At 42.0% G+C, this 72,089-nt stretch overlaps 1 protein-coding gene, 2 long non-coding RNA genes and 2 pseudogenes across 5 annotated transcripts; 1 reads left to right on the top strand and 4 right to left on the bottom strand.

The window, feature by feature from the left end:
* Positions 1 to 17,117: 17,117 nt before the first annotated feature.
* LOC103652867 (phosphatidylinositol 4-kinase beta 1) lies at positions 17,118 to 31,738 on the bottom strand. Its single transcript, XM_008679848.3, has 16 exons — positions 29,343 to 31,738; positions 28,999 to 29,187; positions 28,804 to 28,852; positions 28,081 to 28,213; positions 27,252 to 27,732; positions 26,894 to 26,974; positions 26,703 to 26,825; positions 20,829 to 20,898; positions 20,192 to 20,289; positions 19,991 to 20,095; positions 19,270 to 19,323; positions 19,029 to 19,172; positions 18,880 to 18,933; positions 18,723 to 18,797; positions 18,171 to 18,254; positions 17,118 to 18,097 (listed from the first exon to the last, which is right to left on the bottom strand). The coding sequence occupies exons 1-16, from the start codon at positions 31,101 to 31,103 to the stop codon at positions 17,996 to 17,998; spliced, it is 3,603 nt and encodes a 1,200-aa protein (XP_008678070.1). The 5' UTR covers positions 31,104 to 31,738; the 3' UTR covers positions 17,118 to 17,995.
* LOC109945995 (uncharacterized) lies at positions 21,066 to 23,492 on the top strand. Its single transcript, XR_002269007.2, has 2 exons — positions 21,066 to 22,414; positions 23,133 to 23,492. It is a non-coding gene; the product is annotated as an uncharacterized lncRNA (long non-coding RNA).
* Positions 31,739 to 55,409: 23,671 nt separating the features above from the next.
* Positions 55,410 to 57,395, bottom strand: LOC103655122 (DEAD-box ATP-dependent RNA helicase pseudogene; annotated as a pseudogene). Its single transcript, NR_163443.1, has 9 exons — positions 57,274 to 57,395; positions 57,076 to 57,187; positions 56,779 to 56,849; positions 56,538 to 56,692; positions 56,401 to 56,456; positions 56,121 to 56,292; positions 55,937 to 56,033; positions 55,757 to 55,850; positions 55,410 to 55,684 (listed from the first exon to the last, which is right to left on the bottom strand). The product of NR_163443.1 is annotated as a DEAD-box ATP-dependent RNA helicase pseudogene (transcript).
* Positions 57,396 to 57,651: 256 nt separating this feature from the next.
* Positions 57,652 to 58,262, bottom strand: LOC103652868 (UTP--glucose-1-phosphate uridylyltransferase pseudogene; annotated as a pseudogene). Its single transcript, XR_565120.3, has 3 exons — positions 58,037 to 58,262; positions 57,855 to 57,953; positions 57,652 to 57,751 (listed from the first exon to the last, which is right to left on the bottom strand). The product of XR_565120.3 is annotated as a UTP--glucose-1-phosphate uridylyltransferase pseudogene (transcript).
* Positions 58,263 to 59,037: 775 nt separating this feature from the next.
* LOC103652866 (uncharacterized) lies at positions 59,038 to 59,476 on the bottom strand. Its single transcript, XR_565119.2, has 3 exons — positions 59,371 to 59,476; positions 59,213 to 59,291; positions 59,038 to 59,126 (listed from the first exon to the last, which is right to left on the bottom strand). It is a non-coding gene; the product is annotated as an uncharacterized lncRNA (long non-coding RNA).
* Positions 59,477 to 72,089: the final 12,613 nt, after the last annotated feature.

Here is a 72,089-nt window from a genome sequence, read left to right as displayed (position 1 = left end):
ATGAGCAAATTCATAAAAATGCACAGGCTATTGTTGTTCTTTTAGCATCTCTATGCATGGATGAATATAACAAGGTTAGTGGCTTGGACAATGTCGAGCAGATATGGGACACCCTCAAAATAGATCATGAGGGAAGTGACACCACAATGATCACCAAGATGGAGTTGGTGTAAGGCGAGCTAGGGAGGTTCGCCATGAAGAGGGGTGAGGAGCCAACTGATATGTGCAACAGGCTCAAGACCCTGTGAATAAGATTCGAAGCTACGGGGTACAAGATGGAAGGATCACGACGTCGTGCGCCTCATGCTAAGGTCATTTACTATTATAGATCCTCATCTTGTTAAACTTATCCGTGAGAACCCCAGGTATACCAAAATGTCGCCCGAAGAAATTATTGGTAAGTTTGTAAGCAAGTGCATGATGGTAAAAGAAGCAAGGTATGTCGACGATATCGCCAACGGTCCTCTTCCTCACTATGAGTCGCAGCCCATTACACTCAAAGCAACGGCCAACAAGGAGGCGCTCCCCAACAGGGTGGCGCAAGTTGAGGTAGTCGACCTTAATGAGGACAAAATGGCACTTGTGATCCAGCATTTCAAGTCCACTTTGAAGGGACGCAAGGACTACCCCAACAAGAACAAATCAAGGGGAAAGCATTCATGCTTCAAGTGCGATAAGTCAGGTCATTTTATTGCTCAATGCCCTGATAATGAAAATGACCAGGACCAAGAAAAGAAAGGGAAGAAGGAGAATGAGAAGAAGAAGAAGAAGTTATATAGAAAGAAGAAGGGTGAGGCACACATCATTAAGGAATGGGACTCAGACTGCTCTTCATCTTACTTCGACGACGAAGGACTTGCTGCCTTGCCTTCAACAAGTCTTCTCTCTTCCCCCAACAAGCAACACACTTTACTCATGGCTAAGGAAAATAAGGTAAGTACACGCGACACTCCTAAGTACACTTCTAGTGATGAGGAATCTGATGATGATATGGATTATAGTACTATTTTTAAGGGATTAGATAGATCTAAAGTATACAAAATTAATGGATTAATTGATGCTCTTAATGAAAATGATAGATTGCTAGAGAAGCAAGAGGATTTACTTTATGAGGAACATGATAAAGTTATAGAAGTTGAAAAATTCCTTGCTTTAGAAGTAAAGAATAAAATGTTTGCGTTTGAATTGTCTTCTTGACATTCCTCTATTTCTAGACTTAAGAGTTTAAATGCTAATTTAAACACTAGAATAGAAAAATTAAATGTTGCTAGTTCATCCATGGAGCATGTTTCAATTTGTACTAAATGTAAAGATCATGGTTTTGATGCTTGTAGTAATCATGCTTCTATTATTGCGAAGTTGAATGATGAAATTGTTCAATTAAATGTTCAACTTAAAACTTGCAAGAATGAAGTAGAAAAGATAAATTTGATAGGGATACCTTCACCATTGGTAGACATCCCTCCATTAAGGATGGACTTGGTTTCCAAAAGGGAACCAAGGACACCAAAAGCCAAAAGGCCATCAACTTCACAAAGGAGAAGGGGAAGGTGCTTATGGCTAGTAGCTTGCATTCTATTCATGAAAAGAAGAACCATGCTTATTTGTGTTCTCATGTTAAGAATGGTTCTCATAATGGACATCATGATACTTGTAATGATAGTTCTACTTTACGAAAGCATCATGATGTTGTTTTTACTCCTCGCACTATGATTAACTCATCTAGTGGTTCTTATGCTAATAGTAGGAGTAGAACTTGGTGTCATGCATCTCAGGTTGTCTTTCATGCGCCTAAGGATAGGAATGCATCTCATGGACCTTCTATTATATTTCGTACTTTTGATTCTTCCTATATAATTTATTGTAAGAATAATAGAATTGTTGCTACCAATGTGGGACCAAAATGTAAGAAAGGCAAGACATGCATTTGGCTTCCAAAATCTTATGTACCTAACCTGACAGGACCCAGCACAAGTTGGGGACCTAAACCCTAAGCCTAAATTTCTTGCAGGTTTATGCATCTAGGGGATCAAGCTGGATCATTGATAGCGGATGCACAAACCACATGACAGGGGAGAAGAAAATGTTCACCTCCTACGTCAAAAATAAGGATTCCTATGACACGATCATCTTTGGAGATGGGAACCAAGGCAAGGTAAAGGGGGTAGGTAAAATAGCAATTACTACCGAGCACTCTATCTTTAATGTATTTTTGGTAGAATCACTTGGTTACAATTTGCTTTCTTTCAATCAGTTATGTCATATGGGATATAATTGTTTACTTACAAATGTTGATGTAATTGTCTTTAGAAGTGATGGTTCATTAGCATTTAAAGGTGTATTTGATGGCAGGCTTTATTTAGTAGATTTTACTAAAGAGAATGTCGATCTAGATGCATGTTTACTTGCTAAGACTAACATGGGCTAGCTCTGGCATCGCCGTCTAGCACATGTTGGGATAAAGAACCTTCATAAGCTTCTAAAGGGAGAACATGTGTTAGGACTAACCGATGTCTGTTTTGAGAAAGACAGGCTTGTGCAGCATGCCAAGTAGGGAAACATGTAGGAACAAGTCATCCAATTAAGAATGTGATGACAAAGTCAAAACCATTGGAGCTTCTCCATATGGATCTCTTTGGGCCCGTTGCTTATCTTAGCATCAGGGGGAAGTAAGTATGGTCTTGTTATTATTGATGACTATTCCCGCTTCACTTGGGTATTCCTTTTGCAGGATAAATTTGAAACCCAAGAAACCCTCAAGTGCTTCCTAAGATGGGCTCAAAATGATTTTGAGATAGAAGTAAAGAAGATGAGGAGTGACAATGGATCTGAGTTTAAGAATCTTCAAGTGGGGGAATATATTGAGGAGGAAGGCATCAAGCATGAGTTCTCTGCTCCCTACACTCCATAGCAAAATGGTGTAGTGGAGAGGAAGAATAGGACGCTCATTGATATGGCAAGGACGATGCTAGGAGAATACAAGACGTCGGAGTGTTTTTGGTCGGAAGTCGTAAATGCGGCCTACCATCCCATAAATTGTCTCTATCTTCATTTCCTCCTCAAGAAGACGACATATGAACTCCTAACCGGTAACACAGCCAATGTATCTTATTTTCGAGTAGTTGGGAACAAATGCTACATCTTGGTCAAGAAAGGTATATGTTCAAAGTTTGCTCCCAAAGTCATTGAAGGGTTTTTACTTGGTTATGGTTCAAATACAAAGGCATATAGGGTCTTCAACAAATCTTCAAGTTTAGTTGAAGTCACTAGTGATGTTGTATTTCATGGGACTAATGGTTCTCCAAGAGAGCAAGATGATCTTGATGGCATAGATGAAAACGAGGTTCCGACGGTCGCAATGAGGATTATGGTGATAGCGATAGGTGATGTGTGACCACAAGAACAACCAGTGCAAGATCAATCTTCTTCCTCGACGATGGTGAAACCTACAACTCAAGATGAGGAACAAGCACTTCAAGACGATAGCATGGATCAAGGGGGAGCACAAGAACAAGAAGAAAAGGAGGGAGAAGAAGTAACACATGCACCTCCGACCCAAATCTACACCAATATTTAAAGGGATCACCTGGTGGATCAAATACTTGGTGACATTAGCAAGGTAGTTACTACGCGTTCACGTATTGCTAATTTTTGTGAGTACTACTCCTTTGTTTCTTCTATTGAGCCTTTTAGGGTAGAAGAAGCCTTACAGGATCAGGACTAGGTGTTGGCCATACAGGAGGAGCTAAACAACTTCAAGAGAAATGAAGTATGGAGTTTGGTGCCACATCTAAAGCAAAATATTGTGTGAACCAAGTGGATATTTCGCAATAAACAAGACGAGTACAGGGTGGTGACAAGAAACAAAGCAGGACTTGTGGCAAAAGGTTATGCCTAAGTCATAGGTTTGGATTTTTAGGAGACTTTTGCTCCTATAGCTAGGCTTGAGTCTATTCGCATACTATTAGCCTATGTTGCTCACCATTCTTTTAAGCTCTATCAAATGGACGTGAAGAGCGCTTTCCTAAATAGGCCAATTAAGGAGGAGGTGTACGTGGAGCAACCCCCTGGCTTCGAGGATGATAGGTACCTCGACCATGTGTATAACCTCTCTAAGGCGCTCTATGGACTTAAGCAAGCCCTAAGAGCATGGTATGAATGCCTTAGAGGTTTCCTTATTTCTTATGCTTTCGAGGTCGAGAAAGTTGATCCTACTCTTTTCACTAAGACTTGCAATGGTGATTTGTTTATTTGCCAAATATATGTCAATGACATAATATTTGGGTCTACTAATCAAAAGTCATGTGAGGAGTTTAGCTCGGTGATGATGCTGAAATTCGAGATGTCCATGATGGGAGAGTTGGCTTACTTCCTCGGATTTCAAGTGAAGCAACTCAAAGAAGGGACATTCCTCTCTCAAACAAAGTATACACAAGATATCCTAAAGAAGTTTGGGATGAAGGACGCAAAGTCTGCTAAGATGTCAATGGGAACTGACAGACATTTGGACCTCAATGCAGGAGATAAGTTCGTAGATCAAAAGGTATACCGGTCTATGATAGGATCCTTGCTTTATCTTTGTGCAAGTAGACCGGATATTATGCTTTATATTTGCATATGTGCTAGATTTCATTCCGACCCCAAGGAATGTTACCTTGTGGCTGTGAAGCGTATTCTTCAATATTTAATTCATACGCCTTGCATCGGGCTCTGGTATCCTAAGGGGTCTACCTTTGACTTGATTGGATATTCAGACTCTGACTATGTCAGGTGCAAGGTTGATAGGAAGAGCACATCAGGGACTTGTCAGTTTCTGGGAAGGTCCCTGGTGTCGTGGAGCTCAAAGAAACAAACATCTATTGCCCTATACACCGCAAAGGCCGAGTATGTTGCCACAGATCAGTGTTGCGTGCAACTACTTTGGATGATGCAAACCCTCCAGGACTTTGGCTACAATCTCAGTGAAGTCCCACTCCTATGTGATAATGAGAGTGCAATCCGCTTAGCGGATAATCCCATGGATCACAGCCGTACTAAGCACATAGACATTCGGCATCACCTTCTGAGAGATCATTAGCAAAGGAGATATATCGATGTTTGTCATATTAGCATCGATCACCAGCTAGCTGATATCTTCACCAAGCCTTTAGATGAGAAAAGGTTTTGTAAGCTACGTAGTGAGCTAAATGTCTTGGATTCGTGGAACCTGGATTCATCTATAGCATATATGTCTTTCTATGTTTTTGATCATGTTATTTTGAGCTTAATTATGTATTTTGGTGTTCAAGTTGTAAAACATCATCCCTGGACCTCACAAGTCCTTGTGAAAATGATGCATATGTTTAGGGGGAGGATATGCTACAACTTGACCCTTTGAGACTAGTGTGTTTTCTCAAGTGATTTTGAACTAATCTCAAAGGTGAATGGAAAGTGAAATGGTGGAGTTGAACAACGAAAAAGGCTTCCACTGCATAACGGTATCAATATAGTTGTTCAAGTTGCCCTTGGTGTTCATTTCCTTCTTGCTCTTAATTCGTAATTTTTTGGTGAGGCAATGAGTGTTTTAGGACACTAGTTTCTCAGTTTTGGTGCTTAGTGTCAAAGGAGCAGAAATTAAGGTCAAAGCAATTGGATCAACTGCCACTTGTGAATTTCAAAAATTATTGTGTTTATAACTTGTCTTTTGATCAAAACCCTCTTAACAGCAAGAGGAGCTCTCTGTTTGCAAAACTATTCTCTGGTAGAGGAGAAATCATTATTATGGGAAAAGGGGAAACTCTTGGCTTTCGATCAAAATTAGTCTTGAAAATGTCTTGATTGGCAAAACTAAAGTGTTTTTGACTTAGAAGTAAGAAAATGAATTTGTTTTGCAAAAAATAAACCAAGTGGTGGCAAAATGATCCAAATTTGTCAAATCATATACTTATTCTATCAATGTTTGACTTGACTTCAATTTGCGAAATTTGGCTCATATTTGGGTATGTTAGTGCATTTTAAGTTGCTTTTGATGTGTTGGCATAAATCACAAAAAAGGGAGAGATTGAAATGGAAATGTGCCCTTGGTCCATTTCTAGTTGTTTTGGTGATTAGATGCTTAACACATTACTATGAACTAACAACTCCTCATATGAGCATGAGCATAGGTGTTTGTAAAGCAAATTGATGATTACAAGAAAAGGCACTCTTTGGGCTTGAAAATGGGCATACTGAAACAACTATGGATCAAAGTGAAAAAGGTATGATTCTAGCACTTAGTCAATTGTTTTAGGTACTAATCATGTTTGTCTAAGTGTAAGGGACCATATGAAGTCGAGCCAAAAGGAGCAAAAGAAAGTTGGCACAAAAAGGAACAAGTTGGGCTGGATTGGGCAGCACCGGACAGTTCGGTGTTCGTCCGGTTGTACTGTCTGCTCTCGGGTTCAGCTGGGCACCCTCGGCTATAATTCATCGGACGGTCCGCGTAGAGCGCTGGACAATCCGATGTGAAGACTGAAAGGGAAATGTGTCCTTGGGCCATTTCTAAGTATTTTGGTGATTAAGTGTCCAACACAAGTGCTTAAGTGTTAAATTATGCCAAGGACTCAAGAAGTGCAAATCAAGATTAAAGGTATGTTTCTAGACTTAGTACATTGTTTTGAAGACTAATGTATTGTGTCTAAGTGCTAGAAACAGGAGAAATAATAATGGAGAAGTTGGCTGTGTACAGCCAAAAGGCTGCTCGGTCTGGGTGCACCGGACTGTCCGGTGCGCCAGGCTGGCTCTGGTGAAAAGGCCGCTCTTGGGATTTCGTCGGCGGCGTACGGCTAAAATTCACCGGACTGTCCGGTGTGCACCGGACTGTCCGGTGAGCCAACAGTCGGCCCGGCCAACGGTCGGCCGCGTAATCCGCGCGAGACGCGTGGCAGAGCCAACGGTCAGAAGGGGGCACCGGACTGTCCGGTGCGCCAACGGCTCTGGATCTTCAACGGTCGGCTACGCCAAAACAGGAAAGAAATCCGCACCGGACAGTGTCCGGTGGTGCACCGGACAGTGTCCGGTGGTGCACCGGATTGTCCGGTGCGCCAGGCGACAGAAGGCAAGAATTGCCTTCCTGGAATGCTCTCAACGGCTCCTAGCTGCCTTGGGGCTATAAAAGGGACCCCTAGGCGCATGGAGGAAAACACCAAGCATTCTCTAAGCATTCCTAAGCACCAAGACTCCAATTATGCGCATTTGATTCTTTGTGATAGCAACTAGAGCTCCATTTGAGTAGAGAACTCTTTGGGTTGTGTTGTGAGCTCGAGTTGTGACTTGTGTGCGTGTTTGTACTATGATTTTGTGTCTTGTGTGCGTTGCTCATCCCATCCTTACTCCGTGCTTCTTTGTGAACATCAAATTGTAAGGGCGAGAGGCTCCAAGTTGTGGAGATTCCTCGCAAGCGGGATATAGTGAAACAAAGCAAAACATCGTGGTATTCAAGTGGGTCTTTAGACCACTTGAGAGGGGTTGATTGCAACCCTCGTCCGTTGGGACGCCACAACGTGGAGTAGGCAAGTGTTGGACTTGGCCGAACCACGGGATAAACCACTGTGCCTTCTGTGTTGATCATCTTGTGGTTATTGTGTTTTGCAAGAACTCCTCTCTTGCCACTTAGCTTTATTGTGCTAACTCCTAATCAAGTTTGTGGCATTAAGTTTCAAGTTTTTACAGGATCACTTATTCACCCCCCCTCTAGGTGTTCTCAATTGGTATCAGAGGCGTTCTCTTCAAGAAAGGGACTAATCGCCCGAAGAGATGGATCCTAAGGGAAAGGGGATGGTGATCAACGACAAGGAGAAGAGACCATCTTCAACGAGTCGAGGGACGACAAAGCAAATGACTTCGGCTCGAGTCAAAAGAATAAGGAAGGGAAGAAGAAGAGGCGGATCAAGAAGATCGTCTACTACGACGACAGCGACGAGTCCTCTTCTTCCCAAAAGAACAACTACGAGAAAAAGAAAACGGTCAATTCAAACTTTTCTTTTGATTATTCTCGTATTCCGCAAAGTACAAATGCTCATTTACTCTCCATTCCACTTGGTAAACCTCCTCACTTTGATGGAGAGGACTATGGATTTTGGAGTCACAAAATGCGTAGTCACTTGTTCTCTCTCCATCCAAGCATATGGGAGATAGTAGAGAGTGGAATGCAATTTGATAGTACTGATAGTCCCATATTTATCAATGAGCAAATTCACAAAAATGCACAAGCTACTACTGTTCTTCTAGCATCATTGTGCAGGGATGAATACCATAAGGTGAGCGGCTTGGATAACGCCAAGCAGATCTGGGACACCCTCAAGATCTCGCATGAGGGGAACGACATCACCATGCTCACCAAGATGGAGTTGGTGGAGGCGAACTTGGGAGATTCGCAATGATCAGGGGCGAGGAGCCAACCCAAACGTACAACCGGCTCAAGACCCTCATCAACAAAATAAGGAGCTATGGAAGCACACAATGGACGGACCACGACGTCGTCAGTCTAATGCTAAGGTCTTTCACTGTCCTTGATCCACATCTTGTAAATAATATTCGTGAGAATCCTAGGTACACCAAGATGACGCCCGAGGAAATACTTGGGAAGTTTGTAAGCGGGCGGATGATGATCAAGGAAGCAAGATACGTTGATGATGCGTTGAATGGCCCAATCCACGAGCCTCAAACCATTGCTCTCAAAGCAACGAGGAGCAAGGAAGTGTGACCTAGCAATGTGGCACAAGTTGAGGTGGCGGGGCTCAATGAGGAAGAAATGGCCCTCATCATCAAGCGTTTCAAGACGGTGCTAAGGGGTCGCAAGGAGCATCCCAACAAGAACAAGACGAAGGGGAAGCGCTCATGCTTCAAATGTGGTAAGATTGGTCATTTTATCGCTAATTGTCCCGATAATGATAGTGACCAAGAACAAGAGAAGAAGAGGGAAAAGAAGAAGGCCTATAAGAAGGCTAAGGGCGAGGCACACCTTGGCAAGGAGTGGGACTCGGGTTGTTCGTCATCCGACTCCAACAACGAAGGACTCGCCGCCTCGACCTTCAACAAATCATCCCTCTTCCCCAACGAGCATCACACTTGCCTCATGGCAAAGGAGAAGAAGGTAAACACTCGGAAGACTACTTATGCTTCTTCTAGTGATGACGAATCTAGCGATGATGAAATAGATTATGCTAGTTTGTTCAAGGGCTTAGAAAGAACTAAGATTGATAAGATTAATAAGTTGATTGATGCCTTGAATGATAAGAATAGATTATTAGAAAAGCAAGAGGATCTTTTGTATGAAGAACATGATAAGTTTGTAGAAGCACAAAATTCTCTTGCTTTAGAAGTTAAAAGAAATGAAATGCTTTCATGTGAATTGTCTACATGCCATGAATCTATCACTAGCCTAAAAAGTGTTAATGATGATTTGAATGCTAAGTTAGAAATAGCTAGTAAATCAACCTCTCGTGAAGAACATGTTACGATTTGCAATAGGTGCAAAGATTTTAATGTTGATGCTTGTAGTGAACACCTAACTAAATGATGAAGTGGCTAGTCTTAATGCTCAACTTAAGACTAGCAAAAATGATTTTGATAAACTAAAATTTGCAAGGGATGCCTACACGGTTGGTAGACACCCCTCAATTAAGGATGGACTTGGCTTCAAGAGGGAAGCCAAGAACTTGACAAGTCATAAGGCTCCCATCTCCGCCAAGGAGAAAGGGAAGGCCCCTATGGCAAATAGTATTCAAAAGAACCATGCTTTCTTATACCATGATAGGAGATATTGTAGGGATGTTCATCATGATAGAAGTTGCAATGATGTTGTTTCACATGCTTATGATTCAAATGCAATGTTTGCTTCAAGTTCTTCTATTATGCATGATAGAAGTTTGGCTAGGAAAAATGTCATTCATCATGTGCCTAGGAGAAATGCTCATGTACCTAGGAAAACAAGTAATGAACCTTCTACAATTTATCATGCTTTAAATGCTTCCTTTGCTATTTGTAGAAAGGATAAGAAGGTGATTGCTAGGAAATTAGGGGCAAAATGCAAAGGAGATAAAACTTGCATTTGGGTCCCTAAGGCTATTGTTACTAACCTTGTAGAACCCAACAAGAGTTGGGTACCTAAGACCCAAGCCTAATTTGCCTTGCAGGTTTATGCATCCGGGGGATCAAGCTGGATTATCGACAACGGATGCACAAACCACATGACGGGGGAGAAGAAGATGTTCACCTCCTACGTCAAGAACAAAGATTCCCAAGACTCAATCATATTCGGTGACGGGAATCAAGGCAAGGTGAAAGGGTTAAGAAAGATTGTTATTTCATCCGAGCACTCCATTTCTAATGTGTTTTTAGTTGAGTCGCTTGGATATAACTTGTTGTCTGTTAGTCAACTGTGTAATATGGGATATAATTGCTTATTCACAAATGTAGATGTGTCTGTCTTTAGAAGAAGTGATGGTTCATTATCTTTTAAGGGTGTACTAGACGGCAAACTTTATTTAGTTGATTTTGCAAAAGAGGAGGCCGGTCTAGATGCATGCTTAATTGCTAAAACTAGCATGGGTTGGCTGTGGCATCGTCGTTTAGCACATGTGGGGATGAAGAACCTTCACAAGCTTCTAAAGGGAGAACACGTGATAGGTCTAACAAATGTTACTTTCGAAAAAGATAGACCTTGTGCAGCTTGTCAAGCAGGTAAACAGGTGGGAAGCTCTCATCATACCAAAATGTGATGACCACATCAAGACCTTTGGAGTTGCTTCATATGGATCTCTTCGGACCCGTCGCCTATCTAAGCATAGGAGGAAGTAAGTATGGTCTTGTTATAGTTGATGATTTTTCCCGCTTCACTTGGGTATTCTTTTTGCAGGATAAGTCTGAAACCCAAGGGACCCTCAAGCGCTTCCTAAGGAGAGCTCAAAATGAGTTTGAGCTTAAGGTGAAGAAGTTAAGGAGCGACAACGGGTCCGAGTTCAAGAACCTTCAAGTGGAGGAGTACCTTGAGGAGGAAGGAATCAAGCACGAGTTCTCCGCTCCCTACACACCACAGCAAAACGGTGTGGTAGAGAGGAAGAACAGGACGCTCATTGACATGGCAAGGATGATGCTTGGAGAGTTCAAGACCCCCAAGCGATTTTGGTCGGAAGCCGTGAACACGGCTTGCCACGCCATAAACCGGGTCTACCTTCATCGCCTCCACAAGAAGACGTCATATGAGCTTCTAACCGGTAACAAACCCAATGTATCTTACTTTCGTGTATTTGGGAGCAAGTGTTATATTCTAGTGAAGAAAGGTAGAAATTCTAAGTTTGCTCCCAAAGCTGTAGAAGGGTTTTTGTTAGGATATGACTCAAATACAAAGGCGTATAGGGTCTTCAACAAATCATCGGGTTTGGTTGAAGTCTCTAGCGACGTTGTATTTGATGAGACTAATGGCTCTCCAAGAGAGCAAGTTGTTGATCTTGATGATGTAGATGAAGAAGACGTTCCAACGGCCGCAATTCGCACCATGGCAATTGGAGATGTGCGACCACAGGAACACCAAGAGCAAGATCAACCTTCTTCCTCAACAATGATGCAACCCCCAACTCAAGTCGATGAACAGGTTCATCAAGAAGAGGCGTGTGATCAAGGGGGAGCACAAGATGATCATGCTATGGAGGAAGAAGCACCTCAAGCCCCTCCGACTCAAGTTCGAGCGACGATTCAAAGGAATCATCCCGTCGACCAAATTTTGGGTGATATTAGCAAGGGAGTAACTACTCGCTCTAGATTAGTTAATTTTTGTGAGCATTACTCTTTTGTCTCTTCTATTGAGCCTTTCAGGGTAGAAGAGGCCTTGCTAGATCCGGACTGCGTGTTGGCCATGCAGGAGGAGCTCAACAATTTCAAAAGAAATGAAGTTTGGACACTTGTGCCTCGTCCCAAGCAAAACGTTGTGGGAACCAAGTGGGTGTTCCGCAACAAACAAGACGAGCACGGGGTGGTGACAAGGAACAAGGCTTGACTTGTGGCAAAAGGTTATGCCCAAGTCGCAGGTTTGGACTTTGAGGAGACTTTTGCTCCTGTGGCTAGGCTAGAGTCCATTCGTATTTTGCTAGCATATGCCGCTCACCATTCTTTCAGGTTGTTCCAAATGGATGTGAAGAGTGCTTTCCTCAACGGGTCAATCAAGGAGGAGGTGTACGTAGAGCAACCCCCTGGCTTTGAGGATGGACGATATCCCGACCACGTGTGTAAGCTCTCTAAGGCGCTCTATGGACTTAAACAAGCCCCAAGAGCATGGTATGAATGCCTTAGAGACTTTTTAATTGCTAATGCTTTCAAGGTTGGGAAAGCCGATCCAACTCTTTTTACTAAGACTTGTGATGGTGATCTATTTGTGTGCCACATTTATGTTGATGACATAATATTTGGTTCTACTAACCAAAAGTCTTGTGAAGAGTTTAGCAGGGTGATGACTCAGAAATTCGAGATGTCGATGATGGGCGAGTTGAGCTACTTCCTTGGGTTCCAAGTAAAGCAACTCAAGGACGGCATTTTCATCTCTCAAACGAAGTATACGCAAGACTTGCTAAAGCGGTTTGGGATGAAGGACGCCAAGCCCGCAAAGACTCCGATGGGAACTGACGGACACGTTGACCTCAACAAAGGAGGTAAGTCCGTTGATCAAAAGGCATACCGGTCTATGATAGGGTCTTTACTTTATTTGTGTGCTAGTAGACCGGATATAATGCTAAGTGTATGCATGTGTGCTAGATTTCAATCCGATCCAAGGGAGTGTCACTTAGTGGTCGTAAAGCGAATTCTTAGATATTTAGTCGCTACGCCTTGCTTCGGGATCTGGTATCCAAAGGGGTCTACCTTTGACTTGATTGGATATTCAGACTCCGACTATGCTGGATGTAAGGTCGATAGGAAGAGTACATCGGGGACGTGCCAATTCTTAGGAAGGTCCCTGGTGTTGTGGAGCTCTAAGAAACAAACTTCAGTTGCCCTATCCACCGCTGAGGCTGAGTATGTTGCCGCAGGACAGTGTTGCGCGCAACTACTTTGGATGAGGCAAACCCTCAGGGACTTTGGCTACAATCTGAGCAAAGTCCCACTCCTATGTGATAATGAGAGTGCTATCCGCATGGCGGATAATCCTGTTGAACACAGCCACACAAAGCACATAGACATCCGACATCATTTTTTGAGAGACCACCAGCAAAAGGGAGATATTGAAGTGTTTTATGTTAGCACCGAGAACCAGCTAGCCGATATCTTTACCAAGCCTCTAGATGAGTCGACCTTTTGCAGGCTGCGTAGTGAGCTAAATGTCTTAGATTCGCGGAACTTGGATTGATTTATAGCATACATGTGTTTATGCCTTTGATCATGTTCCTTATGCATTTTGTTGCTTATTTATGGTGCTCAAGTTGTACAAGCACTCCCCGGACCTCACAAGTCCATTTGCAAGTGATGCACATATTTAGGGGGAGTTGTGCTACAACTTGACCCTTTGAAACTAACCATGTGCTTGAGTTTTCTTAATTTAGTCTCAAAGGAGGTTTGAAAGGGAAAAGGTGGACTTGGACCATGCAAGACTTCCACTGCACTCCGATGAGAGGGTAACTCATTCCAAGTTCATCTCAATGCTCTTATTGCCTTTTTACTCTTAACTGAAGATTTTGGTGAGGCAATGGGGTTCTAGGGCCAAGATTGATCCCGTTTTTGTGCTGATGCCAAAGGGGGAGAAAATAAGGCCAAAGCAATAAATGGATCATCTACCACTTGAGAATTTTGAAAATAGTAGAATAGGACTTTTGATTTGTCAAAATTCTAAATGTCTCTTTTTGTCAAAAGTTGGTCTCTTGTGGGGAGAATATTTGATTATGGGAAATAGGGGGAGTTTTTGAATCAGTAATCAATTTCTATCAATTTCTCTTGGAATATCTTTCTCTATGCCTCAACAAGTGAATTTGACTTAGAGATAGGAAATTGAGTTTGATTTGCAAAAAAAACAAGTGGTGGCAAAGAATGATCCAAATATGCCAAATTTGAATCAAAACAAATTTGTGTTCTCATTTGCATTGATGTTGCACTTCCTTTAGTTGCTTTTTGTTGTGTTGGCATAAATCACCAAAAAGGGGGAGATTGAAAGGGAAATGTGCCCTTGGGCCATTTCTAAGTATTTTGGTGATTAAGTGTCCAACACAAGTGCTTAAGTGTTAAATTATGCCAAGGACTCAAGAAGTGCAAATCAAGATTAAAGGTATGTTTCTAGACTTAGTACATTGTTTTGAAGACTAATGTATTGTGTCTAAGTGCTAGAAACAGGAGAAACAATAATGGAGAAGTTGGCTGTGTACAGCCAAAAGGCTGCTCGGTCTGGGTGCACCGGACTGTCCGGTGGTGCACCGGACAGTGTCCGGTGCGCCAGGCTGGCTCTGGTGAAAAGGCCGCTCTCGGGATTTCATCGGCGGCGTACGGCTAAAATTCACCGGACTGTCCGGTGTGCACCGGACTGTCCGGTGAGCCAACAGTCGGCCCGGCCAACGGTCGGCCGCGTAATCCGCGCGCGACGCGTGGCAGAGCCAACGGTCAGAAGGGGGCATCGGACTGTCTGGTGTGCACCGGACAGTGTCCGGTGCGCCAACGGCTCTGGATCTTCAACGGTCGGCTGCGCCAAAACAGGAAAGAAATCCGCACCGGACAGTGTCCGGTGGTGCACCGGACTGTCCGGTGCGCCAGGCGACAGAAGGCAAGAATTGCCTTCCTGGAATGCTCTCAACGGCTCCTAGTTGCCTTAGGGCTATAAAAGGGACCCCTAGGCGCATGGAGGAAAACACCAAGCATTCTCTAAGCATTCCTAAGCACCAAGACTCTAATTCCGCGCATTTGATTCTTTGTGATAGCAACTAGAGCTCCATTTGAGTAGAGAACTCTTTGGGTTGTGTTGTGAGCTCGAGTTGTGACTTGTGTGCGTGTTTGTGCTCTGATTTTGTGTCTTGTGTGCGTTGCTCATCCCATCCTTACTCCGTGTTTCTTTGTGAACATCAAATTGTAAGGGCGAGAGGATCCAAGTTGTGGAGATTTCTCGCAAGCGGGATATAGTGAAACAAAGCAAAACACCGTTGTATTCAAGTGGGTCTTTAGACCACTTGAGAGGGGTTGATTGCAACCCTTGTCCGTTGGGACGCCACAACGTGGAGTAGGCAAGTGTTGGACTTGGCCGAACCACAGGATAAACCACTGTGCCTTATGTGTTGATCATCTTGTGGTTATTGTGTTTTGCAAGAACTCCTCTCTTGCCACTTAGCTTTATTGTGCTAACTCCTAATCAAGTTTGTGGCATTAAGTTTCAAGTTTTTACAGGATCACCTATTCACCCCCCCCCCCCTCTAGGTGTTCTCAAAGACAGACGGCTGTTATCAGCCACGTCAGTCGTAGCCAACACTCAGATGGAGCACCGGACAGTCTGATGCCCCCACAGGACAGTCTGTTTCCCGTCTGAAACGGAAAGTGACCAATCACGGATATGTTGATCGTTGCACTGTGCAGTGTCCGGTGGGCCACCGGACAGTCTGGTGCACCCATAGACAGGGAAGGCTGGGAGCTTTAAAATGAAGCTCCAACGGCTTCTAGATCCCTTGGAGCTATAAAATGACCCCTATGCTCATGGACTAGTCACCTAAGCATAATTTGAGCATACGACAACTCTAAAACTCCGCGACAACGCTTTTGATTTGTTAGAGAGATTTGAGCGCGTTCTTGAGTTGTGACTCTATCGTTTTGATTTGTGCGCTCTCTTCTGTGCTTGTGTGTGTTTTGTTGCTGCGTTGTGCTCTTGTGTGCGTCTCTACTCCCCTGCTTACTCTGGATTTGATTGTAATCATTTGTGTAAGGCGTGAGAGACTCCAGTTTGTGGAGATTCCTCACAACAGGATATTGATATAAGGAAGACAATTGTAGCACTTAAGTTTGATCTTTGGATCACTTGAAAGTGGTTGAGTGCACCCTTGACCAAAGGAGGTCACCACAACATGGAGTAGACATTGGTCGAACCACGGTGTCTCTTATCCATTTTACTTATTGTGATTACTATCTTCTTGAGTTCTCTACTCACTTACAATATTGCTCCTAAGTTTATTACTCATCTTAAAGGAGCAATCAAGTGAAGAGTTCTCCTTTCTTCTCTCTTCTTATCCTAACTTGGTTTTAGTTCTCACTAACACTTTGTATAAACCAAGTTTGCGTTGTTTAGATTTAATTTCGCAGGATCACCTATTCACTCTCCCTCTAGGTGCCCTCAGCGCTGCCCACATGCACTGTCGAGGAGGTCGAGCCTGTGTGCTCACCCCGTGCTGCCCACCCCCGCTTGTTCTCCCACGCGGCAAAAAAAAGGCGACCACAAGGGATCAAATCTGGTTCGAGTGGTGACAGGTCTTCGATGCCTACCACTACACCACACATGTAATTGTGTCAAACTGAATATAATAAGTTACAATCAATAATTATACTAATTATGTGTGCTCATATTTAAGTTAAAAACACAAGCTACTAAGGACGTTTTTGATATGTCTGCTCCACTACAGAGCAGCTCCACTCCAAAACTATGAGTGGAACAGCTCTGCTCTAGAGTTTAAATCGTTGTCTCATAACACGTGGCAGTGGCGGGTAAATAACTCTAAACTCCACGTCTATGTTGTTTTTTAGAGTTTTTGGAGCAGAAAAATAGGTGCTCCAAAACTTTGTACTACAGCTTTAACAACTCGATGAAATTTGTAACTCTGAAGTTAAGATATTTGACAGGCTCTTGTAAGCTTCTTCTTAGAGTTCTGCTCTCGAACAATACCAAACACGCCCTAATTATGCAAGCCACAAATTTTAAATATTTTTACCTTTTTAAAGTTGAATACCAACTATTTAAGGACTGTTATATACGCCATTGATCGTATTAACTAGTTTGCGTATGCGTATTTTTTAAAAAAAAATTATAGATTACCATACTTAGCCATATTAAATTTTATCCCAACACTATAGTGTCGACCTGAACCTGATCGATACACAGCAACCATATGAAACTACTGAATGCACGTCATACTTACACACAAAAAAAAAGAATCGAAATAGAAATTTGCTCTCATAGTACATCAAAAATGTATTAAAAATCTTGCAGTGTTTTTCTTCATGACACATGGAACTGTACTTTCGAACACTGATCATAGTGCTAGTCAAACAAGCTATCACCTAGATCTTCGAAGACCAAGACACCCACAAAGAAGGAATTAAAATCTTAACAACTTAAAAACAGAATGCTAAGACAGTATGGTCCCTGTACAGTAATGATAATTTACAAATGCAGCAAAGCACCTCTCTGAAGGACAGGCCTCGCGCAAATTAGCGGCCAATTTCCTTTCAGACCTAGTGACATATGAGAGCGGCCAACACTGGGTCTTTATCTTTTTTTAGCAAAGCACATCTCCATCTACTTTGGTGCTATAGGGATACCACACAACAAGTACAGTGACACTTCGAGCGGCATCTGTCTCGGATGATCCCCAGCTCCCATATGCCTATAACTTGTTCGCTTCAAAGCATGGCCCTGTTCACTCCTACATCCTCTCCAAGCTACGTCAATCAAAGGTCTGTACAACAATGTAGCCGGATTCCAAATTCCAATATGCCAAATAGAGCTCCACTGGTCACAACCTCCTAGCACAAAGCGCTAACTAGATGACTGCCGATGACTGTACACTTCTCAACTCTTTCAGAGGGGGGGTCCCATGAAAGTACAATGCGGCACCAATCTGTTTCCCTAGTTGACCACAAATGTGCAATGCCACATGAAAACACAGTGATCAATAACCTAGTCCTCTCCTGGAAATCTGATATGGGGTGCCAGCATAGATCAGCCCAAAACTGACCTATGCAATCCCATGGTTTGCTCCAAGGATACAAGAAAATTGGTTTCTGAATGAATCCGTTGCTCCTGTGGGGAAAATCATAAAATTCCATTCAATACTCTCTGGTAGTAATCATATTGCCGAGTGCGCCAAGCATCCATGCTGCTACTGATCAGTGAGAGCACCAGGGATACACATTGCTGCAAGAATAATAAGGTAATAGTTAGAAAAAGGTTCTAGAAATGATGATGACTCGAAGATTAGTAAGCCAACCTCTTCAGTTAGACTCAAGTGGAACCTCTTCCTCAAGTTTTGTATTGTGCGAGGGCCACCTTTGAAACATGGAAAGCCAGAATCCTGGTAAGGGAACGCAATATAACACTTGTAAGATAATTTGTAACAATTTGCATACTAGCCAAATCAGAGAAAAAGCTAAATCAACACAATTATAAGTAAACAGCATACCACATCCCAGACATGCAGGGGTAACCTTATACCATATAAAAAAGGTTAACTCAAATCAATTTATATGCTTCAATACAAGGAAAAAACTTCACTTTTTGAGAGAAAAAAAGAAAACAACTTCACTGTAGTAGCTCAGATTACAAGGCACAGTGAAAAAACTTGAGTTCGTATTGGATGAAAATTGAGAAACTGGAACTTTTGGCCAATATAGAAGACCTGTCAAAGAATCTAATGCGATAATTCTTTACTGATATACATCACAAAATGTTGAGCCAAAAAAAACGTTTGGATTAAACAAATATTTGCCCTTAGAAATTAGTTGTATGACATATATTACGCAACACAGATAAAGTACGTTACCTGCAACATTTCCACAAGAAGTATAATACGTTCTGCATGCTTCCGGCAAGTAAGGAAACCTTGAATGCATAGCACCTGAACAAACACAAATTAATATATAGCTTGTAAAGAAATGAAAAGTCCCAGCAACCAACCAAGGGAGTCTCATTTAATATACCTTAAAGTAATCAAAGAACTCACTGGGAGTTCCCTCTGCATCAGAATCCATCACCTAGCAAATTTTCAACCCAAAAAATATAAGTATTTAAAACTCCCATATTTTATAATATAAAAATATCTAAAACAGATTACGAGCTTCCTTCATACTTCAAGGAGTTCCCTCGTTAGCTTAAATGGTGCACTCTCGAAGTTTACACCTCCAGGAGAGTTCGACAGTATGAAACCAAAATCAATATGAATAATATGTCCTTCCTCATCAATTAGAAGATTCCCATTGTGGCGATCTTTCACCTGTAAATTCACAAGAAAAAACGAACACCAGCTATGGGCTTAGAATTTGTATGAATAATGAAATCAATCATTTACCAGATATGTTGCATTTCAGCACCTGAAGTAGGTAGCACAGAATTGAATATCCAGCCATACTTTCAACAAAGTTTCTCTGCAAAAAAATAAGTTGACTTTCTGAGTCCAAACAGTACTAGATTTCATATTAACCCTCCTAGGTTGACAATAGAATTACCACATGAAGATCTCACTGCACAATTTTCTTGCAGTTGCTTATCAAGAATCAGAAAAAATGGTAGCATAAGCATGAACAATATTCTTATAAATGACAATTAAGAAGCAAATCCAACTAACTGCATCCTCTGCATAGACATGCATAGCATGAGAGATTGACAAGTCGGTATAATGGTTACTGAAATACAACTATATTTTGCATTCAAGAAGCAAATGAATAAATGTCCACATCTTGTTTTTCTCGGACAAATGCAAGCATGAGCGGCTGAGCACTGCATGTCACCTATGCGAGTAAGGGTGTGTTTGGTTGCGGGACAGCTAGGACAACAGGGGACAGCTGCGTCCTCCGTCGTCCCCTCTCATCCATCCAATTCTGACGGACTGTTGAGGTTGAGGACGACACTGGGATGGTCATGTCCCAACCCTTGACCCTGAACCAAACAACCTTATCTAAGTAATCGTCTCATCCCGTCCCATTCCATCATTGCAACCAAACGCAACCTAAGAGTACAGAGGAGAGCCCAACAGGCCCAACCTCCAGTCACGAGGATATCATTTGCTTCTACCCCAAAAGGTGTCATTCTCACCTGTGCGAGTTTAAAATTTGGAGAATTCTCTTCATACTTGGCTACATAGTAGTCTCGGAGACTTGAAATATTGGGAAACCTACTTTTGACGGAATGGATTGATGCCTGCAGTAACAAGAAATAAACTTGTAGTAGAACCAAACATATATAAAGACCAAAAGGTATTAATGATGGTAATAGTTAAGAAGATAAGGTACCCACCGTATCAGGGATGGTCTCAATTAGTGCTGTATAAGCTGAAGTAACAATTACTTCATAAGGCCGCAGCCATAGTGGTAAACCAGCTTCTTGATATATATCTGACATCAGCAGTTTAAATAAGAGCAGAAACAAAAAATTAGCATACCAATGAAAAAATATTCCCTCCGGTGTGTAATAGTGCATACAAGCATTCAAAAATTTGAGACTGTTATATTAATTATGTTCCATACACAAATATGACAACGAATAAGAGTGGTGCTATTTCTGTGTGCAAGAAACTGGCGCTATATCTATGTACAACAGTACAAAAGTCAAAAACATTCACATATCCAGATATATGTTGTTTAGTAATCATGGCTTTACACACACACGGACGCGTGCACGCTATATAGGTTGCATCTGCGCAGTTTGGTTCATGACGTTTGAATTTTGAAATATTTGCATGCATAGATGGTCAAAACAGCAAGTTAAATGCTTAAGCATTGAGATATCTGAAATCTGATAAAAACAACAAACTAGAGCATGACAAAATGATAGTCCAAAAGGCCTTTTTCTGAAGGACAGCATATATATCAGATGCAAGAGGCACAGTGCGCAAAAATGACAAATCGTTATAAGAATGAGAATCAGCTTTCACCATAGAAGTGTGCAACAAGCTGTACGGCCAAGTGTTCCTGTCGGCAATCATCACCACTCTTGACAATAATCTACATTGGAGCAAATGTTTCAGAAGTATGGCAGTAATTGAAGATGTTTCAGAACCAAAAACAATGGGAATGGACAAGCTGTATAATCTTTGGAGTCTGGAATGAAAGGAACAGAACCAAAAACAATGCTAACAGGTTACATGAATTGGTCCTATGTTCTTAGTACATAAAAAGGATCACTGAAACAACTATTCTTGAAACACTTGAGATTTAGCTGTCACTTTACTTCTCGTCAGTATTTAAATTCTTCAACAGTCAACAGAGTTAAGCTAGTGCTCCAGAGATAAATGGAAATAGAGATGAAAGCAAGGATTGAAGATTCCGTTCATTGGGCGATGTTTCCGTAATAGCGATATCACTTATGACTGTTTCTGATAATTATCGCATATTCACAATTCAAGTTTTAATTTTTCTAATTTCATGTACCATATTGATGTTGTAAATAAATAGTTAGAATGAAAACATGGTGAGTTTCTACTGACCAGGAACCATTTCCAAATTGTAAATATCATAACCAACCATTTCTGATCATTTTCATACTTAGAAGGACACCATTATTCATTGAGTTTATATGAAACTTTTTTCCTTGAATACAAAGAATTCCCATTGCATTACAAACATGAATTTTTTGCCAAACAACAGGAGAGCTGCATATCATTATATCAAGAATAAAAAATGGGAAATAAGCCTTACAACACACACACACACACTGACTCACCAAAATCTATACTATACTTAAAGCACCAGTTTCAACGGTTGTCGTGCGTCATTTTTTTACAAAAATCACCCTCAGTTTTTCTCAGGTTAACCCGCAGTCCCTCATCCCACGCCTCCCTCCTTATCTCAACCGCACGCAAAACCCTAGCCTCTCTCACGCCATACCTCCTCTCTCGCTGATCCCCGCGCACAGCCACCACGCCATCAACCCAGGCTCCCTCGCCCCACACCTGCCGCATTGAGCCAGCCCCGCGGGCCAGTAGCGCGTTGAGCTCCAATAGGTATGGAGATCCTCTTCTCTCCCCCTCTTCCTCCGATGCGCCGGTGACGTGTTGAGCTCCAATATGTATGAAGTTCCTCTTCTCTCCCCCTCTTCCTTTGCAAGTTTGATTAGAAGTGAGTAGATTCTTCTCCCGCAGCCGTCGCCGCCGTCCCACGCATCCCACAACTGCCACCAACTGCCACACATCGCCTAGACCCACACGCCTCCCTTGCAATCTCCCACAGCCTCTGCTCCATCTCCACCTTCGCGCCCACCTGCTAGCCCTAGCGTCGCCTACTCCCTGCCTTCGCTCCTCCTCGATCTAGGCGGCGCGGACGTGGCGCGGACGTGGGGAAGGACGACCCCGTGGACGTGTTGTGGCGGTGGAGGAGCCATAGCCAACCCGGGATCATGCGCAGACCTGAGCGTTCAACGACGGTGGGGACACGCCGCTGCAGGTGGCGCCTGCCATCTACGACGAGGCCATGTTTCTTTAATAGCTCTATTGTCATGGGCTACTACAAGAACCACGTCAAGGTAGAGTATCCCTCTTGTTGCTTTATGTTGTCGCTGCATGTAGTCTAGGTGTTCGATGAAATGTCAATCCAAGTTTGCTATTGTTTTGCGATTGATTGATATGTGCTAGCATCTGCTGTATGGTGGTGAGTTACGAGGCCATTGAGTTCCGTCAGTCGAGGAAGGTTATAGTCAAAGTTTTGTGATTGACTGCTATGTGCTAGCTTCTGTTGGATCTGATCAAAATGAACAATAACTGATTCCGTCAGTAGCGGGAGGTTGCAGTCAAAGTTTTTGGTTTTGCCGGCATTCGGATCTGAAGCGAGTACAAGTGCATACACACCTACCAACCTTGGATTCCTCTACTGGTTATGTATCGAAAACCCTGAAATCTTCCTTTGGTATAAAACAAAGATTACCATAATTGTCAGATTCTTAATTGTTGTGCTTGACTGCTTGTTATAACTGTGTTTGCACTCCCATGTAATTACTTGTATGCATATCTGTTGTTGTCTCTACTCTCTAGATTATATATTTATGTGAAGTGATCTCAGTCAAATAAATAAACCACGATTTGAATGATGTTGTTTGTTTCTTATCATGTATGCAGTAATAATGTTTGTACTACTATATTCTTTATTCGTGACAATTTTTATTCTTTGGTTGAAATATCATTCCTGTTTTAGAGAACCGGCTTGATTTTGTGTTGCTGACTAGCTTCAATTTTTTTCCACTACAGACAAGCCTAAGGATGTGACGAGGTGTTGTTGTTATGGATTCACAACTTTCTTTATGACTCGAAGATCTTTGGGAATCATTCAAGGAATGGAGTGCTTATGGGCCCGGTGTTCCACTGGTGCTGAATGGCAGTGACTCTGTGATCCAACTATTTGCAAACACATCGAGACCCACTTCAAGAAATAAGTGCGTCCTATTCTTTGTCACAAATAATCATGGTGTCAAGAAAGTTTCCATTGCACTTAACCTTAAGAAGGCCAACCTTTGTACCAAAATGGGTTCCATTTGTTTGTTTTTGTTATGCTTCGGTTAGTTTGACCTTTGATATTTTCATATATCAACAAATAACTAAGTTTAATACTGTTGGTATGGTCCTCCATGCTTTTCAAAAAAAATACACGTATGCCAATCTGAATAAAAGAAAGAAAGAATGCTTGAATGCATCTATCTCTCTACCATTATTGATTTGCTAATTTTCATGTTCAACTGTGTTTACAATAAATCATTTTAGATATTAAGACAACAAAACCAATGCATACTCGGACTGCCACAAAAGAGTTAGCTATTACCCAATCTAAAAACGTCGTAAGAGGTTTCAAACTTTAGATGATGCAAACTTCATAGGAATAAGAGATAAAAGGGCCACATCGCCCTCTACAGAGAAAATAACCAAGATGTCCCATTCTATCTATGTGCTTCCCTTTACAAAAAAATTAGTCCTAATTTTTATTTGATTTGCATGAGAGCAACGAAAAGGATGATTGAAACGTCGTGCAGCAGCAAGGCATCAATTGAGGCAAACAAAGCCACAACAAGGATTTTGGTGAAGACGCTGATGGAGGGATCCGATAATGCATGCAAAGCCAGTCGTAGCTAGGGAAATCCGGTTGCTGGCAAAGACTGAGAAGCAAAATCGGATGTTCCTTGCTGAGTTGGGCGCGATACCATTGCTATGCAGGCTGCTGCTGTCATCCGATTGGATGGCGTAGGAGAACACAGTGTCTGCTTTGCTCAATCTATCAATCTTTGAGCTGAACAAAGACAGATTATGGAACAAGATGATTACTCCATTTTATCGTCAGTGTGTTGAAGAATGATTTAGCAACAGAGGCCAAGGAGAATGCTACAACTATGCTATTCAGTTTATCTATAGTCCATGATTATAAGAAAAAAATAATGAATGAGCCAGGGGCTGTGGAGGAGCTTGCGTCTATGATGACCAAAGGGACACCCAGGGACAAAAAGACACAGTCATGGTATTGTTCAACCTCTCAACACACCCGAAAAGCTTAGGTTGGATGCTTGAGTCATCTACGGTTCTAGCTTTGATTGAGTCACTGAGGAATGACACCGAGTTGGACGAAGTAGCATAATTTATATAGAGCACATCCAGTTTTTATTGATGCCTAACTTTAGCAACCACTCCATATTTTGATCTATTTTTTTATAAGTTTGAGTTCATATGACTTATTTTAGAACTTGAGCTCACAAACTTTCTCTTATTTGGTCTTTGTATGGTGGAATTATGTCATTATATAATCTCTGTTCGTTTAGTCAGTCGTTGTGAACTTTCTTCTAATCACTCACTTCATTGGTCGTGTTGTACCAAGACACATTGGATGGAGTAAACAATAACAACAGTTAGCTAAATCAAAAAATATTATACGGAGAGCGGGGATAATCAATAAAAAATCTTGAGATTTTTTTGGTGGATAGTTTACGTGGGTATTGTTGTTAGCCGTCGCAACGCACGGGCATTCGACTAGTACAATATTTACAGTACACCCAAAATGCACATACCCAACACTCTACAGCAAAATTATAAGATTTCAGAAATCACACCACGGGCAAAAACACAACCTCAACCAAACTACAAAGCAGCCTCAAGAGATCCAACATCCTTTGGAAAAGGTTCAAAGACCGTTACAGTATGGTGACTTGCTGATTCTCAATCTTGAAAAATGGGTTGGGCCTTGTGCATCAGGTGGTTTTGGCTGAATAAAACAGATTCCTATCTCTCATGGGAAGGTCTACCAATACAGGTGCCTCACAACGCCCAGGCTCTCTTTGCTGCTGCTGCACGTCAGGAAAGGAGAAGACACCGACCGAGTTCTGGACATACCGGTGGTTGAACGGTAGCTCTGTTGCTGAACTAGCTCCTAATCTTATTAACAGATCTCCCAAAGAGCAAAATTGCAGCTCATGGTGTCATAGGCTTTGAGCAGTAGGTGGGTAACGGACATTCAAGGAGCTCTAACCACCCAGGTGATAGTTCAATATCTGAAATCTGAATTTATGGGAATTAGTAGATGACTTCACTCTACAGCCAGACATCAATGATCAACACACTTGGAAGCTCACTCGTTCAGAGCATTATACTAGAAAATCTGCATACAATGCTTTCTTCTTGGGATTAGAGAAGTTTGCCCCATGAAAAAGGATTTGGAAATCTTGAGCTCCGCTCCAGTGCAAATTCTTCATTTGATTGGCTGTCAAGAACAGATGTTGAACAGTGGATCGCTTGTCTAAGCGAGGGCTTCCACATCCTAGTGTTTGCCCTCTTTGTGGTCAGGAGGAAAAATTTGGGCCAAAATTCTTCTTTTATTGGGTTGCCTAATATTGCATCCCCCCCCTCCTGCCTGATGGAAGAAGTTATGGTGGTCCATGGCAATCAACAGAATGCCTAAGGAGTTGAAGAAAGGTTTTTAAGTCTTCAATTATTCTTGTTGCCCGAGAGATTTGAACACAGAGGAAATTAGGAATGCATGTGTGTTTGAGGGGACTAGTCCTGGTTCTGCTGTGCTGTGCCAGGAGGTGAAGAGCATTTGTAAGGGTAGAGATTAGCCCCCCCCCCCCAATGCCTAAGGAGTTGAGGAAAGGTTTTTAGGTCTTCAATGAAATTTGAACGCAGAGGAAATTAGGAATGCATGTGTGTTTGAGGGGACTAGACCTGGTTCTGCTGTGCTAGGAGGTGAAGAAGACCAGCATTTGTAAGAGTAGAGATTAGCCCCCCCCCCCCTCCTCCGGTGTGTTTGTTCCCTTTTCTTCCTAATAAAATGGCACGCGGTTCTCGTTCGAGAGAAAAAAACTGCACTAATCTCTATAGCCCACTAAATGGCACAGGTGTCCCTCTTCTAAAATTTGTCTCACAAAACAATACTTCATTCAATCTAATTTATATGTTCTACCTTAAGCGGTTAAATTTCACACCAAAATAGAAGTGCAGTAATTTTTATTTGGTTAAACCTTAAAAGATCAAGTAATCTATAATATGACATAATTTATAAAGCTTATATATCAAATGAAGATTAGTAGACAGCATTTGCCATACTGGAGGCAAACATTTGTTTAGAAGCCCAACAAACAGAGTAATAATCACATAACATAAATAGACTCCATGGGTCCATCCACGAATGTAAAGGGTCCATAAGAATACAACAACAATGAAGCCTTTTAGTCCCAAGCATGTTGGGGTAGGCTAGACTTGAAATCCAACAGAAACCACAAGTCAAGGTTCAGGAACATGAATAGTAGTAGAGTAAATCTAATAATGAAACAAAATTTGACTTACAGAACGCAAGTCCCAACCAGGTGATTTTCCATGAACCGAAGACCGTCGAATTCTTTCGCGTTTGACAGCCCAAAGCTCACCAGCCAAAGCATCGGTTGGTTTTGGATCCCCACCATCAGTAGCCTTCAGGAAAAGAAAATTGTGAGCTCTTAACTTATTGGTCAAAAGAATCTAGAATATAAGGGATTCACCTTAGGATCTAAATTTTGGGTGCTCTGCGCAACTCCTTTCAGAGGAAGACCAGGTGGAGCTTCTCCTTTTAATGCTGCAGCCTAGACCAACAAAAATAAATATTAGCATAGAAGGTAACCAAACAGTAGGTTGAATGCCATCGCAGCATGCCACCTCATTATGTTAAAGGTTGCATATTTCTAAAAGCAACAACACAACCAGTGGGGTGCAAATAAGATAACTCATCAAAGGAGAACATTAGAACAATTGCAAGTTGTGGACGTGTTAGCATTTGTTAGAGAAGGAACAGGAAAATAAAATTAGCAGTACAAGTGTAAGACCTAAGACTAATGAAATAAATTCAAATGTCAGGGTCACCTTTACTTCCTCAATGGCAATTGTACTAGGAACACGGCGATGGTCCTTCTTTCGTGTTGGTTCATTATCATCTACATCTTCCATGTTAACTCCTGGAACTGCAGACAACGTAACCTTCACCCATTCAATAGGCTGATCAGCAACTGTTTGCGAATCTCCAGGTGGATCATGAGAATCCGTAGCATCATGTCGCAGCCTACGACCCGTTTCAGAAAGTACAATGCTCCTTGAGCGACCAAGTTTCTCAATAGAGAAACTAACATTTACAAATTTTACTTTAGTCTCCCAGAGTTGAGCCATTGCTTGGTCAATAACCTGAGAAGTAGACTTCAGCATTCTGTCTGTTTCATAGTTTTGTGTTTCGTGTCTGCTCCACAAAGGATAGGCCCATGGAGGTGGTTTTGGTAGTTGCACATCTCCATTAGCCAATGGTATCCCACCTTTTGATAATTTGTGCCCATCTGATGATCCTTTAGAGTGGCTGGAAAGAAGAAAAAAGTCGTTACCAGAATGACATCTGTTTGGGGAAATGGTACCCCTGACATAACTCCACATCGTGACATGGTCAATGGCAGGTGGGTCCCACACCCAGCTGGTCCGCATGTCACCACGTCAGGATGCAGATGCATCAGAGGATTCCTTCCAGTAACAAAGTGACAAAGGCCACCATTTCATTGTTTATCAAAAAAAAATCAATAGAAACTCCAGTTGTGAGCTATGCGTCTTTAGTCTCATATATACAAATAAAAATTAGTACAAAAACAAGCCTGACCAGGTTTATGAAAGACTCAACATTAACTTTCATTGAACATACAGAAAACCAGCATACCTAGGAGCTTCTGCTTTTAAAACTTCAACACATATAAGGTAAGGAGCTTTCTCCCTAGAATTCAGAAGAACAGACTCGTCTTCAGGTATATGAACCACTCGATATATGCCCTTTCCCATCGGAAAGCATACTCCTAGCCATAGAAGAATAAAGAAAATATTATGATGTTATTCTAGCTGGTGCTTTGCAATAAGTAGATATTAATGGAGCATTAACTCAATGCTATGGTAATATGGTATGTAAATAAACTTAAAAACACATTGGTTCAGAGCTTCAAGTCAAGAAGAGAGTGCTCTTCTTTAACACAAACACTGGCTAGGCATATTGCTCTGATGCCTTATGCATTTAATTCAGTACACCACAGTCTGTAAATTACCTAGGTGCTCAGTTCAGCAGAAACAAAGAAACTAACTCCAGTCCTTACAATGGTGATGGCAACTGATGAACGAAAAATATGACAGAACAAGTTCTATCAAAAATCTATTCAAGTAATCTATGCAGATGACTGAAACTGTTTTTTAAAGATTGCTCATCAAAAACATTTTCCATAATACAAACCTCAGACACAAATGGACAAGGCAAAAAATATAAATGTACATCCTCTAACTACCAATGGAAGATGCTAATGTAATACTACCAGCAATGCAAATATCAAAAGGCTTAACAAAACTATATATAGAACAAAAGTTCAGGAGATATCCTGAATATGACAGCAGAAATCACCTCCGTTTTTTTCAGCAGAAGCAATCTGGCTATTGATCTCTGTAAGAGACTGCCACACAAAAGAAGATATCATTGCAGTGCAGGGTACAAGTTAAAATGTGAAAAGAACAAAGAGAGTGCAATGATTGGCACAGGATGACTGAAGGGTTGTGAAATGAATAGCCATGAAGTTACATGGTAATGTGTTTGACCTACCTCCCGGAGGGCAATCTTACGATCCTCAATAGGAAATATGTCTACCAGGCCATACGATGTATCACATAAAGCCTGAACAAGTTCCAACGAAGCATAGTAAGAACCTTTTCGAAGCTCTGCTACTGCATTAATTGGTAATGGTGGTTTTCCACTTTGCTTCTCATTGATTCCTGTAGTACCAGGGTGTTTCTGCAATGCATATCACCACAATTAGGATGATGAGGACAGATGCAAAAAGAAATCACTGTAAAAAACAACATATAAAAACTGGCATAATATAGTACTATAACATGAACACAAGATATCGTATCAAGCAGAAAAATAACATGAGACCAGATCCTTGCCTCTTTTGCCATTTTTGACCCAAAAATCTCAGAATCTTCAAGTGAGCGGTCTCTATCACGGAATAGCCTCTTAAAAAAGCTTTCTGATCCTGGGCTCCCCTCAGAAAGATTGTTAGATTGACTGCTTTCTATGTGCCCACTCTTAGAATCTTCTGGGTGCACTCTAAACAACCTACGGAATGACAAAAACTCTGGATTATCTTCCTCTTCGATACCACTACTTCCCTTACCATAATCATCATTTTTATCAGGTCCCTCAGTTCTCCTCTCCTCATGTTTATCCTTAAATAATTTGCGGAAGAAGTTTTCTTTATCACCTTCCTCACACTTGTCATCTTCATTCCTGTCATGAACAATCCCTTTCTTTTCTTCATTCTTATCCTTGAAAAGCCTGCGAAAGAAATTATCATCATCTGCATTTTTATGGCCTTTATCATCTTCCTCTTTCTTGCTTGGTGTGCTGCCTTCCTTTTTCTCATCGTTTTTCTCCTTAAAGAGTTGCCTGAAAAAACCATCTCTCTTATCATCTTCTATGTTCGCACCAACCTTTTCCCTCTCATCTGGCTTTTGATGCCCTTCATCTTTCCTCTCCTCATTCTTATCTTTGAAAATTTTGCGGAAGAAACCTTCTCTGTCATCATCTTCCACACTCTTGCCCAGTCTTTCCTCATTCCCATGTCTTGCATGACTACTATCTCTCCTCTCCTCGTTCTTATCCTTGAACATCCTGCGAAAAAATCCTTCCTTCTCATCATCCTCACCTTGCCTGTCCTCCTTATCACGAAAAAGTCGCTTCAACAAACCATCTGAGCTTGGTGTCAGTTCCATGTCCTCCTCTTTGCTATCCCTGAGTAATCTGCGGAAGAAACCATCTCTATCACTTTCTTCCTCCTCATTATCCTTCTCCCTGCTAAGTAATCTTTTGAAAAATCCTTCTCTGTCACCATCCTCCTCCTCCTTGTCTCTGCTGTCCCTAAGAAGCCTTTTAAAAAAACCATCCCGGTCTTGTTCTTCATCCTTCTCTCCTGATCGTCTGAAGAGCAGTGCATCGCGCATTTTTGGACCAATGCTCAGCCTCTTGAGTAACTTGTTATCCTCTGATGACGGTGTGGCTGGCTGCTTCCCTCCAGTACCCATAGCATCCTCAGCGACATTGACCCCACCACCTGCTGGGGGGCTCAGTCCAAGCGAAGGTGACGATGCAAGGGACAGTAGCCGCTGCTTGGACGATCGTATTCTGCTGAGCATGGGGTTACCTCGCGGACTGGCAGCAGGGGATGGAGGTGAAGGCCGGACAAGCGGTGGCCACTCGCCCTGCACGGTCGCTGCAACCTGGCACTGCTCCTGCACCTTATCGATCCCGTCGAGATCGTCAGCATCCTCCAGCTCAAGCTCTGCAGCGAGGAGCCAGTGCACCTTGAGCGCGATGCGGAGCGACTTGGCGCAGGTGTCGATGACGAAGCGGTCGAGGGAAGGGCTGGGCTTGTGGACGAGCATGTAGCAGACCTGGAAGAGGTAGGCCTCGAGCCCCGGCAGCGGGAGCGTGTACATGCGGTTGCAGAGGTAGTCGCGCACTCCAGCATGGTCGTGCTTGTAGAGATAGCTGACGGCAATCCACTCGCAGAAGAAGGCGGAGTCGAAGAAGCGCACGAGCCAGCCGCTGCTGCCAACGGGCGGGGCCACGTCGGCAGTGGAGGGGATCTCCCGCGGCGAGTCCTCCGGGCCGAAGCTCAGGCTCCGCAGCCCGAGAAGCCGCACCATGGCCGGCGCACCCTCGACCCCAACTCAGTCAACAAACCCTACTCACCGCCGCCGTCTACTCGTCTTCCACCGCCGGTCACCACCATCACAAGCCGGCGCGGAGTAGCTCAATCCAGCACCCCCGACATGCAGCAGCAACCCCCGAATCCAAACCCTTGCCTCCGCACGGGCTCGCGATCCGGAGCCTCCCAAACCCTAGCCTCGAAATCGCGTCCAGATTCGCAGCGAGGGGCTGCAGAATCGGGGGAGGCGGGCGGTGAGAGCACAGGAGATCGGCCGCGGAGTTTCCGCTGGCTCGATTCGACTCGGATGGATTTTTGATTCGAATTGTCGCAGCCTTTTCGTCGCTGGGTGTAGGAAGACTTCGATTTGAAATTTTGTTTTCCCAATTATTTTTCCACCGTTTCTTACGGTTTTCTTCTCGGGCGTGGTGGTGGTGGCCGGGTGGGGATCGGAGGACGCGGAGCAGGTGGGGGCGGTGATGGCCGCGGGACGCGGGATCCACCATGGCAGCCACTCCGTTGTCAACTTTGTGCTGCTTCATCGAATGATCGAATCAGTCAATGTATGTACATGTTATATGTATCAACATACAGCCGAACTCCTACGCACATATTTCCGGGGGTGGCAATTTAGCCCTGTTTGTTTCGGTTTTTCGCAGCTTCTGTATCACACCTGGCTTTTAGGAACAAAGTCAGGTACATCTCATACATGCGCCAAGAAAACAACATATATAATAACAGAGTGTATAGAGATAAATGTCACAATAATCAGAGTATTTATTACATAGCGGAAGACTTATTACAAAATAAAAGAATAAACATAAAACAAACTAAGGATCGTTGGTGCCAATGTCAACTGAGAAACGCCACCTAGATCAGATCAAACTCCTCGCCTTGTGGCTCCTCCTGAACCACTTGTTCTTCTCCTGTGGGGGGTGTGAGACAGCAAGAGTGAGCTCACACATGATCATCGCTCAACAAGTTGTGGGGAACCAGTGGACATAAACTCACAAAGGTGTGAGTTCATGTGATGTGTAAGGCTAATCAATGACAGGGGTTAAAGCTGAGCATTGCTTTTAAGTAGTTGGTCAAAATTTTATTAGCAGTTACTAAGTGTAAGTAAATACCAAACCTTAAGTAAAGTAATAGAACAAAATTAATAATAAACCCATGCCTATGCAAATGACAAAATTAAATTTAAGTTCCATAATTTAATCATCAGAGAGTCCTGAGCTGCTCATGACCGTGAGCTAGGCTAGTATACCAGTTTTACACTCTGCAGAGGTTGTACCATTTACCCACAAGTCATGTTACCCATCTGCCAAGGGGTCGCGACTCCCATACACCTCTACCTAGGAAGCGCGGTAGAGCAACACTACGAGGCATTTACAAAGTTCCACTAGCTTCCGAAAACCCGCTACAGTTTATAGGAAGCTCCAATGCAGGGTTCTTGCCTGACCGTCATCGCAGCAAAATCAACCAAGGACCTCCCTACACTGACCACTCCCCTACTGCCCTTGCCCCTTTCGGGTAAGGTAGTCTTCCACTAGCTTTCCTAATTAGTCAGTCAAGGGCGTCCCATTAAACCCTTGTGGTGGCACGTGTTTCTCAAGTTAAGCTCTATGTTCCAATTAACATTAATGATCTTAACATGAACATAAATAGAATAACAAAAGAATTGGAACATAGATATGATAAATGATTATCCCAAAACCATGTAAAGTAATAGCAAACTACCCAAGTGATTCAGGGGTAAACAAGGTAATGAGATAAACAATCTAGGGTAACCTATTGGGTCCCATCAAAATTAACCTATGCATGAATAAATGATATTAAAGAACATTATTGGGTAAAAAGTGGTCAAGGGCACAACTTGCCTTCAATGAGCTCCTGCTCAGCTACTTCAACCTGCTGCTCACCAGGATTCTCAGTCACGGGCTCTTCTACTCGCCACAATACAAACAAGCACAATATACAGGGAAAAATTAACATCACACCAAACATGTGAACAAAATACACAACAATAATCTAGGCATTAAAATAAAATCCTAGAAACAGAAATCATAATTTTTGGAGTTATAGATTTTAAGTTATGAATTTTCCAAGTTTTATGTGCTTAAATTAGGATTAAGTGAGAAATTATTTTTCTTACTGTTTTCATGACAAAACAGAGACTCTAGGTGGTAGAGAATAAAATTACAAAATTTTAGAAAGTGAAATGGAGTAATTTGGATCTCATATGAATTTTCTATGAATTATTCAAATTCTAGCACTCATTTATATAATAAAAACCTATTTTCTAATCCATTTATTCAATTTATCATGGCACTGGACTGGGCCTCATTTTCTATGAAGCGCAGGGGGCTCGGGGTAAAAATCCCCAAGACACAGCGCACACAACAGGTGGATGGCGGGTTGATTTCTATAAACTACACGGACTCTTTTGAATGTTTTCTCGGCCGAAGGGGTATCGGGATTTACTGGTCGTTGGATCGGAGTTCTACGGTCGTGATTAGATCATCCATTACCGCGAAGGGATAAGCTACGCCAGCCCTACGATCTGCGATCAACGGACCACGTTCAACATAACCGAGACCAACGCGCCACCCTCAGATCCCGGATCTACGGTCGCGCGCGCTCGGCCGAAACGGTATGCACAACATCTAATCTACGCTGTTCCGCCCGAATCCAACGGACCCGAGCACTTCGTCTTCATCCAGACAGGTCACGGCGGCGCGAGTACTCCGCGCGGCAGCGCCCTCCGATGACTCACGCGACAGACGCCGGGGAGACCAAACCCAATGGGAGACCGGTTCAACACGTCGAGTAGAACGAGGATGATAGAATGGTTAAGGACTCACCGGCGGAAGCGTTATGGTGTGGTCTGTCCACAGAAGGAGGCAGACGACGGTGGCGCTCCCTGCTCCGGCGAGGAATTGCCAAGATCCTAGGGCACCATACTCCAATTATGCCCGCGAACAGCTTCCTCGTGAGCAGCCCTAGCCACAGGTGGTAAGATTAGGGCTCGAATTGCCCTACTGGCGGCAATCCACGGCGGCGGCTCTTCACTTGGTTTGTGCCTGCGCGGTGCTGCGCTTCTGTGCAGGAAGGAGATGGGAGGACCGCAGGGCGCCTAGAGGTGTCTTATACCCGAGTCAAAGCGGACCCCAACCGAATCCCGAAGCCTACGGCGGCGCGCGGCGTGCACGGAGGTCGTCGCTGCGCGATGAAGACGAAGTCGCGCGCCGTTGAGCGACTGTCCCGTGGGCCCGCTATCGTAGAGTTCGGCGCGAGCGAAGGGAACGGCTGACTGCGTGAGCAACTGGCAAAGCTGGCCCACCAGTCGGCGCGTGGGAGCTGTGGCAAGCTGGGCTGCGCGTGATCAGGAGAAGAATGGGCCGAAATGGCCTTCCCGGCCCAAGTGCGGTTTTCCCTATTTTTAATCTTTTTCTTTTATGCTTTGTTTTGTTTTCCTTTTGAGTTTGCAATTCAAACCTAAAAATTCACAATTCAAATTTACCCTGTGGTAGATCTCCTTGGATTAAGAGTACAATCTTGCTCATACTATTACTACCTTCATAATATTTATTTTGTAAATACATTTTTCTTTTCTCTTATAAATTCCATAACTTCTTTTAAATTCCACTTTGAACTTTTAGTATATTCCTTGTCACATTGCTATTTTATTTTGCCACAATATGCACACAAAAGAAAATCAGCATGATGCATAGTTTAGTGGTGTTTTTTTATTATTTATTGGTGTAAGTGAGATACCCATATGAAATGATAAATAGGGATGACACACATATGCAAAGGAATATAATTTCTCTTTTTATACTCTTATTACAAAGTGGGTATTACAAATCCTACCCCCTTAAAAATAATCTCGTCCTCGAGATTTAGGAAGAACGAGGGAAAAGGTGGGGAAAATCTATACGAAGTTCTTCTTCTCTTTCCCATGTTGCTTCATCTTCTCCATGGTGACTCCATTGCACTTTGCACATCTTTATCACCTTATTTCTTGTAACTCGAGTCAAAGTATCCAAAATCTTGATCGGGTACTCCGTATAAGTCAAATCACCCTGAACACTGAGCTCTTCCATTGGTAACTGTTCCTCAGGGACACGGAGACACTTCTTCAGCTGAGATACGTGGAACACGTTGTGCACATCCGATAGAGTAGCAGGTAGCTCGAGTTGGTATGCCATCTCCCCAACTCGCCTAAAGATCAAGAATGGTCCAATATAGCGAGGGGACAATTTGCCCTTAACTTTGAATCTCCTCATTCCATGAAGTGGTGACACCTTGAGGTACACATAATCTCCTTCTTCAAATTCCAGTGGTCTCCTTCTATTATCAGCATAGCTCTTTTGCCTGGTTTGAGCCACCCTCAAATTCTCTCGAATTATACGGACTTGTTCTTCTGCTTCTTGAATCAGTTCAGGCCCAAAGAACTGTCTCTCTCCAGTCTGATCCCAATATAGAGGAGTCATGCACTTTCTCCCATACAGAGCTTCAAAAGGTGACATCTTCAGACTGGCCTGATAGCTATTATTATATGAGAACTCAGCATATGGTAGACTCTTATCCCAACTTCCTCCATGCTGAAGGGCACAAGCTCTCAACATATCTTCCAATACTTGATTAGTCCTTTTAGTCTGTCCATCAGTCTGAGGGTGATAAGCCGTACTAAAATTCAACTTTGTACTCATTCTCATGAAAGCTTCTCCAAAATTTTGAGGTAAACTATGAACCTCGATCAGACACAATCTTCTTTGGTACTCCATGTAAACACACAATCCGAGCCATATATAACTCTGCCAATTGAGAACCTTTATAAGTAGTCTTGACCGGAATGAAATGAGCCACTTTGGTCAGTCCATCCACAATAACCCATATAGAATCATATCCTTTCGAGGTGTGTGGCAATCCAGTAATGAAATCCATACCAATCTCTTCCCACTTCCACTCGGGTATCTTAAGTGGGTGCAGTAGTGCAGCTGGTCTCTGGTGTTCAGCCTTAACTCTTTGACATACATCACACATGGCCACATGTGCAGCTACATCTCTCTTCAATCCATACCACCAGTATTTCTGCTTCAAATCCTGATACATCTTGGTACTACCAGAATGAATAGAATAATCCGCGTCATGGGCCTCCTTTAAAATAGTCTAACGAAGGCTTTCAATATCAGGAACACATATCCTATCCTTGAACCATATGGTGCCTTGCTCATCTTCCGTGAATTCCGGACCTCGACCTTCAGTAATCAGATCCTTGATCTCTTGTATTTTAGCATCACCAATTTGTCCTTTGTAGATTTCTTGTTCCAAGGTAGGTTCCACATCAATAATAACTCCTTCAGTGTGAGCAACTATCCCGAGGTTAAGTCTCCTGAAATCCTCAACAATCTCATCGGGTAGCTGGGCAACAACAGCTAAATGAACATGCTCCTTTCGACTCAAGGCATCTACAACCAAATTTGCCTTGCCCGGGTGATAGTGAATACCCAAATCATAATCCTTAATAAGCTCCAACCAACGGCGTTGCCTAAGGTTGAGATCCTTCTGTGTGAATATATACTTCAAACTCTTATGATCCGTGTATACTTGGCACTTGGTTCCCATGATATAATGTCTCCAAATCTTAAGCGCATGCATAACAGCTGCCAGTTCTAAGTCATGCGTGGAGTAGTTCAATTCATGTTTCCGCAACTGACGAGACGCATAGGCGATCACATGTCCTTCTTGCATGAGCACACATCCCAAGCCTTGGCCACATGCATCACAATAAATGTCAAATCTCTTGTATAGATATGGCATAATCAATACTGGTGGCGATATCGACCTCTTCTTTAATTGATCAAAGCGGTCTTGGCATTTCTCATCCCACTTAAATTCTCTTCCTTTCTCCAAAAGTGAGGTCATAGGCTTGGCAATTTTAGAGAACACTTCAATAAATCTCCGATAATATCCTGCGAGCCCCAAGAAACTCTGAATCTCCATAACTGTAGTGGGCACTCTCCACTCCATTATCTCCTTCACTTTAGCAGGATCTACTGCTATTCCTCCATTAGAAATAATATGTCCAAGGAATGGCACCTTGTCAATCCAAAACTCGCACTTACTGAACTTGGCGTAGAGTTGATTATCTCGTAGCTTCTGTAGCACCAACCTTAGATGTTCCTCATGATCACTGTCACTCTTGAAATAAATAATAATATCGTTGATGAAGACCACGATGAATCTGTCCAGACCATGAACACCTTATTCTTTAGATCCATAAAATAGGCTGGTGTGTTGGTTAGTCCAAATGACATAATGGTGAACTCATATAATCCATATCGAGTTGAGAAATCCATCTTGGGAATATCGGATAGCCTAATCTTCATTTGATGGTAACCTGATCGGAGATCAATCTTCGAGAATACCCTTGCACCTCTCATCCGATCAAATAAATCTTCAATGCGGGGTAATGGATACTTTTTCTCTACAGTGACATCATTAAGGGACCTATAATCCATGCACATCCTTTGTGATCCATCATTCTTCTATACAAACAGATTTGGCGCTCCACAAAGTGAAGAATTCGAACGAATGTACCCAGCTTCTTGTAAGTCCGTTAACTGCTTCTTAAGTTCTTTTAATTCTTCTACAAACATTATGTATGGCCGTTTAGAAATAGGGGTAGTTCTAGGTAAGAGATCAATAACAAACTCAACTTCCCTATCTGGTGGAATTCCTAATGACTCCTCTGGAAAGACATCCAGAAAATCTTTAACTGCATGGATGTTGTCACCCACAAACTTCTCATCTACTAAGAATGCCGCTAATCTGATGGTGGTAGTTACTGCAACTTCAACTTCAAATTTTTGTCCTTTGGAACTGGTGAGTTCTACGGTTCCCTTAGCACAATGTATATACTGTCTTTGCCTTTCTTAACCATAACATACCAAGGATCACGTCTATAGTGCTCTCTTCTAACACTATAGGGGTAGTCCATCTAGGTTAGAAATACAGGGTAAGAAAGGAAGAATTGTAGACAAGGTGAGTAATTACGAGAAATGTTACTATGGGGGATTTGTTAGCTAAGTAGATTAGTGTGTTATCCACTAAAGCTAATACATTACCTTATGGTGGTACATGCTAAGATGCCCAACTATAATGTTTCAATCAATCAAAGAAGCAAATCAAGCAGTTATCATCAGAACAATCAATCAACATTTTTTTGATAGAGAAATTGGTTTTAATTTTTGTCTTAGGTCTCCTATCTCTTAAGAAGTTCATAAATGTAGGATTCTAAGGTGTGAAATCTGATAGTCGCCTAGAGGGGGGGTGAATAGGGCGAAACTGAAATTTACAACTTTAAACACAACTACAAGCCGGGTTAGCGTTAGAAATATAAATGAGTCCGCGAGAGAGGGTGGAAAACAAATCGTAAGCAAATAAGAGGTGTGACACGTGGATTTGTTTTACCGAGGTTCGGTTTTCGCAAACCTACTCCCCGTTGAGGAGGCCACAAAGGCCGGGTCTCTTTCAACCCTTCCCTCTCTCAAACGATCCCACGGATCGAGTGAGCTTTCTCTTCTCAATCACTTGGAACACAAAGTTCCCACAAGGACCACCACAAGTTTGGTGTCTCTTGCCTCAATTACAAGTGAGTTGATCGCAATGAAAGAATCAAGAGAGAAGAAAGCAATCCAAGCGCAAGAGCTCGAAAGAACACAAGCAAATCACTCTCTCTAGTCACTATGGCGTTGTGTGGAATTTGGAGAGGATTTGATCTCTTTGGTGTGTCTAGAATTGAATGCTAGAGCTCTTGTAGTAGTTGGGAAGTGGAAAACTTGGATGCAATGAATGGTGGGGTGGTTGGGGTATTTATAGCCCCAACCACAAAAAGTGGCCGTTGGGAGGCTGTCTGTTCGATGGCGCACCGGACAGTCCGGTGCACACCGGACATGTCCGGTGCCCCCGCCACGTCATCACTGCCGTTGGATTCTGACCGTTGGAGCTTCTGACTTGTGGGCCCGCCTGGATGTCCGGTGCACACCGGACATGCACTGTTCCTTGTCCGGTGCGCCAGTATGGGCGCGCCTGACTTCTGCGCGCGCAGCGCGCGCATTTATTGCACTGCAGGTAGCCGTTGGCGCGGAGATAGCCGTTGCTCCGGGGTCTCACCGGACAGTCCGGTGCACACCGGACAGTCCGGTGCACACCGGACAGTCCGGTGAATTATAGTGGACTAGCCGTTGGAGTTTCCCGAAGCTGGCGAGTTCCTGAGGCCGTTCTTCCTTGGCGCACCGGACACTGTCCGGTGTACACCGGACAGTCCGGTGAATTATAGCGTGAGTGCCTCTGGAAATTCCCGAAGGTGGCGAGTTCGAGTTGGAGTCCTCTGGTGCACCGGACATGTCCGGTGGTGCACCGGACATGTCCGGTGGTGCACCGGACACTGTCCGGTGGCACACCGGACAGTCCGGTGCGCCAGACCAGAGGTGCCTTCGGTTGGCCCTTTGCTCTTGTGTTGAACCCAACTCTTGGTCTTTTTATTGGCTAAGTGTGAACCTTTTGCACCTGTATAACTTATACACTAGAACAAACTAGTTAGTCCAATTATTTGTGTTGGGCAATTCAACCACCAAAATTAGTTAGGGACTAGGTGTAAGCCTAATTCCCTTTCAATCTCCCCCTTTTTGGTGATTGATGCCAACACAAACCAAAGCAAATATAGAAGTGCATAATTGAACTAGTTTGCATAATGTAAGTGTAAAGGTTGCTTGGAATTGAGCCAATATAACTACTTATGAGATATGCATGGAATGTTTCTTTCTTATATAACATTTTGGACTACGCTTGCACCACATGTCTTGTTTTTGCAAATTCTTTTGTAAATTCTTTTCAAAGTTCTTTTGCAAATAGTCAAAGGTAAATGAATAAGATTTGCAAAGCATTTTCAAGATTTGAAATTTTCTTCCCCTGTTTCAAATGCTTTTCCTTTGACTTAAACAAAACTCCCCCTAAATGAGATCCTCCTCTTAGTGTTCAAGAGGGTTTTGATAATTTTTGAAATACTACTTTCTCCCCCTTTTGAACACAATAGGAAAACCAATTGATAATATTCTTGGAAACACGAAGTTTTTGAAATAGGTGGTGGTGCGGTCCTTTTGCTTTGGGCTCTTTCTCTCTCCCCCTTTGGCATGAATCGCCAAAAACGGAATCATTAGAGCCCTCGAAGTGCTTTCTTCCCCTTTGGTCATAAATAAATGAGTTAAGATTATACCAAGGATGAAGTCCGGTCCTTTTGCCTTGGGCTCTTACTTTCTCCCCCAATGACAAAGTCCTTTTCTTTGATGCTCATGCTTTTCTCCCCCAAGTATGGAGAGTTGCTTGGAGAGACGGCGAAGTATGAGTTACGTAGTGGAAGCCTTTGTCTTCGCCGAAGACTCCAATTCCCTTTTAATATACCTATGACTTGGTTTGAAATAGACTTGAAAACACATTAGTCATAGCATAAAAGAGACATGATCAAAGGTATATAAAGGAGCAATGTGTGCAATTCAACAAAAGTAGTTCCTAGAATCAAGAATATTGAGCTCATGCCTAAGTTTGTTAAAAGATTGTTCATCAAGTGGCTTGGTAAAGATATCGGCTAATTGATCTTTAGTATTAATGTATGCAATCTCGATATCTCCCTTTTGTTGGTGATCCCTAAGAAAATGATACCGAATGGCTATGTGTTTAGTGCGGCTATGCTCGACGGGATTGTCGGCCATTTTGATTGCACTCTCATTATCACATAGCAAGGGGACTTTGGTCAATTTGTAACCGTAGTCCCGCAGGGTTTGCCTCATCCAAAGCAATTGCGCGCAACAATGACCTGCGGCAATGTACTCGGCTTCTGCGGTGGAAAGAGCGACCGAATTTTGCTTCTTTGAAGCCCAAGACACCAAGGATCTCCCCAAGAACTGGCAAGTCCCCGATGTGCTCTTCCTATTGATTTTGCACCCCGCCCAATCGGCATCCGAATAACCAATCAAATCAAATGTGGATCCCCTAGGATACCAAAGCCCAAACTTAGGAGTATAAGCCAAATATCTCAAGATTCGTTTTACGGCCGTAAGGTGAGCTTCCTTAGGGTCGGCTTGGAATCTTGCACACGTGCATACGGAAAGCATAATATCTGGTCGAGATGCACATAAATAGAGTAAAGAACCTATCATCGACCGGTATACCTTTTGATCTACGGACTTACCTCCCGTATCGAGGTCGAGATGCCCATTGGTTCCCATGGGTGTCTTGATGGGTTTGGCGTCCTTCATCCCAAACTTGTTTAGAATGTCTTGAGTATACTTTGTTTGGCTGATGAAGGTGCCCTCTTGGAGTTGCTTCACTTGAAATCCTAAGAAGTACTTCAACTCCCCCATCATAGACATCTCGAATTTCTGTGTCATGATCCTACTAAACTCTTTACATGTAGATTCGTTAGTAGACCCAAATATAATATCATCAACATAAATTTGGCATACAAACAAATCATTCTCAAGTGCTTTGGTAAAGAGCGTAGGATCGGCCTTTCCGACTTTGAATCCATTAACAATAAGAAAGTCTCTAAGGCATTCATACCACGCTCTTGGGGCTTGCTTGAGCCCATAAAGCGCCTTAGAGAGCTTATAGACATGGTTAGGGTACTCACTGTCTTCAAAGCCGGGAGGTTGCTCAACATAGACCTCTTCCTTGATTGGTCCATTGAGGAAGGCACTTTTCACGTCCATTTGATAAAGCTTAAAGCCATGGTAAGTAGCATAGGCCAATAATATACGAATTGACTCAAGCCTAGCTACGGGTGCATAGGTTTCACCGAAATCCAAACCTTCGACTTGAGAGTATCCCTTGGCCACAAGTCGAGCTTTGTTCCTTGTCACCACACCATGCTCATCTTGCTTGTTGCGGAAGACCCATTTGGTTCCTACAACATTTTGGTTAGGACGTGGAACTAAATGCCATACCTCATTCCTAGTGAAGTTGTTGAGCTCCTCTTGCATTGCCACCACCCAATCCGAATCTTGGAGAGCTTCCTCTACCCTGTGTGGCTCAATAGAGGAAACAAAAGAGTAATGTTCACAAAAATGTGCAACACGAGATCTAGTAGTTACCCCCTTACGAATGTCGCCGAGGATGGTGTCGATGGGGTGATCTCGTTGAATTGCTTGGTGGACTCTTGGGTGTGGCGGTCTTTGCTCTTCATCCTCCTTGTCTTGATCATTTGCATCTCCCCCTTGATCTATGCCGTCATCTTGAGGTGGCTCATTTGATTGATCTTCTTCTTCATCAACTTGAGCCTCTTCCTCATTTTGAGTTGGTGGAGATGCTTGCATGGAGGAGGATGGTTGATCTTGTGCTTTTGGAGGCTCTTCGGATTCCTTAGGACACACATCCCCAATGGACATGTTCCTTAGCGCGATGTACGAAGCCTCTTCAATACCTATCTCATCAAGATCAACTTGCTCTACTTGAGAGCCGTTAGTCTCATCAAACACAACATCACATGAGACTTCAACTAGTCCAGTGGACTTGTTAAAGACCCTATATGCCCTTGTGTTTGAGTCATAACCAAGTAAAAAGCCTTCTACAGTTTTAGGAGCAAATTTAGATTTTCTACCTCTTTTAACAAGAATAAAGCATTTGCTACCAAAAACTCTAAAATATGAAATGTTGGGCTTTTTACAGGTTAGGAGTTCATAGGATGTCTTCTTGAGGATTCGGTGAAGATATAACCGGTTGATGGCGTAGCAGGCGGTGTTGACTGCCTCGGCCCAAAACCGATCCGAAGTCTTGTACTCATCAAGCATGGTCCTTGCCATATCCAATAGAGTTCGATTCTTCCTCTCCACTACACCATTTTGTTGTGGGGTGTAGGGAGAAGAGAACTCATGCTTGATTCCCTCCTCCTCAAGAAAGCCTTCGATTTGAGAGTTCTTGAACTCCGTCCCGTTGTCGCTTCTTATTTTCTTGATCCTTAAGCCGAACTCATTTTGAGCCCGTTTCAAGAATCCTTTTAAGGTCTCTTGGGTTTGAGATTTTTCCTGTAAAAAGAATACCCAAGTGAAGCGAGAATAATCATCCACTATTACAAGACAATACTTACTCCCGCCGATGCTTATGTAAGCAATCGGGCCGAATAGATCCATGTGGAGTAGCTCAAGCGGCCTGTCGGTCGTCATGATGTTCTTGTATGGATGATGGGCTCCAACTTGCTTCCCTGCCTGGCATGCGCTACAAATCCTGTCTTTCTCAAAATGAACATTTGTTAATCCTAAAATGTGTTCTCCCTTTAGAAGCTTATGAAGATTCTTCATTCCAACATGGGCTAGTCGGCGGTGCCAGAGCCAACCCATGTTAGTCTTAGCAATTAAGCAAGTGTCGAGTTCAGCTCTATCAAAATCTACCAAGTATAGCTGACCCTCTAACACTCCCTTAAATGCTATTGAATCATCACTTCTTCTAAAGACAGTGACACCTACATCGGTGAATAGACAGTTGTAGCCCATTTGACATAATTGTGAAACGGAAAGCAAATTGTAATCTAAAGAATCTACAAGAAAAACATTGGAAATAGAATGGTCAGGAGATATAGCTATTTTACCAAGACCTTTGACCAAACCTTGATTTCCATCCCCGAATGTGATCGCTCGTTGGGGATCTTGGTTTTTCTCATATGAGGAGAACATCTTCTTCTCCCCTGTCATGTGGTTTGTGCACCCGCTGTCGAGTATCCAACTTGAGCCCCCGGATGCATAAACCTACAAAACAAGTTTAGTTCTTGACTTTAGGTACCCAAATGGTTTTGGGTCCTTTGGCATTAGACACAAGAACTTTGGGTACCCAAACACAAGTCTTTGACCCCTTGTGCTTGCCCCCAACATATTTGGCAACTACCTTGCCGGATTTGTTAGTCAAAACATAAGATGCATCAAAAGTCTTAAATGAAATGGCATGTTCATTTGATGCATTAGGAATTTTCTTCTTAGGCAACTTAGCACGGGTTGGTTGCCTAGAGCTATATGTCTCACTCTTATACATAAAAGCATGGTTAGAACCAGAGTGAGACTTCCTAAAATGAATTTTCCTAATTTTGTCCTCGGGATAACCGGCAGGGTATAAAATGTAACCCTCGTTATCCTGAGGCATGGGAGCCTTCCCCTTAACAAAGTTGGACAATCTTTTAGGAGGGGCACTAATTTTGACATTGTCTCCCCTTTGGAAGCCAATGCCATCCTTGATGCCCGGGCGTCTCCCATTATAGAGCATACTTCTAGCAAATTTAAATTTCTCATTTTCTAAGTTGTGCTCGGCAATTTTAGCATCTAGTTTAGCTATATGATCATTTTGTTGCTTAATTAAAATCATGTGATCATGAATAGCATCAGCATCAATATCTCTACATCTAGTACAAATAGTGACATGCTCAATGGTAGATGTAGAGGGTTTGCAAGAATTAAGTTCAACAATCTTAGCATGTAGTATATCATTCTTATCTCTAAGATCGGAAATAGTAACTTTGCAAACATCAAAATCTTTTGCCTTAGTAATTAATTTTTCATTTTCACTCCTAAGGCTAGCAAGAGAAATGTTTAATTCTTCAATCCTAGCAAGCAAATCATCATTATTATTTCTAGGATTGGGAATTGAAACATTACAAACATGTGAATCAACCTTAGCATTTAAACTAGCATTTTCATTCCTAAGGTTGTTAATCATCTCACGACAAGTGCTTAGCTCACTAGATAATTTTTCACATTTCTCAATTTCTAGAGCATAAGCATTTTTAACCTTAACATGTTTCTTGTTTTCCTTAATTAGGAGATCTTCTTGAGAATCCAAAAGGTCATCCTTTTCATGAATAGCACTAATCAATTCATTTAATTTTTCTTTTTGTTCCATGTTAAGGTTGGCAAAAAGGATACGCAAATTATCTTCCTCATCACTAGCATTATCATCACTAGATGTTTCATATTTAGTGGAGGATTTAGATTTAACCTTCTTTTTGCCGTCCTTGGCCATGAGGCACTTGTGGCCGATGTTGGGGAAGAGGAGTCCCTTGGTGACGGCGATGTTGGCGGCGTCCTCGTCGTCGGAGGAGTCGCTAGAGCTTTCGTCGGAGTCCCACTCCCGACAAATATGGGCATCGCCGCCCTTCTTCTTGTAGTGCCTTTTCTTTTCTCTCCTCTTGCCCTTCTTGTCGTTATCCCTGTCACTGTCACTTGATAATGGACATTTTGCAATAAAGTGACCGGGCTTACCACACTTGTAGCAAACTTTCTTGGAGTGGGACTTGTAGTCTTTCCCCCTCCTTTGCTTGAGGATTTGGCGGAAGCTCTTGATGACGAGCGCCATTTCCTCATTGTCGAGCTTGGAGGCGTCGATTGGTTGCCTACTTGGTGTAGGCTCCTCCTTCTTTTCTTCCGTCGCCTTGAATGCGACGGGTTGAGCTTCGGATGTGGAGGGATCATCAAGTTCGTTGATCTTTCTTGAGCCTTCGATCATGCACTCAAAACTTACAAAATTCCCGATAATTTCCTCGGGGGTCATTTTAGTATATCTAGGATTACCACGAATTAATTGAACTTGAGTGGGGTTAAGGAAAATGAGAGATCTTAGAATAACCTTAACCATTTCATGGTCGTCCCACTTCTTGCTCCCGAGGTTGCGCACTTGGTTCACCAAGGTCTTGAGCCGGTTGTACATGTGTTGTGGCTCTTCCCCTTTGCGAAGCCGGAACCGACCGAGCTCCCCCTCGATCGTTTCCCGCTTGGTGATCTTTGTGAGCTCATCTCCCTCGTGCGCGGTTTTGAGCACATCCCAAACCTCCTTGGCGCTCTTCAACCCTTGAACTTTGTTATACTCCTCTCTACTTAAGGAGGCGAGGAGTATTGTTGTTGCTTGAGAGTTGAAGTGCTCGATTTGGGCCACCTCATCCTTATCATAGTCTTCATCCCCTAAGGACGGTACCTGTGCACCAAACTCAACAACATCCCATATACTTTTGTGGAGCGAGGTTAGATGAAATCGCATTAAATCACTCCACCTAGCATAATCTTCACCATCAAAAGTTGGTGGTTTGCCTAATGGGACGGAAAGTAAAGGTGTATGTTTTGAAATGCGAGGGTAGTGTAGGGGGATCTTACTAAACTTCTTACGCTCTTGGCGTTTAGAAGTTATGGAGGGCGCATCGGAGTCGGAGGTTGATGTTGATGAAGTGTCGGTCTCGTAGTAGACCACTTTCCTCATCCTCTTGTGCTTGTCCCCACTCCGATGTGGCTTGTGAGAGGAAGATCTCTCCTTCTTCTCTTTGTGGTGAGAAGAAGATTTCTTCTCCTTCCCTTTGATGGAGGAGCTCTTCTTCTTCTCCTTCCTCTTGGTGCGGGACTCTTCCGATGAAGTGCTCCCGTGGCTTGTAGTGGGCTTTTCGCCGGTCTCCATCTCCTTCTTGGCGTGATCTCCCGACATCACTTCGAGCGGTTAGGCTCTAATGAAGCACCGGGCTTTGATACCAATTGATAGTCGCCTAGAGGGGGGGTGAATAGGGCGAAACTGAAATTTACAACTTTAAACACAACTACAAGCCGGGTTAGCGTTAGAAATATAAATGAGTCCGCGAGAGAGGGTGGAAAACAAATTGTAAGCAAATAAGAGGTGTGACACGTGGATTTGTTTTACCGAGGTTCGGTTTTCGCAAACCTACTCCCCGTTGAGGAGGCCACAAAGGCCGGGTCTCTTTCAACCCTTCCCTCTCTCAAACGATCCCACGGATCGAGTGAGCTTTCTCTTCTCAATCACTTGGAACACAAAGTTCCCACAAGGACCACCACAAGTTTGGTGTCTCTTGCCTCAATTACAAGTGAGTTGATCGCAATGAAAGAATCAAGAGAGAAGAAAGCAATCCAAGCGCAAGAGCTCGAAAGAACACAAGCAAATCACTCTCTCTAGTCACTATGGCGTTGTGTGGAATTTGGAGAGGATTTGATCTCTTTGGTGTGTCTAGAATTGAATGCTAGAGCTCTTGTAGTAGTTGGGAAGTGGAAAACTTGGATGCAATAAATGGTGGGGTGGTTGGGGTATTTATAGCCCCAACCACAAAAAGTGGTCGTTGGGAGGCTGTCTGTTCGATGGCGCACCGGACAGTCCGGTGCACACCGGACATGTCCGGTGCCCCCGCCACGTCATCACTGCCGTTGGATTCTGACCGTTGGAGCTTCTGACTTGTGGGCCCGCCTGGATGTCCGGTGCACACCGGACATGCACTGTTCCTTGTCCGGTGCGCCAGTATGGGCGCGCCTGACTTCTGCGCGCGCAGCGCGCGCATTTATTGCACTGCAGGTAGCCGTTGGCGCGGAGATAGCCGTTGCTCCGGGGTCTCACCGGACAGTCCGGTGCACACCGGACAGTCCGGTGAATTATAGTGGACTAGCCGTTGGAGTTTCCCGAAGCTGGCGAGTTCCTGAGGCCGTTCTTCCTTGGCGCACCGGACACTGTCCGGTGTACACCGGACAGTCCGGTGAATTATAGCGTGAGTGCCTCTGGAAATTCCCGAAGGTGGCGAGTTCGAGTTGGAGTCCTCTGGTGCACCGGACATGTCCGGTGCGCCAGACCAGAGGTGCCTTCGGTTGGCCCTTTGCTCTTGTGTTGAACCCAACTCTTGGTCTTTTTATTGGCTAAGTGTGAACCTTTTGCACCTGTATAACTTATACACTAGAACAAACTAGTTAGTCCAATTATTTGTGTTGGGCAATTCAACCACCAAAATTAGTTAGGGACTAGGTGTAAGCCTAATTCCCTTTCAAAATCCATCTTGTCTTAGATTAGAAAAGGTAAGAATGATCAGAGTAGAATAGCAAAAGGTGAGACAGGATCAAGACAAGATGAGTATAGAAAGAATCAGAGTAAGATAAGTAGGTAAGGGTTTGTCCATTTCTATCTAGGTTTCGTCCTACAGTCAACATTTCCTCTAATACCACTTCTGTCACACCCGACTTTTAGGAACAAAGCCAGGTGCATCTCATACATGCGCCAAGAAGACAACATATATAATAACAGAGTGTATAGAGATAAATGTCACAATAATCAGAGTATTTATTACATAGCGGAAGACTTATTACAAAATAAAAGAATAAACATAAAACGAACTAAGGATCGTTGGCGCCAATGTCAACTGAGAAACGCCACCTAGATCAGATCAAACTCCTCGCCTTGTGGCTCCTCCTGAACCACTTGTTCTTCTCCTGTGGGGGGTGTGAGACAACAAGGGTGAGCTCACACATGATCATCGCTCAACAAGTTGTGGGGAACCAGTGGACATAAACTCACAAAGGTGTGAGTTCATGTGATGTGTAAGGCTAATCAATGACAGGGGTTAAAGCTGAGCATTGCTTTTAAGTAGTTGGTCAAAATTTTATTAGCAGTTACTAAGTGTAAGTAAATACCAAACCTTAAGTAAAGTAATAGAACAAAATTAATAATAAACTCATGCCTATGCAAATGACAAAATTAAATTTAAGTTCCATAATTTAATCATCAGAGAGTCCTGAGCTGCTCATGACCGTGAGCTAGGCTAGTATACCAGTTTTACACTCTGCAGAGGTTGTACCATTTACCCACAAGTCATGTTACCCATCTGCCAAGGGGTCGCGACTCCCATACACCTCTACCTAGGAAGCGCGGTAGAGCAACACTACGAGGCATTTACAAAGTTCCACTAGCTTCCGAAAACCCGCTACAGTTTATAGGAAGCTCCAATGCAGGGTTCTTGCCTGACCGTCATCGCAGCAAAATCAACCAAGGACCTCCCTACACTGACCACTCCCCTACTGCCCTTGCCCCTTTCGGGTAAGGTAGTCTTCCACTAGCTTTCCTAATTAGTCAGTCAAGGGCGTCCCATTAAACCCTTGTGGTGGCACGTGTTTCTCAAGTTAAGCTCTATGTTCCAATTAACATTAATGATCTTAACATGAACATAAATAGAATAACAAAAGAATTGGAACATAGATATGATAAATGATTATCCCAAAACCATGTAAAGTAATAGCAAACTACCCAAGTGATTCAGGGGTAAACAAGGTAATGAGATAAACAATCTAGGGTAACCTATTGGGTCCCATCAAAATTAACCTATGCATGAATAAATGATATTAAAGAACATTATTGGGTAAAAAGTGGTCAAGGGCACAACTTGCCTTCAATGAGCTCCTGCTCAGCTACTTCAACCTGCTGCTCACCAGGATTCTCAGTCACGGGCTCTTCTACTCGCCACAATACAAACAAGCACAATATACAGGAAAAAATTAACATCACACCAAACATGTGAACAAAATACACAACAATAATCTAGGCATTAAAATAAAATCCTAGAAACAGAAATCATAATTTTTGGAGTTATAGATTTTAAGTTATGAATTTTCCAAGTTTTATGTGCTTAAATTAGGATTAAGTGAGAAATTATTTTTCTTACTGTTTTCATGACAAAACAGAGACTCTAGGTGGTAGAGAATAAAATTACAAAATTTTAGAAAGTGAAATGGAGTAATTTGGATCTCATATGAATTTTCTATGAATTATTCAAATTCTAGCACTCATTTATATAATAAAAACCTATTTTCTAATCCATTTATTCAATTTATCATGGCACTGGACTGGGCCTCATTTTCTATGAAGCGCAGGGGGCTCGGGGTAAAAATCCCCAAGACACAGCGCACACAACAGGTGGATGGCGGGTTGATTTCTATAAACTACACGGACTCTTTTGAATGTTTTCTCGGCCGAAGGGGTATCGGGATTTACTGGTCGTTGGATCGGAGTTCTACGGTCGTGATTAGATCATCCATTACCGCGAAGGGATAAGCTACGCCAGCCCTACGATCTGCGATCAACGGACCACGTTCAACATAACCGAGACCAACGCGCCACCCTCAGATCCCGGATCTACGGTCGCGCGCGCTCGGCCGAAACGGTATGCACAACATCTAATCTACGCTGTTCCGCCCGAATCCAACGGACCCGAGCACTTCGTCTTCATCCAGACAGGTCACGGCGGCGCGAGTACTCCGCGCGGCGGCGCCCTCCGATGACTCACGCGACAGACGCCGGGGAAGCCAAACCCAATGGGAGACCGGTTCAACACGTCGAGTAGAACGAGGATGATAGAATGGTTAAGGACTCACCGGCGGAAGCGTTATGGTGTGGTCTGTCCACAGAAGGAGGCGGACGACGGTGGCGCTCCCTGCTCCGGCGAGGAATTGCCAAGATCCTAGGGCACCATACTCCAATTATGCCCGCGAACAGCTTCCTCGTGAGCAGCCCTAGCCACAGGTGGTAAGATTAGGGCTCGAATTGCCCTACTGGCGGCAATCCACGGCGGCGGCTCTTCACTTGGTTTGTGCCTGCGCGGTGCTGCGCTTCTGTGCAGGAAGGAGATGGGAGGACCGCAGGGCGCCTAGAGGTGTCTTATACCCGAGTCAAAGCGGACCCCAACCGAATCCCGAAGCCTACGGCGGCGCGCGACGTGCACGGAGGTCGTCGCTGCGCGATGAAGACGAAGTCGCGCGCCGTTGAGCGACTGTCCCGTGGGCCCGCTATCGTAGAGTTCGGCGCGAGCGAAGGGAACGGCTGACTGCGTGAGCAACTGGCAAAGCTGGCCCACCAGTCGGCGCGTGGGAGCTGTGGCAAGCTGGGCTGCGCGTGATCAGGAGAAGAATGGGCCGAAATGGCCTTCCCGGCCCAAGTGCGGTTTTCCCTATTTTTAATCTTTTTCTTTTATGCTTTGTTTTGTTTTCCTTTTGAGTTTGCAATTCAAACCTAAAAATTCACAATTCAAATTTACCCTGTGGTAGATCTCCTTGGATTAAGAGTACAATCTTGCTCATACTATTACTACCTTCATAATATTTATTTTGTAAATACATTTTTCTTTTCTCTTATAAATTCCATAATTTCTTTTAAATTCCACTTTGAACTTTTAGTATATTCCTTGTCACATTGCTATTTTATTTTGCCACAATATGCACACAAAAGAAAATCAGCATGATGCATAGTTTAGTGGTGTTTTTTTATTATTTATTGGTGTAAGTGAGATACCCACATGAAATGATAAATAGGGATGACACACATATGCAAAGGAATATAATTTCTCTTTTTATACTCTTATTACAAAGTGGGTATTACATTCTGGCCACCAAAAGCTGCTGCGGACTGCCAAACACTGAACTTTTCAGCTAGCTTCTATAAAATTTGTTTGGGTAAAAACCATTCAAAATCAACATAAACATATAATCGGTTGAGTCGTCGCAATAGTAGTAATTCGTCACTTTATAGATCCTGAGCCACATGGACAACTTTGTCTTCCTCCGCACGTAATCTTAATGATACTCAGATTCTCTACACAGCTAGATTCTCACCACAGCTAGATTCTCGGAAAAGCTGGTCAGAAAAAAGCTGAACCAAACAGGCCCTTAATCTGCTGCCTCAAAATTTATCGGGTATCCAACCTAATAGATTTAAATACAGGTAAGAACTCGTTCGTTTGTCTAGGATTGGACCAGGATTCATTCCAACTTATCAAAACTTATATAAATTAGAGAAACAATCCGACTAGGAACCGATTCAGGTCCCTAATCCATGAAAAACGAACAAGGCCTAAAAGATTTTGGGCATGTTTGGTTTCCTACCTAAGGCGCCACAATCTGCCTAACCTTAGGCGCTCGAATTGAAGAACTAAGGTTAGGCAGAAAAGTTTGGCACATTGTGGCGTCTTAGGCACCAAACCAAACAACCCCTTTGACTCGTAGGCACACATATATCTAACCCGAAGTTTTACATGTGTGACTGTAGATTTCTATTTCAATTCGAGAGTAGCCTGCACCCGACTCGAATTTGGTTTATTATTTATTTTGCAAAAAAACTATTAAAATACATGTTGGGGGTCTTCGTCTTTCGAAGGTCCTTAAAAACGTAATTTAACAATGTTTTCCGAGTGTAATATGTGAACAGGTGCCTTCAGTCTCGGGTCAAAATCACACAGTGTGAAAAGCACAAATAATACGAAGGTTGATGCAGCGTCGAAGCTACGTGCAAGGGAGCTTCGGCATGACGATAGAAAAGGGAACCGACTTAAAAGGGAAAAAGTCTATTTAGACCTCGATGGGTTACCTTAAAGTTATTAGCAAATGTAAAGGGTCTGGATGTAATTTTACACAGGTTGTGTCCCATGTCTATAAATAGATGAACAATACCTCCGTACTGTTCACACTGGCTAGTACTTGCTTTTACGTCACGCTTGTACTTCTTGCCTTCTGTCAAGCCGAAGGTACTTTTGTAATTCAATATTGTTTCTGTCTTTCCATGATAATATAATAAGAATGAATTAACAGCGCTATATGATTATTTATGTTGTCTCTCATATTACATATGCTTCTTCATTTATTAATATATGCTGCAATCATGAAGGTACGTCATTCATGACCTTCGTCTGAAGATCATTATATCCTAAGGGGAATAATGCTTCGAAGGACGAAGGACTTTAACATTTAATACTTTGTGTTGCCTTGTTCTTGATTCATAGCATTTGAGAACAAGTCCCCAACATTGGCGCCCACCTCCGGTGAACCCTTTTTCGACCACCTTCGGCAAGCACTAACCTTCGTCATGCCACCGAAGAAAGCTTCAGCGCCAAGGACTGCCGCACTGCAGCCACTAGACCCAAACCAGGAAACCCTTCCTCTTCGAGAGGCCCAAAGCCAGAAGAGGAAGGCCACTAGTCCAACACTCCATGAGGAGGAATTGGACCAAGAAATCAGAAATATGGAGATAATCCATCAACAAGTGCAAAGGAAGAAGGAGAAGATGGCCCGACTGGCTGATCTTCAAAGGCAGATCGACGAAGCCACCAAAGAAGTACGCCATCTTGTTCAAGACGAACAAGATTGAAGGCCCAACACAGGGAGCTTCATCAAGAAGGCTTGTTCAACGACGATGGACGGTATGATGATTTTAATCATGATACCTTTACTTTTGATGATTCTTCTCCCTTGGCAGCAGAACTGCAGGCTATCCCATGGCCCCCATCATACAAGCCACCTCAGCTTCCCATGTATGATGGGCATTCAGACCCGAAACAGTTTTTGATGAGTTATGAAGCAACTATATCTTCATATGGAGGCAATGCAGCTGTCATGGCCAAGTCCTTCGTCATGGCAGTTTGGAATGTGGCCCAAACATGGTATTCTTCTCTTCGGCCAGGGACCATTACTTCGTGGCAGAAGCTCAAGGATATACTGGTGACAAGTTTCCAAGGCTTTCAGACGAAGCCAGTCACAACCCAGGCCTTGTTTCAACGCACGCAAGATCATGAGGAGTACCTTCAGACATATGTCCGAAGGTTCTTGTGTCTTAGAGCACAGGCGCCTACAGTGCCCAATGAAATTGTCATTGAGGCCATGATTAAAGGGCTTCGTCCAAGACCTACCGCCCAGTATTTCGCTAGAAAGCCCCCACAGACCCTGGAGAAGCTGCTTTAGAAGATGTATGAATACATCCGGGCTGACAATGACTTCCGCCAAAGAAGGGAGGAAGCATACAGGTTCTCTGAAATGACCAGGGGCTTCGGAGGAAGAATCCACCTGAGGCACGTCAGGTCAATTCACAACTCCACCCAGAGTGATGACAGAGGAAGTCAACAGCAGAGGTCGCAGTATTCTTCACAAGCTTTGGAGCAGCAACAAAGCTCTTTCCGACCACCAGCTCCAAGAGACAGAGGCACCAGGGGCTTTGGAGGAAGATATGGGGATCAGCCCAGGAAGATCTACTGCCTATTTTGTGGTGAAGATAAGGGTCACAATACAAGAACGTGCCAAATCACCATCCAAAAGCAAAAACAAATTGCAGAAGCCGAAGCCCGGAAAAGTCAACCGAAGCAGGTTCTGCACACTTCTTCGTGTCATTCACCCTATATACCAGAATATGTGGGTAATCCTCCTGCAGCTTCTGTTGCTTCGACTAGTCAGCCGCAAGTTTCTTGGCCACAGCTTCCACCTCCGCCGCCACTACAACTTGCCTACTCACGAGGTCAGCAGCCAGAAGGGAGCCAACAGACCCATCAGCAGAGAGATTTCAGGGAGGGGTCCGAAGCTCGCACAGTTAACAGTACTGTGCCAGAATCAAAACACATATATTGAAAGATATTCTACCTCTGGCACAGTTTTACATTCATTGTCATTTTCTTTTAATAAGGAACAATCAATGTAAACTTACTTTTCTTGTCATTTTTAATTTTCTGTACTAGCTTCGTTTTTGTCAAAATGAAATGTACCTTCGTCACAGACTCACGAGAATGCTGAAGCTACAAAGAGATATTCCTTCATGAATGCAGTGCTAAAAATCACAGAAAAAGTTTCACCGAAGCTACAAAAAGTCGTTCTTAAAGAACGCAGCGTAAGTTTGCCGATGCTACAAAAAGTCGTTCCTAAGGGAGCGCGGCGTAAGTTTTCTGCTCCAAAGTCGTTCCTTAGGGAATGCAGAGCCAGATACCACTACTACAGATCATGCTATATGAGACGGTTAATTTTCAGTTATTAAGACGCTTATGAAGTGTCCAATTTTGATGGAGTCGCAAAAGATGTCCCACATTTAAGATGGTTATAAACCGTCTTAAAAGATATTATGTAAGACAGTTTTTAATTTATAACCGTCTGAAAAAGGTATTTGTTTAAGTCATTTTATCCGATAAACCGTCTGAAAAATGTATTTGTTTAAGTCATTTTGTCCGATAAACTGTCTTGAATTAGGTTTTTTTAACACTGCTTCTAAAGAACCGTAGAGAATACAAACATTAAAAGTCATAAAGTATTTATCAAACCGTCTCGAACATTCTACAATAATAGACGATTACAATAGGAAAACCATCTTATTTAGGTGACTAATAATGGATGTTTTAGAAACCGTCTTATTTAGGAGACTGATATTAGACATTTTGGTGACCGTCTTATTAAGATTTAAACAAAATGACTTACACGGCAGTACATTCTTCAATTTATAATCATTTGTTCAGACATCACGTTATAATAATTTGAAAGAGAAATATACATACACATATATTGAACAACATTATAATTAATATAATATAAATAAGTACCATTCAATATATCATAAATAAGCATTGTCAAACAAGGCATACATAAGTGTACTCTAAATCTAAACTAAAATACAACTGTTTACACTAATGTTAAGCCTAACATTATATGAATTCAAGTCTCCACACTTTTGCGACCACCAAATTTGAATTCCATTCTATGTTTTCCTGTACAACAAATAGGAGAAAACTAGACATAGCATGCAAAAAACTCCAAGCAGCACGTCGATGACCTCGAAGATGCCCTTGTGCTTCTCCCAGTTCTTGATCACTCCTACACGCCCGGTGTTCCTCCCGCCGGTCACCATGACCACGTTGCCGACGTCAAACTGAAGATAACACCAATGGGAACAAATATGACCCCGACGATGAAGAAACAAGATCACCGGAATGTTATAGCAAACCTACAGGCAGAGAAGGATTTCCATTTAATCAGAACACTCATGAACCAGAAGCACAAATTACCAGTCACTTACCCAGGTGACCAATCGGTCTGCTAGTTTGAAGATGTAGTGTACTATAATCCTCCAAGGAAGATAACAATAATCTTTTCTTTATGTCCGTGTAACCCTAAGACACATATTTCTATTAGTTCCAACTACCAATATCTAGAGCAGAGCAAAAACCTGGAAAAGCTAAACGTGAAAGCAACTTACAACTGCCTTCGCAAGTGCTTTGGCAAGCAAGTCAGCTGCAGACAGACTGGAAGAGCTTAGCAACTGCTCTGCTTGCTGCCTGAAGATAGGAATAACACTGCACGACACACATCCACATTCTTAATGACAAATCAATAAACAAAAGAAACATGATTGTCCCAAAATGATGATGGAAATATCTTACCTGTCTGACACACTCGCAATGGCATCTGCAGCTTCACTGCCAGCAGATTGTGCTACATCAGTGGGTTGTGGCGCAGAGATATGCTCAAATTTAACCCCAGACTCCCTTTCTAGTCTGCTGACACTGTGCTTATATCTGGGCTCATAAAGCATGACAGCAACACCAGTATTACCTGAAAATCAAATGATTGCCAAGGTTATTAAATCGAAGAAGAATTCACATACTTCATGCTGCGCTTGCGCTACATCTCCATGCAAGGCACGGGATCCAGGAATCAAACCAGAAAGCTCTGATGCAGAATCCTTCGTCTCAGTGAAGATGATGGTTCGACCTCCACTGAAGCACAGAAAAGTTTAGCGAAGTCATTGGAAATCAAACAGCATACTGAAAAACAACCATCTATGGGGTAGTACATCCTGGCTATAACATCGGATAATGTCTGGAATAACTTGTGCCCTTGCTGCCTTGTTACAAGGAAGAGCAAGGTGCTTAACAGATGCACTGGCCTTCAGTTTCTCATTACCGACAAGATCAACTGTTTTCCTGTCAACTTTCAGAAACCTCATAGAGTGCTACAATAATTCCAAATCAAATTGTCAGCTCACAAAAATAGTCAAAAAATATTTAAAAATATGAAAGTCCTATAAAATGATCTTACCTTATTCACCCAATCTGGCAGAGTGGCACTGAACAGAAGCGTCTGTACTTTGGTAGCATCTTCTACCTTGCCTTTTCATACATTAGAGTGAGTAATTAAATAATCAAACAGAAATCTAATGAATGTTGTTAGATGCTCCATTTAAAAACCATGTTAATTGATCCATTTAAAAAACAGAAAGTGGTTAGTAAATAAAAGTATAAAGATAATAATTGGCTCCTTCATACTAATCTATATTGTCAAAAAAGAAATTTGTATAAGAATGTACGATACATAGAAACTGACAAATGAGCATACCAAGAATGAGCTCGACATCATCAACAAAACCCATGTTTAGCATCTCATCAGCTTCATCAAGGACACGAAATTTCAAGCATTTCAAATTGAGAGTTCCTTTAACAATGAAATCCTGCACAAGTGATGTAGCATACATAAGAAACCGCAGAAATGAGCACATGATGCAATGAGCTGGAGATGCAAAGATAAGACAAACACCTTGACACGACCAGGAGTTCCAACAACAATATCCACACCTCTTCTCAATGCCATTTCTTGAGGACGATAAGGTGATCCCCATACACACAACATGCAGAGAGCCCAAATGTTGCACCATAAAACTCAAAGTCAGCGTGCACCTGAAATTCATTTTATGGATGCACTTATGTCAAAAACTCATGTGCAAAAGAATCCAATTCTTGAATCAGATAAGGGTAAACAAATTACCTGATTGGCTAGCTCTCTTGTTGGTAGCAGAACGAGAACACTTGGGGTCCTGCCATGTTCAGTCCGTCTAGATGCCTTGTTTGCCCCATTAACCAAAGACTCCAATATGAATGTTATAGCTGTTCTGTAACTTAGGAAGATGTACCTTCAGTACAATTCCAGAACCGAACCAAACATCACTGGAAACCTTCAAGCTGTCAAGCTCAACAATGCTAGGTATGGACTTGAAGCGACCAAGGAAGCTCCCAACCTGCCAATATGTGAAGAAACACGATCATCCTAACCGCGTTTGGACCTCACAAGTTAATTTTTGAACCTCTTTTTTAATGAAAATATAAATGCTAGAATCTGACCTTCTTGAACTCAGGACCAAGTTCAATTGAGGGATTTGATGGATTTGTTCTGGCTGAATTACGTGTAACGAAGCCATCAACCAAGGTATATAGATCAGACTGCAAAGCAAAAATAGAAGTTTTCATTTAGACGCATAGAGAGCACATCACATACTCAATTTTATTCAGCATAGCATACAAACCTGTACTAGCTGCAAATCTAATGTCGCCTTAACTGGTAGGAAGCAGGACCTTGGAACGTTGATACCAATGGCATGGTCAAAGAACTGGTCCAATAAAACTTTATTTGTTATATTTATATATATAGTCACATAAAAGCATGGTGATGTACATAGTACTTTGGCTCAAATGCTTCCCTGATAATAATAGGCTCCGTGTTTTTCCAATGCAAGATTGATAAGAATCACTTTTATTCAACTATGTGCAAGAGAGAACCAAAGCAAAAACAAACTACTCACCACAAAGGTTAGTTGGAGGTTATTTGGCTGTGTTTCTCATCGGCCCTCTCAAACGACGTCTCCACCTCGTCGGGCGCCACTATTCGGATCAACACCTAGTCCTATGTACTACATGGTGAAACTTGGAGAAAAAACTAGATGCATATGTGATGTCCATCAAATATATGAAAGTAGGATGATATCATTCTAAATTACCATTATATATCTCATAAATAAGCATTGTCAAATAGCTCATGCATAAGCGTACTCTATATCCAAACTAAAATACTAATTGACAAACTTGGTAATCAATTGTTTGCGCTATCGTTGTTCCTAACTAAATATATATGAAATCAAGTCCCCACACTGGTGCGGCCATTCCATCTTTTCCTGTACAACAAATACAACACACTAATTATTAGCTAGACACATATGAACACCTCACAATGTGGCATATGATGTACAAGGTTATATGAATGTAACATCTTACCTAGGAAGCCATGCTAGATTTAGTTATATGAAGCACCTTCAACCCTGCATGATCCACCAATGTCTATCACTCATTCATGAAGAAGTCGAGCAACCGTTCTCGAACATTTGCTATCTCATCAGGCAATAATGGACAGGTTGCAAAACCAGCACGACCCTTGAAAAACATAAACCATGTAAATAATTATAACGTCATATTGCATAGGTTTGAGTAAAATAGAATTCAGACTGTAAAAACAACCTGAGGATATCGATCACGTTCCAAACTAAGATTATCCGCAAAGGATAACATGTGGTACATCACATATTGTCCGCAAAGCATACTGCCAGGTGGTTGTATGTGTGCCTAAAACATGTGATTCATAAGGAACATATCCAGCGGGAATGTCTAATTATGTCTTGCTAATAATTTCAGGTTAAGGACATGATTACCTGAAAATGTTTCCATATAACTGTGCGACCAAAATTCTTGTTATGGCGACCTTTTTTGTCGACATAAGCACCAAAAGCCCTACAATAATGGTGACTAAAGGTGTAAGTAACAATTGAAATTTAGAGCAAAATAGAATTATGATAAAGGTAATACCCACTCATCGAATAGCTTCTTAATACTATAGCAGCTAGGGGATTGGTAACCTTTGGAGTCAATATTGTACACTGTATTCCATTTTGGGAAAATAACTAACAAGGCCCAATGGTAACTGAAATGAGGAAGATAGAACATTAAGATACAGATTAAAAAACTATAGAGTGTTATTAGTGCTAGGCCATACCCTTCCTAGCAAACAACAAATATGCACTCCTTGTCCTGCTGAGCAAGCAATGCTTTCACAATGTATGCTTCGACTTCATCAGCCTCTTCATTGATTCTCTTTAAAATGATCATCTCTGGATCTAAAAAGCCAACTATGCCTCTGTATTTGTCTATCTTCCTCATGCATCTATTAAAAGAATAGTTAGATAAAGAACAAAAAGTAGACACTTATAGGAAATGGTGGATCTCACTCACAGCATCCAACTCCGATGTAAGGATATGTCAAGGGCAAGATCATTGTAGATGTGAAATACATCACTGAATTCTACTGCATAGACCCCGGAATTTTCAAGAAAATCATGTTCTTCGTATCGTACCATGAAGTGTGTGGCACTTTGCCTTCGAGATATTGGTGTGGTCATAGCAAAATACCATTTGTGGAAACATTGGCTCTGTTTACCCATCCTCTTAAGCAATGCACTAGATACTAAAGGCTGCCCTAGCACAAATTGTTTATTATTTGGAACTGGTGGTGGAGATCGTTGATGAAAGGGGGGAGTCCAAAGGGGATCAAGACCATCATCTTCTATGTTTTTCTGTTGTGAATTTTTTTGCTCCTTCTCTTTGCTTTTGTTATGTTTTTTATGCTTATGTTTCCTCTTCTTGCTGACATTAGAGGCACTATGTGTGACTTCTATATTCTCGGTACCCATTGTTGGTGTTGGCATTTTATCCTTTTCAGGTGTGTGATGGAGTACCTGAGGCGATGTGTGTGGGACTAGTTGAGGCTTTGCATGAACTATTGTTTCCTATGTAAAAGTCAGAAACAAGTACATGACATTAACCAAGTTGTGAATAACAATAATAACTTCATCAGATTGAAGTTAGTAAAGTGTACCTCTGCTAGTTGTATGCCTGACTTAGGCCATAACACAAATGATTTTTTGGCTTCGCCAAGAGTGAACATATCACCACCAGCGATAGGTATAGGGAGTGGAAATTCCCAGAAGTTGTCAAACACAAAATCAACTTGCACTTTTGTGTGGTCATCTCGCCGCTCAATCCCATGGACGATTACAACATCCTTTGGAGGGTAAGCCTGCCCTCTAGCGACCACAACAGATTGCGGACCTATCTGCACCACCAACTTGCATTTCATCACCTCCTGAAATGTTAAACATGGGAAGAATTAAGGGAAAATGCAGAATATTAGTGGCACATTGATTTTGTTATCTGATAAGTCATATGTGCTGGCCAATCGGTGCCACCTCATCCATGTAGGCCACACAGAAATCAATGACACTCTCAATTACATAACTTTCTGCAATAGAACTCTCCGGGCGTGCCTTATTCCGAACAAAGCGTTTTAAGATTCCCATGAACCTTTCAATCGGATACATGTAATGTAAGAAATGCGACCCACAAATCTTAGCCTCTTCAACTAGATGCACAGTCAAATGTACCATGATGTCGAAGAATGAAGGTGGGAAGTACATCTCAAGTTGGCATAAAGTTTGAACCAATTCCCTTTGTAAGTTGTCAAGGGCTTCAATATCTAGCACCTTTGAATTTATTTCATTAAAGAAATAGCATAATCTAACGACAATATCTCGTATTTTGATATTCTTGAAAGACCCACGGAGGACCACAGGGAGGATCTGTGTCATTAAAACATGGCATTCATGAGTTTTCATACCTGACAATTTTAGGTCTTTCTTTGACACGAGCCTTCTAATATTTGCTGAATAAGCAGATGGAACTTTCACATCATGTAACAGATGAAAAACTTTAATTTTTTCCTCCTTGGTCAGAGTATACCATTCCTGGGGTTTTTCAATGTTCAGCTCATCAAGGTCACACTGGCCGTTGGTGTTGTCCTTAGTTTTCCCTTTTATGTTAAAAATTGTACCAATCAAAGCTTCACACACATTCTTCTCAATATGCATAAGATCAAGACAATGACACACACTTAGATCGCGCCAATAAGGTAACCTCCAAAATATGGATTTTTTCTTCCACATTCCAGACAATGCTAAATTGTGTTTCCCAAACTTATTTTCAATGTCCTTCACACTCTCATAAACCACATGTCCAGACCTGCGTGATGGAGCCCTTTCATTTTCAATACTCCCATCAAATGCATCAACATTCTTTCGATATGGATGATTTCTGCGTGTCCACCTACGATGTCCCAGGTATACAATTTTTCTACTGTTTTTTAGACAACGACTATTTGTATTCTCTTGACAAATATAGCACGCTTTGTATCCCTGAGTGGATAATCCTGCAATGTTTCCAAGGCCTTTATAGTCATAGATGGTACAAAAAGCAAGGCCCTCAAGTTAAAATATTCTTTCTTACAAGCATCCCAAACTTCAACACCAGTTTCCCATAGCTTCAACAGGTCTTGTACCAACGGCTCAAGATACACATCAATATCATTGCCCGGTTGTTTTGGTCCAGGGATCAATACTGACAACATGATGTACTTCCGTTTAATACATAACCAAGGTGGCAGGTTATATATGCTTAATAATACTGGCCATCTGCTATGGGTAGTGGTCATATTGCCAAATGGATTCATACCATCGGTGCTGAGAGCGAATCGGATATTCCGTGATTCTTTTGCAAATATTTCATACTTACTATCAATTTCTCTCCATTGTGAAGCATCTGGAGGGTGCCTCAACTTTCCATCCTTCTTACGTTCTTCAACATGCCAACACAAAAGTTTTGCACTTGCTGGATTAGCAAAAAGTCTTTCTAATCAAGGTATCACAGGGAAGTACCAGAAAACCTTTGCATGAATCTTTTTCTTCTCATTGGAGCCCAATTCCTCTAGGCTATCAATCTTCTTGTAGCGTGATATGTCACATGTTGGACATGATATGTTGTTCTTATGCTTTCCCCAATATATAATGCAATCATTGGGGCAAACATGTATTTTTTCATACTTCAACTCAATAGGACACAAAATCTTCTTTGCTTTAGTTGTGCTTCGTGGCACCATATTCCCTTTCGGAAGCTTGTCTGCTAAAAAATTTAACAAATCTGTAAAGCTCTTATCACTCCATCCACTAGCCACCTTGAATCGTAGAAGTTTCGTAGTAAAACTCAGTCGATTATCACTGCTTCCCGGATATAATGGTGTCTCACGCTCTCGAACTAGTATCTCACGTACTTGTGATGCTTGAGCCTCACTCAAATTACGAGTTACAGTAACATCATGTATCATGTATTCCAGATGATCGACAGGCACATCAACAATCGTCGCGTCCGCAAAATGACTTTTTGTATCTTGGATATGCACATAATGGTCATTCGCCTCATTAGTATCCATAGGACCGCCATTAGTATCTAAAGGACCCTCAGTGTTTCCATTGTTATCACCAATAGAACACTCGCCATGATTTGTCCAGCATGTGTACCCATATGTAAAACCACGCATTATCAAGTGTCCGAGGATTACACGTGAGTCGATAATTGGATCAAAGTTTCTACAGTCCACACAAGGACATAAGATAGTTGTTGCCTTATTATCTAATCGATGTTTTTCAGCCACCTTTAGGAACCCTTGCACATGACGGAAATAATTGATATCAGACCGATCAATTCCATACATCCATTGCTCTCTGTTCATATCTGAAAAAATAATTAAAGTTTCATATTACATTGCCTCATAAACTAGACGCAAACAACACGAGATGATATAGGGGAAAAACTAGGTAATTTGTTAGGTTTTCATCTGTTATAAAGTTATTTTAATAACTAACAAATAAACAATTAATTAAATAATTAAAACATTTGTCATAATTAAAAATATTAATGTTACTATGCAGGCAAAATTCATACGATCCTAACATAATTTGAAGGAATTAAAACAAATATTTTATGTAAAAATATCACATATTTAATAAATTAGTAGGGCTACATGAAATATTTTAACTGTACCTAAGTTACCCTAAAAGATGAATAAATGAGAAGAAATTACTCGACAGAGCTGGGGAAAAACTCAAATTTCGACGACGAGTTAAATAGTTGTAGGATGAATTTTTCAAAGGAAAGTTATACATGTATTTATAGGAATGTTCTGGCCCACCAGAGTCCGACCAATAAGTCTAGTTCCGTTCTGGCCGCCGAGCAGACCGTGGGCTGGACGCTCGGACTCCGCGTGGGCCAACGGACGGACTCCACGTGGGCACCTGCAAAAAAACTCAGTAAATTGAAGGCGATTCGAAGAATCAAACTCAAGATCTTACCAAGAGCAGTCTAAGTCTTTAACCACTACAATACAAGGCCAGTTTTGATATATCATTAAGAAATATTGTATATATGTGCAAAACACATAGAAAGTGAAATATCCATGACATTAACCACTTCTTATTAGGTTCCTTATACCGTACAAATAGACGATATTATAAATATGAATATATTGTTAATGAGAAAATAAAAAATATCCATATTTCAAACATATAGTTTTATTTGGAGTCACTTTAAGCAAAATTTACTATTTACTATGTTTTTTCACAATATGTCTTATCAGAAATATCATAAGAAAACGGTATTATGTTTACAAGTTTCTAGTATACTCACTAACATCTAAGGCAGTTTGAATAGTCTAGATGAATCTAATAATATCTTTATTTGAGATGGTTTCATACATAGAAGTGTCTAATATACTAACCAAAATATAAGACAATTCTTGTAAACTTAATGCCTCAAAAGCTATATTTATTTGAGACGGTTTTCAAAATCAAACTGTATTAAATCAATATAAGACATTTCCTCCCATATATATGTCTCAAAAACCTTCTTCAGTTAAGACGGATATCCAACAAACCGTCTTACCTTACTCAGCACCATATGATAAAAGACGCTTCTATAAAATGCACTGATATTTGTCTTAAGATGTATGTCTTAAATAAGCATATTTCTAGTAGTGTACCACCGAAATATAAGGCGAAGCGCGAAAAGTCAACACAGATACCGCCGAAATAGAAGGCGAAGAAGTTCAAAAGACGTTCCTTAGGGAATGCAGAACTTACACCGAAAAATAAACAGTGCAGTCGAAAAGTAAACGACAAAGAGATTTCAGTCATTCCTTAGGGAATGAAGGTTGTGGATGAGGCTTCGGATGTGTGTGTTTGGGCATTCATTTGCATGATACATTAGCATCATTCTTTGCATCATATCATCGCATCATACATCATAGCATCACATCAAACATCATATCACATCAATGACACCAATTGAAAACAAGGCCGATCTTCAGACAATGCTTTACAAAAAATGAAAAGATGCCAATGCACAAAGTAAGCTGAGAATCACAGCTTCATCAGTTCTGATGCGGAAAAAGCTCTTCTTTACGAAGCATTGATGTTTTACAAAGTATGGATGATTTTTACGAAGCATAAAAGCTCTTCTTTACGAAGCATGAAAAGAAGGGAATGTGTTTTTCGCCATAGGCTCAAAAACGGTATGTACAAAAAGTTTCATACATCGCAAAGAACTGAATTACAAACCACTCATATATTACATTCAAATCTATAAGCACTGAGTATTACAAATATAGTTCAGCAAATGTTACATCAACATTCTAGAAAATGTTTTTACAATAGCTACTCTTCCTTCAGAATTTTTTCTGCAGCTTCGGTTAGCAGCTTGGTAACAACTTCATCTACAATAGCTTCGACCATATTAATAATTTCTATTGTTTTCTTTGTCTCTGGGTCGGCCAGTGGATCGAATGGCTCTGGGGGAGGAGATAGTTCAGCTGCGGTAGATGACATAAATTAGTTTGAATTCACAAAAATAAACAACAAAGTTAAAAGCCATTAAGTAATACATATCCGTCTTTCGAGTTCTGCAGCTTTTTCAGCCGCTTTTATTGCTTCTCGAGAGTCATGAATATCTTTTTCGCTCTTCTTCATTATTTCATGGGCCATCCCTCGGCCGCCATTTTCCCAGATATCAGTGAAAAAATTTCCGCCTATTGAGCTTGCTTTGGCCGAGGGTCCTTCGTATCATCGATGGAGAAGGCACCTTCGGCCTGGGCCAAGGTTTTAACATGTTCGCAACATGCCTTCTCCAGAATGGCTGCAACTCCCCTCGCACCAGAGAATGCACAGACGTCCCCGCGGTCACTCAAAATCTCTTCAAAAGCTTCGGCTTCACCGCTGATCCACTCGATTATGCCCTCAGGGTCGCCCCGTATGAAGTTGTCTTCGCTTGAGTACGCGCCCACGTTGGCGAAGCTAGTCTTTATCTTTTTTATGCATTCTACAGATTTTTCAAAGCATCTTTCTTTTGATGCGCGGAGTTCTGCAACTGTTTTTTCAAAATAATTTTTCCAGTACTCACTGGCATCTCGATCAGCTTCGGCAACAGCGCCTTTTAACTTGGCCTCGGCTAACTGTTTCCGAAGGTCTTCAATTTCACTTTTCTGGGCCTCAGCTTGGGCTTTGGAACTAGCCTCGTCTTCTTTTATTTTGTTCACCAATGAAATTAATATTTTATCTTTTTCAAGGCCTTCGTTCCTTAGTTCAATTACTTCCGAACGAAGGTTGTTCAGGGCTATTGTGCATCCTTCGTCTTCGATATTTTTCTGTGCCCTGAGGGCATTGCTAAGGATCAAGCCCTGCAAAAGGAGCATAGTATTAAGTATAAACAAATGAAAAAAATTTGTTTTTTAAGTACAAAAATTGATTCACACCTTTATACTATTATATGCCAAACTGTCGGCCAATTCATCCTTTGATAGCACTGAAAGCCCATCTTCTAATGTTGGGAATCCGAAGCTTCTGCTCATCTCCCGATAGACAGATATCTCTTTGCTGTCCTGGAGACAGTACAAAAAATCATCTTCCCCGCTGCCGTTGAACACTAATGCCCCCTTCGAATATTTCAGTTTCTAGGCATAGTGTTGAGCTTCTCGCTTTTCTTCTTTAGAGAGTCTTTTTCCCGAAGCATGACGAATGATATATTCAATATTTTCCTTTAAAACTTCGGGAGTAGGAGTGACAGTTTTCTCAGGCAAACTCTGCTCTGTAGCCTCTTCCTCTGCTGCCTTTTCTTCAATTTCCGAAGGTTGTTTATCAGCAGGCTTCGAAGGCCCAGCTTCTGCACTAGCTTGGCTCACTGCACCTTCAACTTCGGCCGATCTTGTTTCGGTTTCGATTTGTATTTTCGAAGCCTCGGCAATTTTCCCTGAAGGAATAGAACTTGAAGCCTTTACTGACTCCAGCACATCTAGTACACTTGCCATCCTTTTTCTTTTAGGAGTCGCCACAAGATCTTTTTGTATCTTCGGCACTGTTATTTCCGCCGAAGGGCTTAAAACTTCTAACATTTTTGTTCCTTCAGTCTTCGGCTTTTTGGCCTTATCCAGTCTTTGCCTCAGCTTGCTTGGCTGAGGGTGCTTTCGGCATTGCAGCCGACTCTTCAATTTTCTGCGAGGGAGGAGCAGGTCCTTTCGCTGAAGAAGTTTTCCCGCTAAACTCGGGCACTGTGGCCGGTTCAATATAGCGGGGCCGGTGGGTGAGGACTTTCAACTTTTTACTCTTCAGCGAAGGCTCGCTTGGAGCAGCCGAAGCGGCAACCTTTCTAGAGGTCGCACCCTTTCTCTTCTGCCCCCGTGGCGGGTAGCGATAGTCAGGGTACATAAATCCAATAGCATCAAAAACCCTGTTTAATCTTTTCTTCTTTCGGCTCCCGAAGGCTGCAGATAGTGCATTATCTTCGGACTTGGAATATGCTCCAAGTAACTCATCGCTAGTATTTTTGACACACTTCAGCCAGTCATCATCTGGTTCAACAAACTGGTCTCCAAACCTGAAGGTGTATTTCAATCAAACCAGGCCGCCTTCGCTAGGGTTAGTAATGGTTTCTTTCGGCATTTCCCAGCTGTCTATCAATGGCCATATCCTGTAGGCTACATGTTCCTGAACTAAGTCTCTTGTTCCAATAAAAGAGCAAACTGTGCTTGAAAGTCGCCTAGAGGGGGGTGGATAGGCGAAACCTGAAAATTAAAACTTTACCCCCCAACTAGATCCCTTGATTAGTGGTTAGAACAAGATATACAATTATCGGAGTATAAAAACTAAGTCCTTTGCTTGTAAAAGTGTATTGTTTAAATAATGCGGAATTGATAAGTCAATACTACTAATAAGTCTATGATGATAAAACAAGAGGGCTTAGATAAAAAGAGTAATAATCCAAGTTCTTTCTTGCAAGGTGTCACTTCACTAAATGAGAATTTAACTTAAAGCAACACCAAATAATGTTAGCAAAGAATAGTGCAAGAAAAACTTAGAAAGGGAAGGAACAAAACAAATCACAAGCAATAAGCACACGAGACATGGGTGATTTGTTTTACCGAGGTTCGGCCCTCGAAGGCCTAGTCCCCATTGAGGAGTCCACTAAGGACGGGTCTCTTTCAACCCTTTCCCTCTCTCCACCGATCACACAAGACCGACGAGCTCTTCTTCTTCTCAAGGATCACTTAAGACCCCGCAAGGACCACCACACTCTTTGGTGTCTCTTGCTAGCTTTACAAGCCTCCAAAACTTTGGAGGAAGTTCAATGGGAGTCAAAACTCCACGCGCAAATGAACACAAAGATGCAGCACACACTATCTCTCAATGAATCTCACAAGGCACTAGTGCTAAACTCAAATGAGTATCTCTCTTTTGCTTGCTCTCTCTTTTGTGGCACTTGTGTTGGTTGTAGTGGTCTAAATCTTGTGTATAGGATGGATCAATGAATATATGTGGTTGGGAGGGCTTGAGTATGTCAACTAGATGACTTGGAATGTTGCTTGGGCTCCCCCACATTGAAGTGGACGGTTGGGGTGGTATTTATAGCCATCAACCAAATTGTAGCCGTTGGAGAAGGCTGCTGGCGATGGGCGCACCGGACAGTCCGGTGAGCCACCGGACAGTGTCCGGTGCGCCGCCACGTCACCCTGTCGTTAGGGCTTGGAGCTGGTCGACCGTTGGAGGCTTTGTCCTCATGTGGCACCGGACAGTCCGGTGTCACACCAGACAGTCTGGTGCCCCTCTGACCATCTGCTCTAACATCTGAATTGCACTGTTAACTTTGCAGAGTCGACCATTGCGCGCAGATAGCCGTTGCTCCGCTGGTGCACCGGACAGTCCTGTGGTGCACCGGACACTGTCCGGTGGCACACCAGACAGTCCGGTGAATTATAGCGGAGCTGCGCCTGGGAAACCCGAAGGTGAAGAGTTCGAGCCGATTCACCCTGGTGCACCAGACACTGTCCGGTGGCACACCGTACAGTCCGGTGCGCCAGACCAGGGCAGCCTTCGGTTTCCTTTTTGCTCCTTTCTTTTGAGACCTAACTTGTTCTTTTGATTGGTTTGTGTTGAACCTTTTGCACCTGTAGAATGTATGATCTAGAACAAACTAGTTAGTCCAATTATTTGTGTTGGACAATTCAACCACCAAAATCAATTAGGAAAAGGTTTGACCCTATTTCCCTTTCAATCTCCCCCTTTTTGGTGATTGATGCCAACACAAACCAAATCAAATATATAAGTGTATAATTGAACTAGTTTGCATAAGATATGTGCAAAGGTCGCTTGGAATTAAACCAATCTATATAAGATATGCATGTATGCTTTCTTCATATTTAATGTTTTGGACCATGCTTGCACCACATGTTTTGTTTTTGCAAATTATTTTGTAAATTCTTTTCAAAGTCTTTTGCAAAATAGTCAAATGTATATGATTAAGATTTTGAGAAGTATTTTCAAGATTTGAAATTTTCTCCCCCTGTTTCAAATACTTTTCCTTTGACTAAACAAAACTCCCCCTTGATAAAATCCTCCTCTTAGTGTTCAAGAGGGTTTTTTGGATATTAATTTGAAAAGGGGTTATATCAATTTGAAATTCTATCAAAAATAAGATACCAGTTGGAAAATCATCATGGAAAATCACCAATTGAAAAATCTTTTCTTAACTCACATTTGAAAGACTATATTTTTGAAATTGGTGGTGGTGTCCTTTTGCTTTGGGCTAATACTTTCTCCCCCTTTGGCATGAATCGCCAAAAACGGATACTTGAGTGAAATATAAGCCCCCCTTACTTTCTCTCCCCCTTTGGCAAACAATATATGAGTGAAGAAATACCAAATTGGAGGGTTGGCGGAATACCGGCAAGGAAAGATAATACCAATGGAGTTGAGTGGAAGCGATGTCTTTGCCGAATACTCCATTTCCCTTTCAATCTAAGACTTAATACATGAGATGCTCATGAAAACATATTAGTCTTAGCCTTGGCACAATAGAGATAAGAAATATGCAAATGTACCAAAGGAAAGAGACATGATTAAAAGGATATGTCGATTAAGCTTGAATAATTCTATATAATATAGATTGCTCTCCCTAAATATGTGCTTTGAGAGGAATACAAATTTTTTGTCTTAAATGCCAAGTGCACATAATTAGGTTAATGAGATTATATCTATATCATAGAGAATGTGAAGTGCATTGTGTCATAGAATAAGTGTGATGATCATGATAGTTTATGCACTTATGAAAGCATGTTAGAAACATCTTAAGCATTTACCCTTAAGGATTTCAAAGAGACTTAAGGACCATCCACCTTTGGAACAAAGGCAGCTTATCCTCGTTACAAGGTTAAGCTTTAAGCTCTTTGACAATAAAATCACTTCACCCAGTTTTAACAAAGATGCAAGGATGAATGTTTGAGAAGTTAAACTAGGTATGAAGCAGGGCTATTGCATGAACATGCTTTCTCTTCCTTTTATACACGATATGCAAAGAAAGTATGAAAAAGGAAGATTGAGGTACAAGTTAAAATGAAAGGAAGTTGTTTTACCCTTTTGTATCTTCACATAGAGACGCTCTCTTCATTGTGCTTTGTCCTTAGTCTTAGTCGCTTAAGACCTATACTCAAGACAATATATGGAAATATTTTGCACAAGAGAGAGTTCTACAACTAGTGGTCATTTTCTAAGTCATTGAAAGCATATATCAAATGGATCACAAATTGCATAAATGTATCATGGATTCTCCCTTTTAACTTAGTGCATATCAAGAGAGATATCGATTGAAATTACATGAGGCACTAAGAAGCATAAGTGTTAATTGAAGTTATTCAATGATCAAACACACAACAGATGCAATCAAAAGAAAAACATAGACATTAGATCATTAAACAAGCTTAAAGTGGGAGAATCCAGTAAATATGCTACTTTAATAATGAAAGCTACAATCCTTGATAAAGGTGACATTATTTTACCAAGTTGGATTGAAATGTAGTAGCATGCCTTATGAGAAACTTGTTCTCATATAAGAGACTATATGATATTACTAAGATAAAGTGCTAGTCTCAATATAATCAAGATTTAGAAATATGCTCCCCCTAAAGATATGCATCAAGTTTTGAAAGAATTGGACTTAATTTTTTTTAAAGACAAAATAGAGAGAAGCATTATTCATCTTGATCAAGGCATGTATGATTTGCAATAAATAACTTATGCCTAGTTATTCTCACAATGAAAAGATTTTAGAATGCTTACAACCACACCATTGATTGTTTTGAGGATCTCATTATCCAAGTAGGTGTTGTTGCTCTTGATGTCCCCCTTTTCATTTGAGTGTCCTCCCTTTATTGTTGACTCTTTTCCTTCCAAACTTATTGAAAATACTTAAGAGATATATTAATAGCACAAGGGAGTATATGATGAAGGATGATTCTTTTAGATAAAAATAATTCATCGTCCATAAGTCACACAGACATGAAGTAAAATCCTTAACATTAGTGCACATTATTAAAAAGGAGGAATAAACATTTTTAAATATCTTGATCAAACATAGGAATTTTACTTTTTCATATTGAATTTATTATCATGATTTAAGAGCATATCAATATGAGAACAAAGATAGCAAAGGCATGAATTAGATTCTAATGGACAAGTGCATTTTTTAAGAGAATGAGATTGAATGCATATCTGGATGACTTAAGTCCAATAAAGAATCTATTCTTCTCAGGTAGAATTTAGAGTAAATAACCATTGATGGGAACTATATTTGATTAAGAAGAAGAGTTCCCATACCTTTGCTTTTACCTTTCTTCCTTTGGGTGAAGAGTAACCCTTGAGGCTTGCGGCTTGCACTTATTCTCTTGTAGATTTTCGTAAGTAAGCTCAAGAGATATGTTATTAGTAACACAAGCGCTAGTTTCCCTTTGTGTAATCATTTGATAAGGAGTGAAAAATAGATTACTAAAGCATGGAAACTTCATAGCATGAACTAGATTATCCTATAGATGATGTTATGCTTAATTTTAACTCATAAAACAAGCATAAATAATCCCTTAAGATTATAGGAATAAATCTAATTCATAACATGGAGAGCGATAAATGTAGAAGAATCATATCCAACTTAAGCAAGAGGTAAAACAACATAAATCATTGGATTGATCTTCCTTTTTATGTTATATTGCACACTTCCAAAGAGAAACTTATTCTCTATTAGTGAGACTACATGGGTTACTTAGATAAAATCATT

Source organism: Zea mays, chromosome 4 (genome assembly GCF_902167145.1).
Source record: "Zea mays cultivar B73 chromosome 4, Zm-B73-REFERENCE-NAM-5.0, whole genome shotgun sequence".
Classification (NCBI taxonomy): domain Eukaryota; kingdom Viridiplantae; phylum Streptophyta; class Magnoliopsida; order Poales; family Poaceae; genus Zea; species Zea mays.
The sequence above is the reverse complement of the archived record's forward strand: the minus strand, read 5'-3'. Positions and strand labels throughout refer to the sequence as shown.

Excerpts from the sequence above, each read along its gene's own strand:
- LOC103652867 (XM_008679848.3), bottom strand. The coding sequence starts at position 31,103 with ATGGTGCGGCTTCTCGGGCTGCGGAGCCTGAGCTTCGGCCCGGAGGAC. Across the intron at positions 26,975-27,251 it reads TTGCCATTGAGGAAGTAAAG|GCTGCAGCATTAAAAGGAGA; the intron begins GTGACCCTGACA and ends TTGTTGGTCTAG. Across the intron at positions 20,899-26,702 it reads CTGGTTGGGACTTGCGTTCT|ATTATTGTCAAGAGTGGTGA; the intron begins GTAAGTCAAATT and ends GCTCCAATGTAG.